This window comes from Sparus aurata, chromosome 18, assembly GCF_900880675.1.
Source record: "Sparus aurata chromosome 18, fSpaAur1.1, whole genome shotgun sequence".
Lineage (NCBI taxonomy): Eukaryota > Metazoa > Chordata > Actinopteri > Spariformes > Sparidae > Sparus > Sparus aurata.
In genome coordinates, this window is record NC_044204.1 from 31432011 (window position 1) to 31504099 (window position 72089).

Here is a 72089-nt window from a genome sequence, read left to right on the forward strand (position 1 = left end):
TTGTTGTTAGTGATAAACAATACTGAACTTGAAGTTGAAAAAGGATCCTCATATTAGAAACAATGCTAAAATCAAAAGCTGGAAAAGTCACGTGAGATATCGCGTTGCATTGTTGCCGGAAGACAGTAGCGTTCCACCTTAACTGTCCTCCAGGTTACGTCACACTCTGAGATCGATACTTCTCCGCTGGCAGGACGGCGGCGAGCAGAACAAGCTACTGCTAACGTGAGTTGTTCAGAAACGTTCTTTTTAGTAAACTCTGTGTACACAAACAATGTTCTCAATGCTCGTGTTCATGTGTAGAGACCCTGGTGATACTACCAGCAAAGTTTCATGTTGTGTCGAGCCTTCTTAGTGTTTTAAAAATAGAGATTTTGATGCTATCGCTAAAGTGCCCGTAGCACTCCCATTGAAAATGAGTTTGACTCGAAATTGAAAATACGATAAATCTTAAAAGTGCCTCTTTCGCTGGAATTATGCTTTTACATGAAGTTTTGACTCATATACATTGACAAAAAAAAGCCTAGGTTGCATTTTGGCGAGAGTTTTGCTTTAAAAAAAACATGTGTAGACTGTTAATTGTGGTGTTAATTGCTGTTTATTGAATTGAATTATTTCATTCTTTAAAGATCTGTTAAAAAAAAAAAGCATTGACTCATGTAGATGAATAAAAGATGTCTTGTTAACCATTTGTGTACTGGAACACATCAGATTATGATGAGTTACAACAGCGTATTATGAACGTGCAGCGGGCGACAGATGATTTTCCACGAAAAGAAGTTATAAATACGTCTGTCCCTGTTTCATGCCGTTAAGAATCATACTTCAGAGACGAGCTGGACTTCAGAGCATCCATGATTGAGTATAAAATCCATGATTTATTTAAAAAGACGCACAAAAAGCAGGTTCAACACAACTGTACAGAATAACCAACATCCAGCGATGGTACTGCAGCTCCCTGAAGACCGACAGATTCCTCGCTGCGAAGGAAAACTACAACCGAGAGGCAGATTTTTTAACTCTTCCATGCTTCTGATAGCTAATTAATATTTAATGCATAACCGCAATGCTCTGCATCCTTTTCCTTTACATCACAACAGCGACATGAAAGAAGCCACGGGGCACAGTATTGTTTTTTTTTTTCCCGCCCTGCGAGTGTCACCGGCACAACGTGGAAAATAGGCCAGCCATCGAGTGCTCCTTCAACATCCACTCCAACAGATATGAGTCACACAACAAGTTCAAAACTGCCATCTTCAAAAAAAAAAAAAAAAAAACGTCTTTTTATGAGCTGTCTCAAATTAAATAAAAAAAGATCTAAAAGTTTTCCCTGAGAAGAAGAAAATGCTTCCACAGCCAATTAAGTCCATGTTTCCTCTGTAAAGTTAAAGGCAGAACAAAGACAGTATGGAGCAGCTTTATTTATGGCTGCTGCATGTTCGCTGCCTCATAAAGCCGCACATAGCTGCACACAGCTGCGCATTCAAGTCAACCCATCCTGGAGCTGTATTTCATGGTTACAACTCTTTGATAAGTGTGTGTGTGTGTGTGTGTGTGTGTGTGTGTGCGTGTCGTAAAAGGTGCAGCAATTAAAACCCACTGCATCATATCTGTAACATGAAGTCAAAGTGTACAAATTTCAATCTGCTCGGTGTGCAAATCATTACAATTGATCTGTGGAGACCGCTGTGTGTGTGCGTGTGTGTGTGTGTGTGTGTGTGTGTGTGTGTGTGTGTGTGTGTGTGGAGTAAACAAAACAACACACTCGTTCCTTCATACGCAAGAACAGAAGCAGTGTTCCTGATTTCTGAGCGTTATCAACATGTACATCGATTCGTGTTGGGTTTAACGGCAGAATCAGTGCTTTAATTTAATTATAGTTGGTATATTATTAGTTCTCGTATTTAAGGATTGGCCACAAAATTGAAATCTATAGGGCCAAGTCTATATTCAGATTTTTAATACAAGATTTGCTTTCATATGTAGGTAAAATTTCTTTAAAGTCCCCATGAAACAGAAGCCAGAGAGTTTGTTTCCATATATTCATATTTTTCCTAGGGGGACTTGTTGTAGGAAAAGCCCACTCAGTCGACTCGGTCCGACTGGATCAATGGGAGCTCCGTGTGAACATGGCCATGATAATAAGAAGTTGAGGAGTACAGTACCGAGGTGGTTTTCTTATCGGGTTTGCCTTATCAGCTAGAAGGACCGCTAACATTAGCTGCATGACTAAACGAGCAGTAACTGTCTAACAGCAGCTAAACTCCGTGACCAACCTCAGAACTGGATTCCCTGTCGTCGGACTGGCTGCAGATGTTGTTGAAGTTTGTTTGGACCCGATACCGGCCGAGTTCTCTTGGAGCCTGCTGCTGTTAGACTAAAGCCATTCATCAGGCAGGACATTAGAGGGAAAATCGGAAAATATATGATTCATTTTCAACAAAATCTGTGATTATATTTGTGTTTGAAATCTGAGCTCTATGCCGACACTCACTGCTTAAAGTTAGAAATTGTTTGAAATTTGGTTCCTTCAAGCGTACTTAGGCGTGCAAGATATTTAGACATGACTGGGTTTTGACATAAGAATGCAAAGAAACAGATTTTTTTGTCATATTTTGGGGCACATATTGTTAAACAGGTGCGCAATGTGACTCCAGATGTGATATAAAATGGTTAAAGAGACATTTTTTTAATTTCAGATCGACTCCAACAACAGTAGTTGGCCGACAGGGGAGCTTCAGGCTGTCTCTGTAGCTGCGCAGAAGAAGGAGTTGGTTTAGTGCTGCGAGTTGAGCCGAAAGCTACTGTGAGGGCATGAGGGGTCGCGTGTTGTCCGGCCCCACGTGCGGCAGCGGACGGAAAATAAAATGTCGTTATCAGCAGCAGAAAAAAGTGTCCTCCTGCAGCTGGGAATAAGGCTGTGAGAGTGTAAAGAAAAGGTTATTTTCTTGTTTGAGAGACGGGAACAGAGTTGCTGTCTGGGTTTGAAGCTCTTATCTGGAATTGTTCACTTCACGATTGTACGCAACACCAAAGGAAGCAGCAGCATTTGTCCCCTCGGAGGGATGTAGCTTACTGTGCTGTCGAGGGGGGGGGAAACTGCAGGCCAACACAACAAACGTAAAACAAATCATCACTCGTTGGACGGTTTCTCTCGCATGCGACTGGACAACACGGGAAGGCGAAACGCTGAAAGGTGATACCAACTATCTTTGATCGCCGCCGTGACATTCACTGCTGACCTCTCCACCATATGTCACCGCGTTCAGCTCTGTCATTTAAGTGTGACCTTTTTCTCCATTTTGGTCTGTTGGGCTATTTATGCCACTGTTAAACATCACAGGCCGTCAAGCCTCCACCAGCCTCTGTGCAGCTCTGTACAGCTGGTTGACAGTATCAGGAGATGGCGTGCTCGTCGGACAGAGGTCACACACTGGCATATAGCAGGTCAGATAAAAGGAAAGAGATGCATGGCGTGGTATATTTTGTTTTCATCCCATCTGGGTGAATGCATCTTTGGTAGAAGTCTAGAAAAATGCAGCGCTTTGTGAGTTTTCTTCATAATTACATGTCAGTCAGATGATAAAGGCTGTCTGGCTTAATGGAAGCTTGTGTCAGAGGCAGTGAGGTGAATTATACTGTAATAATTAGTTGTTTTTTTAGGGTGTAAAGTTGTCATTCTCATATATTCTGCAACATCATGGTAGTTATGCGTGGACACCGTCGTACTGCTAAACATAGCTTTCCAGGCCAAAGTTGAACCAGGAGGCAGCCTCTGCGAAAGCAATGACTCTGTTACGGTTTTGCCAAATGTGAGGACTCAAATGCAGACGGGCAGGTTGGAAATAAAACTCAATAAAACTGGTATCAAAAAACAAAACAAAACAAAAAAAAAACAGAAAAAATCCAAAATACAGGCAATAAATGGCTGGCAACAAAAAGGCAATAAAAAGAGAATCCAAGAAAAACTAAGAATGCAAAGCAAAGGAACGAAGCAGAAAGTGACGGGGAACAAAAACCTGGAACACTGAGGACACACAGGGACGAACACAGACGAGCGACACCAAGAGGGAAAAAAAAAAGGCCCAGGGAACCGATGAGAGAGGCAGGACTGACGTGAGGACAAAAACAGACAGACTGACCTAGAGAGAAGGTAAGACACGGACTTAAATACACAAGGGAGGGACAGCTAATGAGAGACGGGTATAAGGCAATCAAAAACACACATAGGAAGTGGCAGGTTAAACACGACATGAGAAAAAAACTATCAAATATAGCATAATAATGGGGTTATTTGAAAGCCCTCTGGTCGTTAATGCAGTGATATCACATGCATGCTTTTTTTTAAAACTGGTAGAGCTACTTTGTATTGTATCTATGTATCATAATAAAGAAGAACTGATGAGCTGACCTACAGTACAAGAATAAAACGCAGGCCAAACCAAACCAAACCTTGCAAGGGGTGCAACATATGGACACCTCTTTAAATGTTCACCTTACTCTTCGCTGTAGCTAAAGGCCGAGGTTAGCTAGTGGTCCTATTAGCGCTTGAACGCAATATGTTTTGCAATGAGATAAAAAGAGAAACTTGATCTCAGAAGGTGTGTGCTTGCTTTTTTCTGATTAATAAGGACATTTGGTGAGTTTACTACATCTCTTAGCTGAATCTTTATCATCAGTCTATTTCCTAATGAGGTACAAAGTGGATGTTATGAGACAGAATGGGCTGGGCGCTAGCTGGTTAGCACGCCTGTGAGGCAGTAGGCCTGCATGGATGTCAAAACAGTTCTTTTTTTTTTTTCATTCTGTTGATGTCGGTCGATTTCTTATTTATGTTTTACCTTTTAAAATGTAAAATTCCAGCCTTATCTTACAAATTGCTCCTCTAAAGACAAACAGAAGCCCCTTTTTTGTACAGTTCCACCCCTCAGATGAACTCCGTGGGAGAAGAAAATGGAGAGCTGCAGTGAACTACGTGCTCGGGAGTCATAAAAGAGCCTTTCAGCACCACTAATATGAATAACATGTGGAGCCTATATTGTGTTAAAGCGTACATTGACATTGTAATCTTCCAATGATTTGGCTGACTGACTCAGACCGACTCTGTATTGCCTTGTCATTTCTTTGGTGGCAGGCCATGTCCGTCTGTCAAAGCCTATCAGCTTCTCTTTTGGATTGGCTGTCTACTTTGCCTGGCTGTACAAATTGAATGGATGCTTTATGCATGCAGACCGGCCGTCATGTCTGTCTGGATTATTCCTTGACTTTGTACAGCTGTGGAAAACCTGGAGAGAGTCTCTGCCTGGAGGAGAATTCACCCCCTCCGTGTGCTTTAATACATGTTATCAAATGATTTAAAAATAGAATTCAGCATAAACCTTTCTCTTAAACAAGTTTGTCGGAAGTTTTTGGAGCTGGAAAAGAAAAAAAAACATGACTGAGCAAACAGCAAAGGCCACGAGGATTAGGCTGAAATGGGTTGAGTCCCATATTTATGTATGAGGAGGTTAGATATGGCCGAGCACGTTCTTCATTGAAAGGTGGGTAGCACTTGAATGGGTTTATCCTCCTTTTTAGAAACAGCTTATCAAAAGACTTTTTTCCAATACAAGTCGTTAGCTGATAACTTACAAAAAAGTTATCTGACGCCGCCTTGTTCAACGTATTCAGAAAGGAGAATTCCACACAGAACTACAGCGCCCGGTTTTTTTTGAGGTCCAAGCATCAGGGGGGAAAAAAATAAGACCGCGAGACGCCCGAGCTTGTACCGAACAAAGAAGACGCCTCAATAAAAAAAATAAGTCGAATGAAAATGCGAAGGACGAAGAAGAAAAATCAAAAGCGAGCAAGAACAAACTGAATGAAATATATCGGAGAGAAACTGAAAAAACTTTGACTTGCCATCTGAGAAATAAGTACTCTTCCTACACTCGTTGTGTTACTGTACAACATTAAATATGCATCATAAAAGCACTTTGTAACTGTGATATTTTCTGTGTTGAACACCACTAGTTGATTCGACTAATGCTGGTGGCTTAGGAAAACAATAATTTGAAAAAATAAATGGAAATAATGGGGATAAACTATGAAGTATTTTGACCTTACTGCTAAAAATATGTATATATTAATGTTGATAAAGTAGGTAATTTGACTGAGTGGATTGAAGTCCCGCCTCAAAAGCAGTTATGTGGTTTGTACGGTTTGTGGCTTTTATTGTGAAAGGTGCAAAAACGCTTCAAACTTGTCCAGTCAGTCCTCCTGGTTTTAGTTTTTTAAGTTTGTTGCACTCGACGAGCGGTCAGTGTTCAGGTGGACTCCGTGTTTACGACGTTGATGCTTCATGATGGATTTTAACGTCACTATCTTGTGGTTATGTATATATGTGTACGAATAACTGCAGATGTTCTATGTTTATGTTGCACGAAGGAACTACAAGCTTTCATTTCATTACCCCCGAATAAATTACCTTGTTACCTTTTTATATGAGAAGCACACCAGACAAATGATCTATATGATGCAAATGTGATTCTCTCTCAGCTTCATCATAACCACCGTCCTACATGCTGCACATTATCTACTCTAAGTCTAATGGCAGGCGGAAACATGTGTAAAGTGTACATTGATGGAAGCGGACAGCTGTTACCAAGTCCCGTCAAATCCAGACAGACGGGATGCAGCCGGAGAGGACGGCACCTTAACCTCGTCTCCGTGTACGTTTTTCTGTAAACATTTTGAGGATAATCACGTCTTTAGGCCATAAACAGCACGGACCGCTGCACAAAGCTTCTTGTATTCACCCAGACCTACAGCCATGCAGAACGTTATTTACTCTGCAGCCGAGGATAAGGAAGAGGTTAGGCCACAAACAGGCTGCTCCAGCCACAGGTCAGTCCCTCCGGGGAGGTTTGGAGATTGGGATTTTGTGCCAGGCTGAGCAGCCCATTTCTCGGGGACGATGGGGGTTAAAAACCCTCTGAGGAACAACTGTGGCAGCTAAAATAAAAACACTTTCACTGCAGATGTGAGAATGCTGGACACCATGACAGCATAATGGACGGCCAGTGGACGCAGTACTACGCATCTATTGGTGTGTTTCAAGTCTAAATCGCAGGCTCATTCTTTCATTCCTTGCAGACGACAAGTCAAGAAGCGAGACATCGTGTCATCTCCGACACCGTCTCCTTAGGTTACTGTGTTAAAGGTCAAGTTTGGTATGTGTCCACGCATTAAACACAGCCAGGGCCCGTGGTTATATTAAGGTGGGGTTGGTCGAATAACGCTTTCTGTTCGGATGTCGGGGTGAGAGTGGAAAAAGGCCAGAGTGATCACCGCGGACGGACTCTGACCTTTTCTAGGGGACGCCACCCATTAATCTACGAAGCTGAGATCAGGGCAGGGCGAGAGGTTACGGAGTGACACGCAAGATAAAAGGGTTGACATTTCGGCATTTACTCCACATATCACATAGGTGGCTCATCAGTGGCTTATTTTCTCCTTGCCGAGTTGTTCATCTTCATGTTGCAGAGTGAAAAAAAACACATTTCAGTCCAAAATGTATGACTTGGACTAAATTACAGAGTGAAAAGGTTTTTAGAAAAGGCATTAAATATTTTTCTGTATCCACAAAAGACGCCGTGAAAAGATCAAAACCCGCGATGAGTCGATCCCACTAACGAGATATAGCTTTGATACAGCGCAGATCTCCAGCGTTAAAAGACAAAAACACAGTAATGAGCCACGTGGTTTGCACCGGCTGACATGTTCCGTCATTACCGGGAATACGGGAGCTGTTGTTTACCGCGTGTCGGCCTCACAAACACCGTCCTGCTGCTGTGACACACCGAATGTGAGTTATTGTGCTGCAAGAAAAAACATTCACCAACAAATGCACCTTTTTTACTCCTGTGGTATATAACTTTGGCTGAAAAAACGACAGTTTCCAGCTGTTTCAGGAAGTTCTTTTATATATAAATTACATTTGGTACTGCACATCTGGTTGGTTTTGGTCTGTTCTCTAAAAAAATTCTAAATGTGTAAAACGACGAGGAGATTATGAGCCGAAACGTCACGTGAATGCCCTCTCCAGTCGGATCAACAAACTTGAAAAATAAGTACCTTTTGGTGCGCGTGTTGCCGAGTTGACATCACATGATGCTGAAACGTGGTGGACGAAAGTAAATACTGGGTTGCTGGCAAGAAACTTTCATGAAACTCATACTTAATGGTAATTTTAAAGCTTCCTTGTCACTCAAATGTCTTTTTCTTCGGTATCCGCGTTGCTCCAACATTCCAGCATGATGCACTTGAACGCACCGAAGTCGGAGGTTCGACTTCCAAACTTGGGACGTGGGCCCATCGGAGGAGCACATGAATGCAGCACCACTGAACAGATGTTGAATGAGAGTCTTCTACTCTAATCTAACTCTCGGCAAGATCACAGACAAGCTTACTTCCCTTGAAAATGTTGAGCCATGATTTCAAAGATCTGCATCTTCTGCACATTAATGAACAGACGGGGGAGTCTGTAAATATCAGGGGAGTCTCGATTTCGATGTGAGCCTTTAATTTGATTCACAATTAAAAGCAGGATTGGCAATTTCTCCCAGTATGTTATTTCTTTAACGCCCTGCATGTACAGTAACGGAGATGTTTCTTTTCAGAGATCCTTTATTGATTTCTTTGGGAAGAGGGTTAACTCAGGACGGATTTTAGGGAACCAAACTTTGCAAGAAACTGAATTAATGTTTTGCTGTTGTGATTCTTTTGGTTGAACACAAGAATCTTCATTCTTTGGTGAATATTATTTGAACTTACAACGAACCTTTGCTAACCCGCAAAAATGGCACCGAGATAAAGTCAAGTTCTAGTCGTGAAACAACCTCTTTTATAAAGGAGAGTTTGAAAATGGGACTAAAACCAACAATCTGTTGATTCGAATCATGAATTTGGAAAATGGTGACAGTCCTATCATTGAAAGACAAGACGAATGTATTCTCAGTTCTGGTCTTTTCAAGGACAACAACAACAGTACAAACTCAACCAGCTGATGGGTCTCGTGACATTAATATTCACTCAGCACTGCCTCACTCCCTCCGTTACAGTCTGTTGGCTGGCGGAGGTCTGTTAGTAGGTGACACCCTCTCTGGCCCCAGATGTCAGCGCTCATGTTGGAGCTCCACTGCTCGCCAACCGTCTTCAGTAAAGCAGCGACGAACGTTCAGCTGCCAAAAGCAGAAGCCCTCATCTTTTCATTTCCTCTGTTCCTCCACCACATCTGCTCACTCTGCCCGCCACGCTCCCTGTTTGAGTCGGCCTCTCAGGTTTCCACTGCCGGCAAAAAATAAAAATAAATGCACAAAGGCGGCCCGGCGGGGGGAAGCAGAAGGTGACACCGGTGTCAGAGTGCGCACTTCTAATAAACTCTCTCAATAAATATAACATTTCAAATGTCTCGACTGCCGCCACAGCAAAGTCTGCCTGCCAGCTCGTACGGCGGCGCCGAACACAAAAGCAGCATTTCATTCATATTAATAAAAAACGAATTATCAGACTGAAAAGCCAAAGAGGCTTATGATGTTCCAGTCCTTCGTGAGAACAGAGAAACCCCAATGCATCTTTAATACCCGCGCTTCGGTGAAGGGGGAACAAGGAGATTGAGTAATTGCGCGAGGTGGAGGTTAATCTGCCGTGTTTTCCCGCACAAAGAGAGCCGAGGAGAGTGACACCTCTGCGCGCCTCGGGAAAAAAACACCGGATCTGCTGGGAGGGGAAGCCACTCGGGGAGACGGACGACTGCAACAGAAGCAATTTGTCGGTCAGACCCAGTGTGAGTGATGTGATCACATCGCGCGGCTGCCCTGTGATCTCCAACACGCCGACGCTTTAATGGCTCCTGAAGGTGCGGATACGCTGATGTACAACCTGAGACGCCGCGTGTCTGAGCGACGTCAAGCAGGTGTTTTGATCGACAGGGAGATTTATTCTCTTGGTCGGTAAGGAGGGGGGGGCGAGATGGAGCCCAACTCTCATGAGAAGAGAAATGATGGGCATGACTCTAGTAGGCTGGGAACACTCAAGAACCCCCAAAACTCCAGAGTTAAGATTCATTTAGAGATCCTGAGCTCGATCCACAAAAAGGATCTCAAACTTTCCGGCACCATTTTCATCCTTTTCTCCATCCTCGACACGTGAACTCACTCCAGACCTCCTCCTCCTCCAACATCACGTCTCCTCCTCCCACTATCCCTGAATGTTTTACCCCAGATTGCTCTAAATCCTTCATCCTTCCACCCTGATTAACCCCCAATTAGACACGAGGCAGCCTTCAAAACAAAAGCTGCTGTTCCTTTAAATCTTCAACATCCACTTTTTATTTTTTTTCCCAATTTTTGGGAGTGAGGGGGGAAATACATGAGAACCACACACACACACACACACACACACACACTGAGACGCAAACACGCGACACTCCCCTTTCCAAACAACCTCCAACACACACACACACACACACACACACTCTCTCACACACACACACACTGCCTGCCTCCTTCCACTGACCAGTGCCGTCCAGTCGCGCCTGAAGCTTGCTTGCTTGCTTGCTCGCTGCTGTGTGGATGTGTGTGTGCAGCCCCCTGGACTTGGTGGGAGGGGGAGAAGTTTCCCCAAAGACGAGCTCGGATCACTGAGAGAGAGAGAGAGAGAGAGAGAGAGACGATGCCTTCCTCCCCCAGCCCAGTCTCGCACGCTGCTCAGTGGATTTGCTGATTATTTCCCGAAATTTGCCTCTTTTTTTTTCTTTCTTTCCTTCTTTTTTTCACTGCAAGTTTTATTCAGCGGGACTGAGGAGATATTTCTGAGCCAGAGGATGCTCCCACAGGTCATTCGGATTCTGTATGTCTTGTCTTTCTGCTTTTTCCAAGGAGGCTTTATCAGGTGAGGCGCGCACTGGCATTTATTGTGACTCTCCTCTGTGCGTGCGTGTGTGTGTGTGTGTGTGTGTGTGCGTGCGACTTGTTTTCTCTCATCAGCTGCTTTGACTTGAACTTTTAGTCCAGCGGAGTCGACTCGCACTCCACGTCATGTCATTTCTTTGGACTTTCCTGCGCTTGGTTTTTCACGCAGCTTTCATGATAATTACGCGCGGTTTGTTTTTTGAGGCGAGGGGACGGGTGGGGGGGGGTTAAGCTGCATTCAAGTAGCCATTGATTTGTCAGGGGGGCTTTGCCAGCGTTTAATAAGATTGAACTGAACGACTAAATAAAGCCATTTCAGTGTTGTGCATGCGAGAGAGAGAGAGAGGAGGGGGACGTGCGCATTTTTCCACGAATAAAAGAAAAATCCAGCATTTTTACGCACGGGGCAAACGCTCATCCGTCGTCGCCAACTTTGAAAAAAAAAATAGAATTTGTCAGTCAGCCTTCATGCAAACAAAGCTGCCATGAAAAACACAATCAGATATCAAACCTTGTTGTCTTCCTGCCGAGAGAAAACCTTCCCCTGGTGGCAAAACTACCTGTGGATCTCCCGCTTGGATCGCAGATTTATAAGGTGGCTTTTGGGGGGGGAGGAGGGGGAGGAGGAGGGAGGTTTAAAGTGAAATGTCAAAGACTCCAGGGTGTGATATCATATTCATGAGGCCACTAACAATTCACCAACAACATGTGAGCAAAGAGGTCATTTGGAAACATCTCAGATGTCATACATGCCACTAAGTGTTTGGGGATTAATTATTGGATGAAAAAAAGGGAGGCAAGCTCCAATCAGGAAAACAGAAACCCACCTCCCTCTGTCTGTCTGTCTGTCCGTCTGTCTTCCCCTCTTTATTCTCTCTGCTTGTCCTCCCACTAAACCTCATGTCTCTTTTTCCTCCCTCCCTCCCTGAGAACATCAACCAGCCACCACGCTCCCTTTCCCCCTTTCCTTCCTTCCTTCCTTCCTTCCGTCCTCTCTTCCCCCTCCTCCCCTCTCTATCCCCCTCGGTGGCGAAAACTTTTATTTGCAGCGAACACTTTCCCTATTTCATGCCCTGCCAACCTCAGGTATGAGCGGGAAGGGGAATTAAGATCTGCATAATCCCGGAGCAGAACAGAGCCGCGACTCCGTGAACCCAGGGGCGAGGAGAGCAGCTCTTAGCCTGGAGAGCAGTCGACTGACAGCACCTCCTCTGAGAGAATGTTCTGCTCTCCCCTGAACCAGACTCTCTCCTCGCCATGTAGGCAGGGATTGAGGAGACAGGCAGAATCTGATGGTGGAGAGGGAGGAAAATGGGAATTGAGCAAACCGGGATGAGGAGAAACGCGCACAAGGAATTTGAGAGGGGTGATTCATTTAGCTCGAGGCGGCGAGGAGATTAGTAAAGTGGAGGACGGCGCTGTGAGATGGAGAGAAATGGTGCTGATAGTAAAGAGGAGATGAGATGAGGAGAGTGAAAGAGAGAGAGAGAGGATGGTGTCTGTGAGAGAGAGAGAAAGAGACAGGAAGTGCTGGAAGAGATTCATGTAAAGTAGAGCACAAGCTGGGTCGGGATGATAGGTTTCGGACTGGATGGTCGTCGACACGAGGAAATGAGAAACAGGAACGAGAGGCGGATTGAATGAAGTTCATATCAGAGTCTGAGAGGGTGATGGCTGAGGGGTTAGGAGACCTGTGTGTGTGTGTGTGTGTGTGTGTGTGTGTGTGTGTGTGTGTGTGTGTGTGTTGTTGCAACACTTCAGGTCTGTTTGAGCTTGAAAGGAAACCGACAATCCGCTCTCCTGAATCTTTCTCCTGCCACCCAGTTGAGTTGCATGTGGGGGTTTTTCTCAGCCGGTTTGTTTGGGTAGAAATCTAAGACAAGATGTGTTCAAATGACAACATTTACAACATTACATCATCGGTAAAGCGGTCATTTTTATGGCCAGAGGGATTTGTTGCACTGGCTTTCATCGTTCGCTTGTTGGTCAAACTAATCTTTTGTTCACTTCACAAACTGATTTTGAAGTTTTGGGAATTCCCCAACATCAAGTTTCACTCATTACACAGCAAGATGATGAGCACCGGTGCAACTATGTTGCCTTCTAGACCAAGTTTCCGATTTCCTGTCCGTATAAAACAATGGAACGCCACTGGAAGTCGAAAATTCTACTTTAAACTCTGAGCAAATCCATCAATCCTGACTTCACGAAGGAGCAGTAGGAAACATTGGACGTTTCCTTATATAGAGTATCCTAAAATAAAATATTTAAGGGCATCTGTTACCTCACGTCTCGTTTTCCCTCCTCTGTTTCATCCATTCATTCATGCGAGGAGACTTTGCTGCTGAGGATTCAGTTGCCAACGTGACATGGTTTTGTTCTGGTCAGCCGAGGTTTTTCTCTTAATTTTTTGGCATTTGTGCAACTGGAACGATTAGAGGTTGGAAGTTTGAAATTTCAATGAGGAAATCCCGACCAAATTCCAAGGTTGACTGGACCGCAGCATACTTTGGTGTGTTTTTGCGTGGGAGGGAATATCCACCGAGAGAATGAGAGTATTTGTCTCTAGTCATCCATCACCAGTTTGCTTGTGAGGCCTCCAAACTTGTGGACAGTGTTTTTTACTAAATAGCCATCTGGAAATATCTGATCTAAAAATAAGTCACGTCTTCAAATTGCTTATTTTGTCCAACAAACAGTCCAAAACCCAAAGAAAAGCAGCGAACCCTTTAATTTAAGGAGCTGAAATCGGCCAATGTTTGATATTTGTGTTTGCCAATAACTGATAGATGGCAACACATTTTATTTAACTCAGTTATTAATTAAACGACTAATCTCTGCTTCTGTGAAGTTAAGGAATCGGACCAATCATTCAGTGCCAGCTTCTCCTCTCTACATGGTGGTTTGTCAGTATCTGCTACCAACACATTTCCGCGTGTTGACGCCCCAGTCGAAGTTCTCAACTCTCAGTCGGGGACTCTAAAGACACTTGACTTATCGTATGCTTAACTCTGATTTGCAAACTCTCCCATCTGGTGTGTGGTGTCATTAGCAAACGGGGTTCACGGCGGGGTGTCGAACAGCAGTTTCTTTCGATTTTGTTTCTGGTTCTCTGTCTCCTTCAGACGGGACTTTTGTTCGCTCTGCTGTAAGATGTTGTATCCGGGCTCGAAACCAAACCATCACACACGCTGACTCCCCCAGTATGCGTGAGACCACAACAGCGGACGCACACAAATTGTGCAGCTGTACCCGCGTCCTCCGGCCATCTGATGCGTATCTGTTCATTGGCAAATTGAGAGTGAAGCGTGGTGAAAGCATTGAAGTGAAGGGCAGAGAATCACATCGAGGGAAACCCTGCTGTCCTTGCCGCCGGTCAGTGAGAGATGATGAGTCAGATCTGGAAGAATCAGGAGATAAAGTCCCATCGTCCGATGGAACAGGGCCCTCATCCGCCTGGTTAGTGGGCGTCCACTTCATAGTGTGTGAGAGAGACACACCATCTTCCCTCTTAACAGTAATTACTTAATTCAAGAATATAATTGCTTCACTTAAAGATGTCTTCAGAAAGTTTCTGTAGACATTCTTGCTCCCATGAGTGGAAAACTTCTTCCCACTTTACTGAGAAAATCCTCAGTTTCAGTTTTTTTTTTTAATGTACCATCGCTGTGCTGACTGGAAAATCTAACCTTAAAGTACAAACACTGCTAAAAAAACAGAAAAAAGACTTTAGCACATTTGCATTTGAGCCCATTTTGTTGTTTGGTGGCAGGTTTCTTGTTTCCCCCAGAGACGCCCAATTAAGTAGACACGTATGCCACTGAGATACCTCCCAGTGTTGCTGCAGCTTTGTTTAATAAATGTTCAGCTCTCTAAGCGATCAACTTAGAAATGTCAGATTTCAGAATCGGAGAACAAAGCCTCTCTACTCTCCCCAGTTCGCACCCATCTCCAGAAGTCTGTGCTTAAGAGCTGAGAGCTCATTATTTCCAGTATCACGTCCCTGTTTGCTGATAACTCTGGTGAGCAGCGTCTTCTAACAAACAGTGCTTTTCTTTCCAGTAACAGTTGGTGGAAATGATGAGCCGTCTGAGGATCCAAATCACGTGTTACATCAGTGGAAATTAGACGGCTCATTTTGCTCCCTGTTGGAGTTTCTTTCTTCCGGCTTTCTGTACAGCTTTTTAAAAATGCATGTTGGAGGGGTGTGAAGTTCAGGGAGGTGAAGAAGGTTTGGGATCGGGTCTGGTCAGTGTGAAGAGGAATGGGTGATAACATTTTGTACCAAATGATGTCTCATAGGACGACTGTCCTTGAAGAAAGTTAACTCGGTGCCTGAACACCAGCTTCTCATTTTAAGCACAGGTGAGCAAATGGTACAGGTCGGCAGAACTTCATTCCCCGAATGAATATCAGGAACAGGCAAACTGAAACTTAACCGATGACGGGACTTAAATACAAACGAATCCGACGGGTGGGGTGTGGGTGAGGGGAGTGATGTGAAGGAGAGGGAGCAGGAGAGGAGCTGATGGGCTGGGAAAGATATTTGGGAACAGGGCTAATGAAGATGATGCCGAGCAGGTGTGGAGGGAAAAGCAGGAGCACAAGGAACACCGGAGCAGAAGGCACCACAGAAAACACACTAGACATAAATAAAAGGGGACAGAAATGACGGGACAGAGTAAACCCATGCACATTTTTCGTGTCAAGTTCAACCTTTGTGATACATGGCGGCACTGACCTTTAACGGGTCAGAGAACAGAAGTGTCTAAAAACTTTTCAAGCTTATTAGCTGTTTTTTTTAACCGCTCCGCTGTCTGACCACAAACCAGTAAATGGTTTGCAGGCAGTTATGAGATTGGAGACGATGGTCCAAATATGTTTTCCGACACTATGTCTCTGTGATCTGACCCGTTAGCGACAGAGCTAACTGACAGCTGGCAAGCTTGACAGCCAACTGACAGTTAGCGAGCTCAGTAGCTCAGAGAGCCCTGCTCCCACTTTAAATGAATCTTTAGTGAATGAAGTTCATTCAGAGTTAAATAAAACAGAACAAACTGCCAGGTAATTTGGAGACTGCATTGGCATTGTCTTTGCAGGATAGCATTTTAGCGGTTAGCTCGCCAGTCACGGTAGTTTACCATGAATAAAGGCTGTAAGGTTACGACTAGGGATGTCAATTCTGGTTAATTTTGCTTTTGATAGCGTAACACTCATAACTAGTATACCTGTTATATATTAAGAAAGAGGAAAAAAGCAAATTGATCTGGAATATAAGAGTCACTTTCTCATTTCATCCAGCGCTCAGTTTACTCAATGAGCTTCGGTGCAGTTTGTTAGCTTCTCTGATCTTAGCCACCTTCACTTTAACTTCAGACTGCTTCTAGAAAAGCTCATATCAAAGTGCACGTCTGCTGCAAATGAACCTGTAGACCAACATACGTAACCGTCACAAATATTCTCCCCGTTCGTCCGTTTACATCCCTGGGTAAAACACAATATGTTAGACAAATTTCTCTTATTAAATGCAGCGTTTTCTTTGAGGTCTTTTCTTGGACACAGAAGAAACAGTGGCGTTCATCACAGGAAACACAAGTAAACACAAGTTTAGCCAGTCCAAATGTCCAAAAGCTCGGTTCTTCGGCACTAGGGCACAATCTTTGTTGTGATGGATTTTAATTAAATTCTGACGGTATTCCCAGCCGGGATGGAAGTATGTGCAACAGCAAAGTCATATCTGTAGGCTAGTCAACAGTCGAGGGAAGAGTAAGGCAAACATCGCGTGCCTCCTTTTTTAAATGTTTCACTGTCCACAAGGAATTGAGGACGTTGCTCGTCCCTCAGAAAAAGATTTGCATGTAAAAACACGGGTAATAGAATCTCCTCCATGAGTTGTTTCTGAATGAGAAAAAGAAGAAACATTTTTCATAGGTTAGAACTTTAAGCGGCGTCACATTTAGTTGCAGATAACAAAGAGGGGGAAAATGGACGGATAAGACTAAACACGCAGGGTTTAATTTGTGTTTTCTCCAGATGACGTTACTGAGATTTCACCTTGAGTTATCGAGTGTCACAGACACTTTTGATGCCCTCGTGTCCTTTTTTTCGAAAGCACAGGAAATCCCCACACACTTGGCCGATACGCAGGCGGGAGCAGCGAGAAGCGCTGACGAAAAGGAAGCGTGAAAGGAGGACAGATGGGATGTTTACGCGAGTTAATGACTAAAAAATGAGAGCCGAGCTGGAGGCGAGAGTCGAACAGACGGTTCGCTCTCCACAGCCACCGTGAGGAACACCAGTAGAGGTGTACTTATCAATGAAACACAAAGACTGGAGGAAACACAAAGACAGATTCATCCAAAGACAAACAAAGAGTTTATTTTTTTTATTCTTTTTTTTTAAGGCTGGTAAGCTTTAAATTCCACCGAGGATATTCTGAAGGTTTAATTGTGGCTCCTCAAAACTTCAGAGCGAGTCGTTATTTATTCTGCTCGTTCTCAGAGGAATTTCTGGATTTTTTTTTTTTTTTTGGTCAAACAACTGCTTTAATTTCGCCTTGTAAGTGGCTCTGAGAGCAAAAAAAAAAAAAGTTACTGAAACACTCTCTTCAAGCAAAACTAATTAACGTTCCTTCTCATTATAAATATTTGTCAAACTTATAATAAACTTTTAATTAAAAAAAAGAAGAGTTGTTGAGCACACCGTCTAAAAACAAAAAATCCCACCCGACGAGAAAGCGGCGCCTGACACAGATCTGGCCGTTTCCTTCGGTGGGCATTAAATGCGTGTTTGGATATACGGTGGAGGTGACAGCTCACTGATGGTCTCTAGCAGCGAAAGCCAGCGCCCTCAGTGTCGGGCTGACACCCCCCCGGCTGAGAGATGTGACTGATGGGGGTTTTTTTTCTACCCGTTTCAATCAAACCACATATGACCTTTCTCTGTTTCTCGTATATGAAGTGTGCATAACCACCTCCCTGAGCGCACCGTAAGAGAGTCATTTTCACCGAGACACTGATGCCGGGGGATAAAAACAGCACTTGTGTGTCCTCAAGGTGAAATGTGTCAATCAGTGTGGAGTCACACCCTCACTGTAAAGGCTGTACTCTTTCACATCTTTGTGTAAAGGTTGTTTTTCAGCCTGGCTGTCTTTCTCTCCCTGCCTGTTTCCTTGCCCACATTTAAAAACCATGTGTTTTGTGACATCTCCCTGCTGCCAGCTGAAATCAAAACCCCTCAGCCACAGAATGATAAATGCATCATGAAGTGTAACTGATGGCCGTCAGCTCAGGGCAAACTTTTTTTAATCTCTAATGCCAGAGCTTGGGGAGCATTAAAAACGCAGCATTGTCCACTGGTCATGCAGGGAACCACTAAAACCTTTTCAGGCATGCATTCACAGAGGTTCAGCTCCAATGTGTGTTGTGCTTCCTGCACACACAACTCAGGATAAATAGTTGTGCCGCAGGTCAAATGAAGTGTTGGCCTGCCAGATGCAATGCAAGCAGGTTTACACGACGACAAACACGAGCGTTATAGGATAAGGAACAAGAGGGATGTTGGTCTTTGCTTTGGCAAAAAAAATACACCAAATTAAAGCTACTTAATGGATTAATTCTGATGTAATAATGTGAAAAGGGGTCACTCAGAGTCAGAGACCCACGGAGAATTATCACCCGACTCTGCAGCTCACAAACTTTTTTAGCATCAGTGTTTGTTTTATAGCTCAAAACTCTTTTGGTTCATTCTAACAAGCATCATTTTCTAGCACAGCTGTTTTTAAAAGGAGCTCTATGTGACTATTTGTCTCTCTCAGTCGCCTCTATGAGCCTGTGGATAATTTGTTTAAGGATGGGACTTTATGGACGTCACTTGAACGCCTCGTCTCAGATGCCTCTGTCCGTTCCACGACCAGAACAGCAGCTTAGAAAAGGAGTCGACCGACTTCCAGGACGACACAGAAGCTCCACAGAGCCCCTAAAAGTAGAAACGCTCTAATAAACTCACTGTTTGCTAAACTTTACTTGCATTAAACTGCTGATAGACAGTAATAGTGACCAGCTTATGACCACAGAGGAAGATTTAGCAGCTTAAAGGTCGTATTGAGAATATTTTTATGTAGACAAATATGAGACATTCAGCTTTGGTTTGAATTCCCGCTCTTCCTGATGTGGTTTTGCTCTATAACCAAACACAACAGACACAAAGACATACATGTGTGTATGAGGAAAGTCCCATGCAATAGCGTTTATGTTTGTAGTCCAAGTCCGCCTGTTATCAATACTGACAACGGACAAAATCTACAGTCAGGCTGCCAGTTTAGAAAAAGACCTCCCAGAACTTGCTGTAGTCAAAAGTGAATTTATTTGCTCCGAGTACAGACAGGCAGGTGGAGGTAAATGTAGTCGTGCAGGGTGTGACTGTTCCAACTCTCTTTCACTCTCTGCACACATCAGCGTACTCTAGATTCTCGCCAATATCCCGGCAACAAAGTGTGTGACACGGCGGTGAGGTAATGCAATCTGCCGGCCCTCTCCACTCTTCGGTGGCCCCGGCAGATTAAAATGGCCACTTACTGAATCGAGCAGCACTTTGGCTGAGGGTCCCCGCTGTAGGTCATTATGTTCTCTGCCATTAGGGAACATGAAGTGGGGGAACATTACGAACCCCTCCATCAAGTCATTATGTCTGACCGTACAGTCCATGACGATTAAACTTTCCCTCTCCGGGTGAAAGGGGGGGAAGCCCGGTCTGCAAAAAAAAAAAAAAAAAATACCCAGACCTGGCTAATTTATGGTCAGACAAAAAGAAACAGTGAGCAGTGAAGTCGCACTGAAGCTCTGCTTTGTAATTGAATCAAAATCGCATTAACTGAACCATTAAGAATGACCGCCCCGCAATCAATCAGTAATTACAGGGGCCTGTAATTTATCAGCCAAATACTGCAGGCTAAGACGTTCAGTCGTAAAGCATACTGCATTTATTAATCATTAACTCGGACTTAAATTTACACCTTAACCAAACCAACCGGCTCTAATTTTAGTCATTTTGGGAAAAAAATGCGCGTGTGCTTCAGTGTCATGAATGAATCATCGGATGTTTTAAAATCAGTCGGTACGGTAAAGTAAAAGAAACGGAGAAGGAAGATATCTAATAATAAAGAAATCATTTGTATGGATCGTTGAACAAAGTCAGATATCAAGACTAATAACGCCGTGACACGCTCCCTCATTTAATTAATTGAAACTAATGTGTTTCTATTTGTTATTGTTCAACCCGTGTGATGAATTTTGACATAAAACGTAGAAAGAATCATTTAATTCTTGGACTGATTGAAAGGTTACACGCAGGGATGGGAGACTTCATAATCTCAGTGTTTTAATTGCACACAGTGCTGCAGGAATGAAAGCCCTAAAACCGGGAAATAACTTGGAATCTTTCACTGTCAATTAATTTTCTTAATAGGTTTTCGATTTGATGCCTGAAATACGAGATTGTGTTTTTTTCCCACTGCATTAAGTACGTCAGTAAATATCCCACCCATGTGTCAATTCTGAAGCTTTTACACGTCTTTAAAAAAGGCGGTTGTTAACTAGTGGCTCAATTGGACCACCACTGTTGACATTAAACAACATTAAAACGACCAAGAAAAGAAATGTACTTACTTGAAGCTGCCGTAAGTGTTGTCGTCGTTTTAGCTAGCTTCCTGTCTGTTTTTACCGTTAGCAGTCCCCTCCCTCCCCGCTACATCGCCACGCGAATGCTCAGCGGGAGGATCCTGCTCTCTGCAAAGAAGCAGAGAGGACGGCCGGTTTATGGAGTTCTCTGTCCTGATTGGATAACGTGAGCAGGGATACTGTTTGTGGTGGCGACGTTGAAGCCATGTGATCTGTGTAGTGTCATTTGTTTACTTCTGGCTGCTACTTCTATAGAATCCCGTTGGCTTTCTGTCAAGGAAAGCAGCGTGATGCTAACGTCCGCGTTAGCCTACTGAAAAACTGTCATCCCTGCAGCACTCAACGCTCAGCTGTTAATTACGCGTGGATTATTTTACAGTAGGACTGTTTTTTTTAACCTAACCAATAAGTTAATATTCTACATTGCAAGTTCATATTTATCTGAGCTTTTATAGTGCCGGCAACCAAACTTTACTGAACTATCTTGTCCAAAACAATGTTCAGTATCTCAGGACAGGTGGAATGTTTTCATTCACCGTACTGTAACAGCCCATTGATTCAGAAACAGCCTCTGTGTCGAGATGGCACAGCAGCACCCGGGTCGCTCGTGTAAGTCAACCGAGGCCCAGATAAAAAGCCCAAAACCACCAACGAATCGTTCCTCTTCCTCACAAGGTCGCACATGACCAGCGAGGTGTGATGTTGTCGTGCGGTAAAATGGGTGGAGGGTCCTGTTGATGGGGATTACAGCTGTATTCGTTAAAAAAAAAAAACAACAACACAATAGCAGTAAAAAAGGGTCTCTTCTCTCCGGGAGCATGAAATGAGAGCGGTCCATGTTGGGAGACAATGCAGGAGTCTGTGTAATTCCTCCCACACGATGGATGACCGCTCACACACTATAGGAAGAATCGAACGACGCGCCGAAGCCGTAATCGTAGATTCACCGCGGATGCGTTGACAACAATGGGTTCCAATCAGATCTTCACCGTATTGACACAAACAGCGGGAGATCCAATCATCAGTCTCCGTAGAAATAGCTCTGTGTTGACGGTCGGACATACAGAACGGTGCGGGTCCATTATCTGACACTTTGTGATGTGAGGTGGCTGTTTGCCATAAGTGGCTTGCAGGTGACTGCGCTTTATAAACCGAGCTTCAAGGGTAAAAACACCACGGATCAGATGTGCTTCCACAAATCCCTCGTGCTCTGACCTATGGATCACTGGCAGACTTTTCTCCTCACATTAGCGAGATGGCTAGCTGTCCTTGACAGGTGAAATGCAGTGTTAATAATATCACGGCGTGCTTGAGTAGAAAAGAAAAGAAAAAACCTTAACAGTAGCTGGACCAAGTTTTCTGTTAAGAGGAGCTCAACAAGGTGTATTTTGCTAAGTCCAAGGATATTTTTGGTCGCGCTGGTGCACAGCTTCGTAGAGAGAGAGTGCTTTTTGAAAACGGGATGCAGCCTTGACTTTAACTCCACCAAGGATGTTTTCTCATAATTGCTGTTTGCAGTTTATAACCAGCAGCACTGCTGGAACAGATTACTTGCTGTGTAGAGACGTTCCAGCTCCTCAAAGTCCCACTATCTGTCTTATCGTCTCAATATCTGTCACTGGAGCGAAAGATCACTGTCTCTGTGGATGCCTAGAACTGAGAGAAGCTTAAGTTATCCTTTTCAGAGGAAGAACACCATTTAAAGGGTAAAGTCACCCAAAAGGGAAAATGCAGTCGCTGTCGAAGCGTTCTCCCAAACAGCTAAATTACGTGGGCATCTAAAATAGATCCGTACAGCTCGTCCAGCATGATCCAGGTCTCCAGAAGGCCAGAGATCCCAATCTGATTTGAAAATAAGTTATTTACACCCTTTCAAAATCAAAATCTTAACTGTAGCTGCTGAGCTAACGGCTTTAGCATGCAATCCATCTGAAGTGGGCGCAAGAGTGTAAATAAAGTCTTTGCAAATCAGTTTGGGATCTCAAGGCTTCTAGAGACTTGGACTGTGCCAGACGAGCTGTATGGACCCACTTTGGATCCCATTTTATAAAAATGTTTATGAAATGTAATCATTAGCATTCACGCACATAGACAAGACTCTTCCATTTTAAGATCATGCAGATTGTCGCGGCAAAATCCATTCCAATGTGCACGATTCCCATTGATCACTTATCCTCCTCATTTGACAAACTACCTAGTCCGAGGCGTTCCAATTTGCAAATGTACTTATATTTAGTAGCTTCTTATAAAATGGTTCAACACACGAGCGAATGTCTGCGGGGGGGGGGGGGGGGGGGGAAGCATACATCCTCATTTTAATTAGGAGGCTGGAACGAGGACCCTAAACATATTACCCAGTGTGGCAGGCTTGGCACAAAATGTCAAGTTTCAGACTCTGAACGTAGCCTGAGACATATTTATCACAGTATGGGAGTCTGTTAGATCGTATCCCGAGCCTTTAATTAACTCTTCCCCCCTTCTCTTGATTCGATCAATGGGCTGCCGGGCATTTGTCCTCCTCCTGAAAGGACAGATTCACGTTAGTCATTAGCTGCTGGAATCATGTTAGTGCTTAAGCTGGTGTTTTATTAATTAACAGTAACAGTTAATGTGTGTAATAATGCATTGTCGTGAAGTTTAACCGGTTTTGGACATATTGTTACTGCCACATGTAGGATAGATGAAAGAAGACGCTTCAGTGGTCACTTGTGTGTTTGGAGCGAAATTCAAAGGCTTTGTTTCGGGTAAACAGACGAAGCGGTCGCTCCAAGGTAATCCAGCTAATATTTCAGCGCCCCGGTCTTTATGACACCAGATTTTTAAGTCGCAGTGACACTGAGTACAGACTGTGGACTCTTGCCTTGTCTCAATTCAGGGTCTAGCCTTTGGAGCACTTCCTGGTTGCGTCACCAGATGTTTTACCCTTACGTCATGATTTCTGCCGCCCAGGCCGGCGAAAGTGACGATCTACGCCACGCGATGTCGTCATTTTCTCTCTTTCTTTCTTCTTTGGATATGTGAGGCCACGAAGGATAGTAAGGGTGCATCCTCCAAAAAGAGGGAAAAGACGGCTGCATTTGGAGGAGCCTTCGAGCAGCATAGTGACGTAATCGGCCTTCAAATGCTCCGCTGAATTGAGACACAGCAACTGTTTCAAGTCGAGTGTGCTGTGACATTTTATCACGCCTCTTCGTAGGGACATATCTGGGATGTCAGACTTTTAAGATTTCAGCGTGTTTCTGAATATCTGTCACGTCTCGGCCATACTTTGTTCACGGTTATCTCGGGCCATACACTCCAGTCTCAGAGCATCTTATCCATCCACAACAGCAGCGCTGGAGACGCGTCTCTTTATCACGTCGAACAGACGCAGCGTGAGTCCTCAATGTATTCTTTCTCTCACTTCAGCTGTTTGACCGTTGAGACTCTCTCCGTTTTGTCTGTACGTCCCCACAAGACGCCATCATTGTTTCCTGAAATAATGTGTGAAATCCTGCGTTTCTCTTCGGGATGAGGGATGTTTTCAATAAACGGGTGATTGTGTACAAGACTCTGCCGGTGGAAAGTCTGAAAATATGTACTATACTGGTCTTTTACTGATGAATGAAAAGTCTAAATATAGAAAACACCCCCTTTAAATGTCTCTCAGTTTACACCTGACTCTCACTACCCTCCCGTCCGCCGCCTGCCTGAGATTTGCTAACAAGCGTACAATTTTCTTTCTATTACTTGAGATTTTCTTCTTACATTTTTTCACAAAGAATCTCAACCGCTGCCAAGGTCAAGAATCTTAAAGAGTTTCGACATCACCCAGTGGATTCGGCTGAGTTTTCAGCTGAATAAAAAGGATTGAATCAGGCCTCCCTCTTCTCTCCTGATTCACTCTGACTGTCATCATCTGTTTGGGTCTTGATATCAGAACCTTCTCGCCAAAAAAAACCAAACAGAATTGCCATCATGACTGTTATGTTTCCCACTCGTGTTGGGAGTTCCTGCCACTCATTAATACTTTGGCTCGATTCCATTTGACCATTTTAACCCCTTCCCCTCGTTTTCAAGTGCTCCATGTCACTCAGGACGTAGTTACAAATGGGTGGTGGTGATTTAAATCTCCCTCTGTAGGAAAGAATTGGAAGGGTAGGGCGCAGTGGTGGAGGCAAGGTGGTTTATTGGGGCTTTTTTTCAGATAGCTAATAACTTGTGTTGGTTAAAATGAGCTCATAGACACTCATACCTGCCAATGCTTTTAACCCTTTCACCCAGTGTGCTCCCAATCGGTAAATTTTCCCACTTATGTGCCGATTTCATGGGGATACAAATCAAATGGGAGTACAGGAGATACCTGGAAACCTGAGGCAGAGGTGAGCCTGCGTGTGTCGCTGCGCCTTTAAAATGGAAGAGACATGCTCCAAACTTCACTCCTGTTGGTGCAAAACTTTCCCCTTTATTTGGCGTTTGCCTCCTGTCTCACCTTTTCCTCTTTGCCTCACTTCTTTTTGTAGGTCTGCCTGGAAATAATGTCCAGGGAGCGTTGAGGTCGGCCATTTTCTGTTTTAGAGGCAGATATGGACATTTTTTAAGCAACTCCATGAACTGAAAGCTGAAACCATGTAGTGATAAAATGATCCACCTGGGAAGAACCTTTGGGCAAATTAATTTAATTCCCCCCCCAAAAAATGTATTCTGTGTATTTTAGAGAAAAGTGTGAACTGGTGTTTACTGTTCAATATTTAATTTAAAGAACCTCACTCGGAGTTTCTGGATGCTCAGTGGACGGGTCGCTGCGCTCACTTAAAAATCTCCAGCTGTTAAAAATCAAAGCGCTGTTGGCATGTGGTAGCTCGTTAGAAAAGATTTTGCATTTGCATAAAAGATTTCATGATTTGACCAAAGTTTTTTTTTTTTTTTTTAGTTACAAATTAATGCTTTACTTTCTCTGAGGTTGGAATAATTACAAAAAACCAGCACGGGGTTCTCACGGCAGGAAGCAGAAAAAAGTGCATACTGAAAACCACCTCGATGGGGATTTTTTTTTTTTTCTCTCAGTAATGATCTTGACAGGGACTCTGCTTTGCTTTGCAGTGATTTGTAACATTTGCAAAAGTGACAATAGCTGCTGGAAATAAAAATATATTTAGGGATTTGGATAAAGATGAAGTGATCTTCACATCTTTGCATCTGAACAGTCACGTCCTTGTCGAAGAGTCCGAACCAGCCTCTGCATTAACACATAGAGAAACTCTACACGAGCAGCATGAGTGAAATAGCATTTCACAAAGCATTGTCAGGTTGTTTCCCTTTGTGGGTATGATTCAGAAAATCCCTGGTAGACCCAGCTCCATGGTGGCTTTGTCATGACGCTGTTGGTTCCAGCCAGCAGCTTGATCAAGCGAAACAGGCCGGCGGCTATGCCTACAACTTCCTCCGTCCTCGCTGTCGTTTCCAAAAATATGGGTCATGCAGAGTGCAGTGGCTGTCTTCTTATGCATGTGTGCGTGTGTGTGTGTGTGTGTGTTTTTGTGGAAACCATTTTCTGTAAGACTATCTGCTTTTACTTCTGCCGGGCTGAAACCTCACTTCACTGTATTGTGAATCGGATTGACAGCTAAACCCCAGCTGCTTTTATTCCTCGGTTTTAAAGCACAGGTGGAGCATAACTGGGGCCGAGCGCACACCGACTGCTGGGCCCCTTGGCTTTTTCCACGTCTCTCTTTTAATGCACGAGCTTTGTGTTGCGCTCTGGTCCCCCGGGGGGGCAAAATGAAAAAACCACCTAACCCTTACTTCCTCCATAAGCAGCAAGCGTTAGCAGTTAGTAACCATGAGGGAGTAGCCCCGGTGAAAGTCAGAGCGATGGAAGGGAAAACACCATCGCATAAGTCGCTTACAGCAGTTAGCACACAGCTTATGGTAGCTGGAAATTACCTGCGGATAACAGGGACAAAACAAGCATATGCCATCAGAGGATGTGATTTATATTGCTCCTGATGGCAGCTGACACCTCTATCCATATTCATATTGGTGCACGTAGCAAATGGAAGACATTAATCATCACAGTCGAGCAGTGTTCTAATTACATGTGGATTCGCATGGAGGTGGACTACACAGACTGTTGTCCACCTCCATGTGAAATCCAGCTGGAGAGAGATTTTCCCAGAGGTGGTTAAAGGTAGAGAAGGATGTGAGGGATGAGGAGGGGGGTGCAGCGCCCGACATGTGAAGGCACTGGTGAAACACACATACACCGCAGTGCTTCATTATGTCGTGCAATTACCTTCCCAGTTAGTTTGCAATGAAAAAAAATCCATTCCAACTTCTGTAATCACTGCGTTTTATTACCTTGACTACAGCGAAAACACCCAGCTTCAATCGTGTTGTATAAGAACAGCATAAATTGGCGTGCGTCAGTTTTGACACCTGTAAAAGAAACCGGGAAGAGTGTGTGTGTCTGTTTACATGTGGGCTTTGTTTCATTTGCATGAATCTAGATGCGCCGTATGTCCCGTTTGATCCGATAGAGAACGAAGCGGTTAATTATTTCAACGCTTTACTGTGTCGAGACACGTGACGAAACAAACCTAAAGCTGGTGCGGCGGAGGAGCCGACTACTGTAAGAGGACAACGGCGAGGTGCATCTCGAGCCCCCGAGCAGACACATCAAAGCAATCTTCTTCAGTCGGTATCGTCCCTTCTCTCTCTCAGAAATCCTGCTAGATCTGCTTCACGGAGACTGACAGGAGGCAATCCGCACTGATATCAGATCTCAGATGTGGAAAAAGGCGGCCTGAATACAGAGGGGCTCGGAGAGACATCTGGAGGACGGGTTGGACTCAGGATGCTCTACACTAGGTTCATCTCCCTTGGGGGGTCAGGTCTTCAGGCTTATCACAGAGATTGCCATTAAAGCTGCCTCTGTTGGAAACCTGGTGTTTGTTTGATTTATGTTTGGGGGAGAGCTAACAGGAAGTAACCGCTGAACACTTGTATGTATTTTTCCTTCATGATTTGATGCTAATGGTCAGTTGGAAAAATGGGGGCTGCGTCGGTGGAGTCGCCACTGATTCAAATGTCACAGATGACTTTTGGGTTTAGCTAAGAATATACATTTGATGGTCACAAATCGAAAGTGAATCACAGCTTTCGTCTAATGCACATCCTTCCTTCTGTAGCTGATTATGTGAAACGGCCAGATGTTATCGTGTAATATCATTTGCAGGCCTCTGAATTTAGCTGAATTGGAATCGTGGTATCGTGATGAAACTTCAGACCCCTGCTGGGCATGAAGACAGTGAAGAAGAAGAAGAAGAAGAAGAAAGAGCTCTGAGAAGATTTTGTTTTTTTTCAGAGATCCTTTATTGATTTTTCTAGGAAGAGGGTTCACTCTGGACATATTTGAGAAACCTGACTTTGTAACAAACTGACATTTCTGTCTTTTGTTGTTTGCTGTTGAATCCCTGAAGGGTCATATTTTTTCGTTGTTTGGTGAGTATTATTTGAGTTTGCCAAACTCTAACCCGCAAAATGCTTACTGTTACTGTAAAATACCCATTCGTTTATTGCTGTTGTCCAACAACGGCATGATTGCTGATCATGTGTTGCATAGTATTAATACGGATTTTAACCAGTGCACAGGGAATCGTATCGTGGCAGCCTTTGTGATCGAGGCTAAAATCTAAATCTCAGTGATATCGTGATGAAACTTTACACCCCCGGTGTGCATGAAGACAGTGAAGAAGGAGAAGAAGAAGGAGCTCCGAGAAGATTTTCTTTTTTTCAGAGATCCTTTATTGATTTTTCTAGGAAGAGGGTTCACTCTGGACATATTTGAGAAACCTGACTTTGTAACAAACTGACATTTCTATCTTTTGTTGTTTGCTGTTGAATCCCCGAAGGGTCGTATTTTTTTGTTGAACTCTGGTATCTTTTAGTTTTGGTGAGTATTATTTAAGTTTGCCAAACTCTAACCAGCAAAAAGCTTACTGTTACTGTAAAAGTAGAAGCAGTATTAATACAGATTTTAACCAGTGCACAGTGAAGTTGCTCATTCCCTGAGCGATGGGTTTCTATGCCTTGTTTCTTCAAATCTTTGTGGTTTGTGAAATTTGTATCATAGAGAAGTAGGAAGCTTTTGACCATCGTTATCAGCTTTTATTCGAGTGGAGTAAAAAAACAACTGAGTGATTCTGTTTCATGACAGTGTTTTCATCATGTTGCTTTGCTGGGAGTGTTTTAAACGTTGGAGTCATGGTGGCGGCAGCGGCCTGTTTTCACAAAGTTAAATGTACAAAAAAAATGGCATCCCAGTCCATCATCAGTGTCTGTTTATATGGTGTGTGTGGCATAAGAGTGAGCCCTGATATACTTACGTCTACCAAGGTCTGCATTTACATTCCCAGGATTGAAGTGCATCATCTAAAGTATTAGATGTAAAAGCGCACAACCACCCGAGAGTGGCAGTGTCATTATCAGATTAAAATATAGGATGACGGCTGCGATAACATAACAATCCTGTATCTGTAACTGAATATTCCCAAGTTCCAACTGTAAGAATATCTTTTTAGATGAGCTCCAACAAAAAGTGTTTGCTTGATAATGTGTGTGGGCTGAACAAGACGTTATGTCAAGACATTTTGACAGCAGATGTAGCAATTAGTAGCTGGAGAAAGTGTAGAACTGGTTTAAATCATGCAGTATTCATAAACAGATAGCAGAGTTCAATCAGAAAGAGAAGGATGTTATGCAGTATTACACACAAATGTGAGTTTTGAGTGAGTGGATGGGAGTGCAACGAGTGCAGCGGATTAGTTCTGGCTGCTTGGGGAAAAGCCCGGGGTGGTTGTAGTCGGAGTCCATATAGAAAACGGGCCATCATGAACGTAAATCTGTCGTCAAGCAGCAGCTCATTGTGCCCTCGTCATTAGTGTGGCGCCCATGAGCCCACAAACATAATTTCTGCCTGGTGCTCCAGAGACGTCAAGCCTCACTCCCGCAAGATTAAAGACTGCATTACAAATTAGTGCACGTGAGCGGTGCAGGGTTGCGATTCACTCGAGGTTAGCGTGGATTAATCAGAATCATTAAAACCCCGGGGTTTGCATTGAGACTTATACTTAAATACACTTGAATAAGGAGCAGATTCTACCACTATAGCTGGCTCATGGCTGAACCAATTATGCTTTACGACTAAACAAAAGATCAAAGATAACGCTGAGAATAGAAATAGTTCAAAGATAAGGATGGAATTTAAAGCGAGCGCAGTAAAAACGGTGATATCTAATGGGAACAAGTCCTCTGCCAATATTTAAAGTTGTATTTGTTTAATCCTCCAACTGTCTGTATAACTCTTTAGATCCCAACATATACTTTGGTGTGTAACGGTGCTGACGCGGTTGTACGGTTATATTTTCATTTTTCCTCTGCATATAAACCAGCAGTGATATTCTAAATGTCTCTACGTGACAAAACCAAAACCACCAGTGAGCTGATCCTATTGATAAGTGTTGCACGTGTTGCCAAACCCTGATATTGTATTCCACTGTGCGACCGTGGACCTCCATTGTTTTTTACAGAAGCTAATGAAAACACATTAATGAGCCGCACCGCTTCAGTAGCTGACATGTTCCTTTCATTACAGTGAACGTGGGTGCTGTAATTTATCTTGAATCGATTCCGCAAACACTGCATCGCTGCTATAAATACTTTTAAGTGCACCGAATCTGCAGCCGGAAACAGACCCTAACAATGGACTCTTTATTATTTGACCAACAGTGGCTAAAATCTGCAGTGTCCAGCGGTTTTTTGTAAATACTAGTATATATTCCTAATATAACTCCATATATGTAGATCTAATATGTTAAAATTCTAGGTTTTCGTCATTATTTGTGTGAATTAAACAGTTTATGACAACGATCTCACCTTGTAATTAGATGTTAACATGATATAAGGACTTGACGAAGGCTTTTGTTTGAGATTAGGGTCATCTTAATGTGCATTGAAATATATATTTAAAGGTGTGCAATATAGTATATTATTATATTATACACGCTTTACCTTTTTATATTGACAAACACCAGTTGTTGCCATTTTTCATATAGTTTTAAATGTATTTTTCTGTATGTCTGGTAATGTATAAGCAAAATATGATAACAAATAAGTAAAAATAAGTTATTACCATATATTACCAATGTCTTGATAAACTAGAATGGCACTGTGTCAGTTCAATCAAGCCCTATCCAGTATAAAATTAAACATATCTTTAAGCACTTTGTAACTGTGTTTTGAAAGGTGCTTTATGAAAAAAGTTTATTATTATTATTTTATTATATCTATAACATATTATAGACCAGCCAGCCATGTCTCTCATTAAGATCCACGCATTGTTCCCTCTGAATTCATCCCTTTCTCTTGTCCGGATCAGCACCAAAGGTTAATGTGGTCTCTTCTGGGCCGAGAGCCATCCTCCATCCAAGATCCGTTGAAATTGGTTCAGTAGTTTTTTGTGTCATCCTGCTAACAATCCAACAAATGAACCAACGCAACGTTTTTCAATATGTGTCAATAGATTCTTTTAAGGGATTTAGCAAAGCCTGACAGCATTGAGAGACAGAACAATGTGCATTGTTGGGTTTTGGTCTTTTCGTTCAATGTATTGTTAAAAGCAGAAATATGGAAGGTCAGCAGCCACATCTGGAACAAAAGCAGAATGCAGCCCCATTGTCTTTCTTGTAAACTGTAGACGGTAAATCAGCAGCCTCTTCCTGCATAATGACAGATCGTTCTTCAGATCGAAATCATATGCAAAAATGAACTGTGTGAAAAATTCAGGAGTCATTTAGAATCATCCATCTTATGATCCACTATGGATTGAATATGCATGTTTGCCCTGTAGGTGTTTTGCCCTGTGACATCATAAACCCCGATGGAATCATTTCTAGTAATCTGCCTTGCAAAGGGAACCTCTGTGTTGAATACCTAATCTACGCAGAATTTATTTAATTCTCCTCTGTCTTATTGTTGGCGCACAGGAAGTGTATCCCAGTATGTCAGCGTGTATTTCATCCATCCTCACAAAGTCTCCGCTTTTACGCCGAACATCCAGATGTGTTCCCTTCTTCAGTTGGTTCGTGAGAAGGTTTCTCCTGCAGGAAACCTTTCTGCATCCGTGTGTCCATACCTCAAGGTGTCACTGTGCGGGAATGGCAGTGGTCATGTCATTGAAGATAAATGTGCGAGGGTAAATTGCAGTGTGCTTCAAATCCCATTCCCCAATGAGCCTATTGATCAAAAAACGGAGAGACAGCGGTAGCCCATGGGCCATCATAGGCTGTAGAGTGAAGGTGAGGGCTGCACAGGTCATTAAAGGCAAAGAAAAAAAACGACATGCCATGTTAGAATCATGAAGCATTCTGTGGTTCGAAGTATTTTAATCCAAGCCCTGTCACTGGGATGAGTCAATTCGTGTGAAAGAAAGTTGCTCTGATTGTCTGAGAGCCCTGCGCTCAACCTCAGAGCGAGAGCCCTTCAGCGAGCGCAATACCCAAGGCTCAAGTGGACGTCGAGGGCTATTTGGCGAGTAGGAAATGAGAGCAATGTGTCTGAACAGGCGGAGAGAGCAGTTTTGTTCTGTTTCCCATTTCGCTAATGGCACTAAAAAAAAAGTTCCTACGTTCATGCATGGATGTCTAATGGCCCTGATATCCCCCAGTGCTCCCCTCCGTAGGAAACCAGGGAACAGCCACACTGCGATATGATGTGCTTTGTCTCCCGATCACCAGCTTCGTAATGAAAACGCAGTTAACAGAATAGGTTTTTTTTTGCGCTCCATGGGCAGAATCCCATCCCGTCTAATTAGTGATCATTTTGATCCGTTACCTCCAAACGTGAAGCTCAACGAGGATTCAGACGTGCGTGATGAGAAGATAACGCGGAGAGAAAGGGCTCCTCGTTGTTCTTGAGGGAAAATCACTCAACCAGTTATGCTTATTAGCTACAGTTTATATAACATTCATCTGAAGGCAAGTATTTAACATTTATGTCAGACTCTATTTGTAGTATAGGCTTTATGTCGGAAGAAAAACCAGAGGAAGCGGAGGAATTTTACAGATGTAAATGCATGTTGGTCTCCTGCTGACCTTGCCCTCCCTATGTCCCTTCTCCCCAGTCCATTTATGTCCTCATACCTTTGAGCTTTACGTTCTGTATACAGAGTGACAGCTCCGGCTTCTTTTTCTTCTACTGTGTATGGTTAATATATTCCCTGCAACTAAATGATGCGGCACACTGGAAACGGGAACTATTTCTCGAGATGCGCCGCCCTTTCATTCCTCGTCTGAGCCGCCTTGTCACAGAAATGTTTAGCTTTAGATAATATTTACAGGATTTTTCTGCTTTTCAGGGAAACTTTTGAATGGTCAGCAGTTAAAGTTGGTTTTCACAGGATCCCTCTGCAGCCTAATAACATAAGAGGAACTCAACATGCATCTCAAACATTAGCTCCAACATCCTTATATCCCAAGGAATTATAACCATTTTGGATATTTCAGTGCAGGATTTGTCCTTTTATGTTGTGAGCCTGGAAGGAAGTAAGGCAACAAAATAAGTTGTTCGCAATCTAGAAAGACACAGAGAGGCATCTTCTGTTTTGACTTTGCAGTCATATCTTATAAAATAGTTACAAATCTCCCAAGTTAAACGTCCAATTTTCGAGTTGGTTATTGTTGAGTTGCATTCCCAACTTGTCAAATATACTTAAGGTTGGTTTGCTGGCCTACATACCAACCCAAAATGTCGATACTTGATGAGTTGCAAACTCAGCCATCAACTATGTTGTGTTGTACATTTAAAGTCAGACATTTTCTTGTCTCGTCCATCATGAAACACACTATGAAAACACTATAAACTTACCTTGCAAGGCAGCTCATCTGACGAGATAACACATAATCTATCCCACCAGGCTTCCAGTTATGTGCAAAACCACGGTTGTTTGGACCAGTCAGCATCCTAAAGAGAACTGCTTGCAGCTACAAGCATGGTTTAGGAGCGGCGACAGAGACTAAAGTGATTGTTCGTTTGGAAACAACAACAGCCGCTCCTCAAGAGGTTAAAAGCTGCTATATAATAGATTACATCAGAACAGGATTATTGTGCTGCCAAGTTTGTTGAGAGCACCTTCCATTTTCCGAACACTTTCCAAGGACGACTTCTCAGATGCTTCTGTGTCACAAACCATCTGGTGCATCAGTTTAACGACTGATGCCGTTGTGTCCTTTAACAACAGCCTCACCTTAGTCTATTTGCTATAACCCAGATCTTTCCCCACCACACTGATATTTCAAACACATTTTGTCATTGAAAGGGTTGAGCTGAACACACGTACGGTGCTGATCGGGAACCATGTTTTCGGATTAACGCCTATTTTAAACAGTGTGGCTGTGAAAGAAAGCAAAAAAAATGTGAGAAAATGTGGAAACCAAGGCGACCATGTCCAACACTGGCCCATGCATCCATGTTGTACGACATGCCATTCGTCATGTGTACACACACTTTGATTAGAATTAATGGCTGACTGGAAGTTTTGCTTAAGGCTTGTTGGGGCGGAACCGTAATCAGATGCGGCGTCTCTTCTTCAGATGAGTTGCACATGCAGTGGATTCACATGGTCGATCTGCTGTTTGTCATAACAGCGTTTCCCTCTCATAGCCGCGCTCCGCTTGAGTTATGTGAGCACAGGGTGAAGAACAACTGCGGCTGAAGAACAAACTACATCCGGAATAGAAGCCTTTGAATTCTGAAGTCTGTGTGATCACTTCGCCGGTCTATATCTAGGAAAGGTTGCCGAGATTAAAACCATGTTTACGACGGAGTTAATTAAAGCAAAAAAAGGTGCACTGGAGCTCTGGCTGGCGTACTGACATTTCAAAGGAAGACTAAATCATTTCTCAGAAGCTGCTTGAATTCCACATTTGTATAACCACCTGTGTGTTTGTAGTATTTCAAAGTGTGTATACAGCTGCATTTCAGCTTTGCTTTCACCGCCAAAATAAAGTCACTTGCTAAGAAGAAGACTGACGGCCTAAACTTGCTCTGTAATGGAAGGAGGGAAAAAAGGAGGGTTGTTACGTGTTCTCGACAGCAGTCTGGCACGGACGCTCAGATGAAAAGGGACATAGAGGGAAGCAGAAGGTCAGGCTCATTAAATGTCAGCAAAGAGCATCTTAATAATTGAATCATTCAGACAAAGAACCAATTTAGCTTTGAAGGGTTCTGAGGCGGCACTCGCAGTTACACTTGTAGTTTTATAGTCACCAGAAAGGGTAGATATCATTTTAAAGTGACTTGTTGAACAGTACATTAACCACCTAAAGACATCTGAATACAATTGCCTAATATTGCATTAAAACCAGACAGTGTTTTCTGAGAAGTAGAGACTTGCAGACGTATTTGTGCCAGAAACCAAAAGATCAAAATCTTCTGACGTGCTTGTAAAAAACAGACATTAGCTGATTCTGCTTTCACCCTGTCCATCATGTATTATAGCCAATACTGAAGCACTGCTAAGGCATCGGCTTTGAAATGCATAAGATATGATGGAGGGGTGATGTTGGCCCAGAGGGGAGGCAGAGATCCTGCAGCTCCTTCTTCAGCACGGGGTGAGAAGTTCAGCAGGAGAGCTCACTACGAAGAGTTTGTTTCAACTGCGATCACAGGAAATATAATCCTTATTCCCAAAACAACAATCTGTTTGTTCTTTAATTGTTTATGATAAGAAATGATGGATTTTTCGGATGAATAAAAACCTCTGATATGCATACTCCAACATAGACTAACATCAAATAATTAATGCCGATTGTTTCTGAATTTGATTAAATGTGTTCCAAAAAAGAAAAAGGGGGGCAGGTAACAAAAAGGCTAACGAAAATCCAAGAAACAACTAAAGTGAAGTACCAAAAAAACAAACCAGAAAGCCACAGAGAACAAAAGCAAGAACACGGAGTAAATCTGAGGAGCAAAGGCAGGAACAAGGAACAGACAGGTGGGGAAAAAGACAAAGTCAGGAAGTAAAACATGACATAAAACGCGAAATAGCAGTAAACCCAAACCATGACATAGCCAGAAGTGACCATATTTGGACAAGACAGATGTTTTGCTGATTTGATCTGACTGAGACCCGAAGACTCACCATGGTAACGACTTGTCAGCGCCCTAAAAACAAACATCATGCTGTATTAACAAAGACATGAAACTAGCAATTAAGACAATAAAATCATAGGAAGCTGTTTGCTGAGGTTATAAATCGAGTCATTTTCTCATAGGATTACATACAATCAGACTTCTTTTTGAAAACCAGTGGAGTCGCCCCCTGCTGGCCATTAGAAAGAGTGCAGGTTTAAGGCACTTTAACCCCATCGGCTTCACTTTTCAGAGCCGAAAACTTCACCCACCGTTTGTTACATAAACAAGATAGAATCGGTTTTATGAAGCGTCACAGAAACACAGCGGAGGGATCTCATACTGTTGTGTCTTCACTGTTTATGAACATCAATAAGTAGAAATGACTCATCCAGGCTGCGTTTCACTAGAATCTGTAGAGGAGGTGTTTGACTTCAAGTCCTCTCCTGTACACAGCGTAGAGGTAAGAAATGAACCTTGTCTTACGGACTAGACTTGCCGTGTCCCGGTAAGACTGAGGACTCTGACTGTTTGAACCCCGTTTAGATCAGCCGGCTATGTCAAAACAACATTAACAAATCTCTGTGTTCGAGACTCTTTCCGCCTGCATCAGTATTTCCTGAAAACTGCAGTTTATTGTCACCATCATTCGTCTGTGAAGGCTTGTGACCACCTGTCAGAGAAAATCACACTTGAGACCCAACAGGATGTTTTATTGTTTTGTTTATATCCGTAAAAAAAAAAAAGAACAACTGAGACTTACTTTTTTTTTTTCTTTTTTATCAATGGCTTACTCTTAGGCTGACTATAAATCTCCCAGTGTACCTGTGAAGGTCTGTAACGGAGGTTGTGTGAGAGAAAGCAAGAGAGAGAGAGAGAGAGAGAGAAGGATGAAAGGGTACCAATATACTGTAAAATCAGCAACAGTACAGAGTGGACCTTAGCCAGAAGCATCGGAGTGGAGTCAGGGGACCAGTGAGAGTTGAGCTTTATAATGTAAGAAAAGGCTGAGATGTGTGCACAGCTCCACTGGGACAATCAACAATGGTGCTGGGTCCTTGTATTAGATTGAGCCATACAGTACCGGCAGCGTGACTCCAGGGATGGAAGCTATTGGATGGTCAGGAATGAAATGTGTAACGTTGTGATGATGAATTACTTGGACCTCCCTACGTGTCCACGGCTCTGCAGCAGGTTGAAATTACAAATCAGAAACGGGTGCTGGAATGACTGTTTCCGCAAGTTCATGAAACTTAACATCGTGAACACGTCCTTCCATCCTGTTGCTGTAGTCCTTGCCCTCGGCTTCCTTAAGCTGTCTGATCGGAGTCTCAAAAACTAGCTGCGGCACCCGGCTAAATGGGCAGCTAACCGGGTGTTGCCATGTTTCTTGGTGTCTGGCCTAGCAACGGGGGGCCGAACTTTGGATTGGTCAGTTGTGATCCTCTTTTCGACACATGGCGGCATCCTGCTTTATTCAAACAATCAAAATTGTGTTCTTTCAACCATGACCGCCATTTGTTTCGGGAGCGTATCTATGTTCCCCGGGTCCTATGTTCCCCGCTTTTCCTTAACGGGTCCAATTATATTAAGGGATTATTTTTTCCACCATAATTTCCATAACTGCTGCATTGTGCGACATAGGTCTATGCCTTCGATGATTTAATTTAATTTAATTTAATTTCGTTGGGCCTATAATATCGTCAGTTTATTTTGAAAAGTGTTTGGGACAATATCCATATGCTGGAATGTGTACAGTACAATTATGTGGGCGCAACAGTCTAGTCATAGCTGCGTAGAGGGTCAGCCTCCTGTTCTGGCATTTTTCATGTTTTAAGACTAATAAACCCTAACCCTAACCCTAACCCTTTGGGGAACATAGGACCCTTTTTAGAAAAAAGGGTCCTATGTTCCCCGGTTCCATACAAAGCGGGGAACATAGGACCCGGGGAACGTAGGGATGACCGCCATTTGTTTCCCTCCAACCTTAAATTAAACCTTACCTAACCTTAACAATAGTGGTGGTAGAACAGAAATGAGCAAACAACAGGTGGTCTTGACGCAAATTACAGTCTTGCCAACAGCACATTCTACATCGATCAAGGAATAAGTCCTTGATCAATATCCCGATGGCTGCATTCATTCAAATCTGGACATCGAAGGACGGTGCTGTCTATTGAGAACACTGAGATATTGACAACGTGCTGGTTTCCTTGTGAAGTCTGGGAATCATTGACGAATCAAGAAGTGAGCAAGGACACCTAAGCTGCGGGTCTGACGGCTGTGAGAGAGCAAACAAGGACGGGCTGAAACTACCTCTCTGAGAAGTATTGTTGCTGAAATAGTAATGGGGGCAAACTCAAGCTGAGTAGCAGCACAGGGACGTGGAGGTCTTTGCTCAGTTTAATGGGAGCAGGGCCGCTGATTACATCCAAATGGCAGTGCCTGTTCACCCGGAGGATAATATCGTGTGATTAGCTGGTGGGCCCTGAGACCTATTTATGCATATTTTACTGCAACATGCAATAGCACATGTAACCATAGCTTTCTAATTATAATACAGCGAAGGAGTCAAAATTATAGCCATCACTGTGGCTTCATTACAAGCTATTACAAGCTCCTGAAGTCCTGAAAACATCCTGGATCCTGTGGCTCTTTGGCGATGCAGCGTACGTGACTCTAAACACAGCGAAGAGTCCGTAAGATTGGTGGATCAGTGACTGGCTCCACACACACTCATGCATCAGTAAAGCTGTGCCTCGGAGGGGATTGAACCCGCTGTCTTGTACTCCAGAGTTTCAGATCATGACAGATCGTGAACTGTTAACAATTGTATCACAAGCATGGGGTGCAATCAGCTGTGTTACAGCAGGAGCCCGGCTGGAAATCAAATCCATTACGAACCCTGTTTCCTGCCGCCGAGCGCCTGTTCCTTGTTTACTCCGGTCTTTCTCTGCCTTTTCTTTAAGATTTTCTCCGTGTCCCTTCCTCTGGTTCCTTTCACCCGGGCCTGTTGGTTGTTCCTGTCAGCGGCTGCCTGAGCCTCACTGGAGCTTGTATCAACTCTTTCCTCTCCCCGGTGTGACATTCATAGCATTACAATTGAGCCATCAATCTGTCAAGCCTTACCCCTGCTAAGCCAGGAGCGGCGGGAGGCACAGGAGAGGGACAAGTTTACCTCCGAGTCTGTTTTGCTTCTCTGTAGTTACGGCCTAACAACCACAATAAGTCTCAGACATGATGTGAGATAGATAAGCTTTTAGTTGCCAGCTGAGGCAAGCCGTTCACTCATCATTTTTCACCCTCATTTCCTCATCCACCGCTGGGTATTTTCTGCTGATGACTGACTTGGCGATAGCTGTTGGCTTCTTATTCTGATTCTCATTATTTTTTTCCCCGCCACCCCCGCTGCTACCTCTTATACATACACACTCCTCCACTGCTGTTTCTCAAATCTTTCTCTCTTTTTCTTTCTCTTTCTCTTTGCATTTGTTCCCTCCCTTCCCTCCCTTCCCCCCGGGTAATGTCAGACTGAGCTCCTGTAAGGAGGAGATAAAGCCCCCCGGCAGGGCAGGACCTCAGCTGTCGCCTTCAGACTTCCTGGACAAGCTCATGGGGAAGACGTCAGGATATGATGCCCGCATCAGACCCAACTTCAAAGGTACAGTGCACACCGAGGACGACCATCGCAGTAGCCCTCAAGAAAACCCAGTAGAGAGCACAAACTTCGGTATGACTTCAAACATGATGATCTGTGATTTATAAAGGGATTAATGGACATTTGTATGTGATCAGTGTTGGTGGTGGTTACTCAGAAAGTTATTACACATTACTCTGAAAAGTAATCTGTCACTCTTCTTGTTGCATCACTCAAACTGAGATCCGCTGTCACGTAAATTCCAGTTGAGACTATAACGGTATATTTACACATGGCATGTCCAGAAAGGAGAAGGGAGGAGAAGTATCGGTATTCAGTCAAAGCCTGAACACAACCAGCAGTGATAGCTGTAGCTGCTAATGAGCAGATGTTTTTTTTTTTTTATCGTGAGAGCTTCTTCCAGTAGATTGTAGGAAAAACAAACTGTGGTCGATGGAAAATAATGTTGATCAAAACTTAATTCTACAGCAGAAGCACACAAACACGATTTAAGCATAACTTTTAAAAAAAGGGGTTGCAGACGGATTAAATGTGGGCAGACACATCTGTGTGACCCTCCCTGCTCCCAGATTTAACAATGTCAGCGTTATCTGTCATTCCTTCGACTTTTGTCTTCAGTCTTTTTGAAGTTGGTCTCAGTAAACACGATTTTTCTTTTTGGCTGTAAAGAAACTTGAAGTGGCAGGCTTGAAAAAACAAATTCTTCCCCCTCATGCCGTCTTAAAGACGAGCAGTACTGATGCTGTCACAGTCGTTTCTTTAATTCTTAAGCTCATACACAGGAGATATATGTATATGGATATCTTTATGTATATATTTTCTTTTTATGTTGATGTTGAAGACATGTCATGTCAGTCTGTTTTTTTGTTTTTTTTCTTCCCTCAGGTCCACCTGTGAATGTCACTTGTAATATTTTCATCAACAGCTTTGGCTCCATCACAGAAACAACAATGGTAAGAAGACATTGGAGATTTCAAATGTCTCAGGTGTTTTAGAGAGACGATTCTACTCAACACTCACAGAACCGTAGTTTGTTCCTAGACATGATTAAAGAGTATGTTTTTTTAAGTTGCATCCCCTCGTGCTTTATGTGTAAATCTTGAAAAAACTCTACATCCTCTTTCTTTTCCTACCAACTTCTTCTTCTAATCCGCTCAGTGCTGGAGCCGTTCCCTCGTTTTCTGTGTTTCCTGGAGCGTAACAGTGCAACCTTCAGAGACCAATGGGTCACTGACACGCTGATAATGAACTGTCCACTCTGCAATTAAAATGAAAAATTGAGAAAGTGAATGAAAAGGGGTATGAGAGAGAGAGGACGAGTGTTTCGGCCCTGAAGTCTGCATTTACAGTGCGAGAGCTGCTGGGTCAGCACAGCGCAGCAGTGAAGTGTTTAAAGAGTGTCTGAGGGAGACCCAGAGGGTCGGACCTCCAGTCGGGTCAGGCCTGGAAATGACAACACTAATGAAGTCATTGTATACGCCGGTGAAGCGTGCTCTTCATTGTGATAAATGAAGTGAACAGGCAAAGGAAAGGAACAATCCACAGTGCCTAAAGATGAATTCTGAATTAATTGCGCAGATTAGAATTCTAAATTAATTACTCATGTGTCTGGCTGCAGGCCGGGAGTGACTGTGTTCGGTACTCGTCCTTGGCCGGGCTTGTTTCGCCAACGCCTCTGCTCGTCAGCGGCACGGTGATGGTTGCAACAATTGAACAAACAGTAAAACCATCTCATTCAATCAGGTACTTTTCCAAGAATCTGATGAACACGGGGAAGCCGGATCATGAACACAAGAGCGAGGCCTCATTATCCTGAACCAGTGAGGCTACATTACAAAGACCGAGCACGTGCAATAACTCGTATCTATCATTGTGAAGGGACGTGTGAACATTCATTTTAATCACAGATGCATTTCTGAAATCTTACTTTTTCTACAATCAACCATTGACCTGGTTTCAAATCCTCCAAGACCACATGCAGGAAACTGTGTGGACTAACAAATGAAATGTGTCGACACCTGATTCTGTTTAAGTGTCAGTCATTGACACTCGTGCAATCATGATTATGAATCATCTCCACTCCCACGGCTTTCCATAAACGTCTATGGAAAAACGCTCTTAAACACCCATTTACATGTTGATACTTGAGCTCATCAGACCCGTCGATGAGGACAATAACAAGAAAAAAGTGCAACTGATTGTTTTTCATCAGCGCAGCTTCTTCAACGGCATCCAAACCGCTCTCAACTCATTAAGCACATTCATTACACAGGGCTGTGTTTATTTATAGCCCCGACAGCTATGCGAAGAAATTGCGAGGAATTAACTTAAATCAGTATAATGACAAGTTGTCAGTGTGGGCATCTGCATGGTTTCTGTGCACACACATGTATGCATCTGTCCTGGTTTGTACCAGGCACAATGGATTGTACATACTTGAAATAAATAAAGGTATAAGGACTTTAAAGTGATATTCCATCTAAGAAAGAGGGCTGTTAAACGTTTGATGTTTCACAGAGTACAACAGCTCAGTGAGAAAGTCCGCAGCCGTGAGCAGAACATTCCCAGAAACCTGAATGAGCTCTCCATCTTCACTATAACCTCCACTGGGGATATATTTTTCCATTAACTACCCCTGGGTTCTTCCACAGGACTACAGGCTCAATGTATTCCTACGGCAAAAATGGAATGACCCTCGCCTGGCGTACAGCGAATACCCAGATGACTCCCTAGATCTGGATCCGTCCATGTTGGACTCTATCTGGAAGCCCGATTTATTCTTCGCGAACGAGAAAGGAGCCAATTTCCACGAGGTCACCACCGATAACAAGCTGCTTCGGATCTTCCAAGATGGCAGCGTCCTGTACAGCATCAGGTAAATAAAGATAAGAGTCACTGGGGGGAAGGCTACTGCGACGGCCGGCTGGAGGATTACATCAGTCTTTTAATCGAGAAGTGGCTGCAGTATGATGTGTAACTGGCCGCATCTCATTCTGCTTAAATATAATCAGATCGTGTGGTTCTGATCTGAGAGGAAAGATAATTTCACCTATTCACAATTGAGCAACAGCATTTTTAATTTAGCAGCTTGTTTGTTTGTTAAGAAATCTACCTGGATATGCCCACATTATTTTTTTAAATTTTTGATGTCTCTGAATAATATTTAATCGCTACATAGCCCTAAAATCTGTATAACCCCAGCTAAAACGTTATCTAATTCAATAAAACAAGTATTGAAATTATGTCATAGATTTAAAATAAATTTAAAAAATCTGAATTTCTTTCATCAGATTTGACTGCATTAAACATGAACCTTATTGAACCAAAAGGTTTTTAAATGTAGAAACGTGATAAATATTTCTTAACACTCCACAACTTTGAGTTTTTTGTGAACGACTCATGACGTCATCACGTACGTACGTCATGATTAGGCAGAAGACTAAAGAATGAGCTTCCTGTTGCAAAAAGAATAACTGTTGGAGTTATAATGGTTTTCATTTCAGACCAGTTTAACCAGGATCATATTAACAACATTTCCCACGGCCATATTGGGTCAATCCTCCGGCGCCACAGTGCATTACTCCACCGTACGTCACGTGACGCCTTTTAATCTCTTCTTTGCGAGAAGTTCCCATGTTCCACCTTTTAAGCTGATTAATTTTGGAAATGTAAACACACAGTTCTGGAACCTAACTGGTTATTCACACACTTATTTCACGCCTCTACTGAAGCCCTCTCTTGGGTGCGTTCACGTAAAATGTAATATTGTTTCATAATTCAGTTAAAATCGCAATTATCGCTCACGCAAATACGTAGACGTTTTAATGGGATTTCATTATTCCCCCCCCCCCCAGTTTGATTTACTGAAAGATGCAACAGCTTTCCTGCGACGTAGCGAGCGACACAAATCATCTGTTGCACTGAGACTCGTGCAAACACAGATAATCACCACCTCATTCCACTGATTTACAGCGTCCTCTAGATCTGCTTCCTATCTATGTTTGGTAATTACGGATCAAACATCTTTGTGTGCTCTAAATACGTGGCACAATTTAGGCAATGTTTGGAGAGTCAATCACATCGGTAATTGTAGTTTGTTCTCCAGCTGGTGGAAAAAAAAGATATTGTGTCATCATAACACTGTAGCAAACGGGCGCCTGTGTGTATACTGCTGGCGGCTCTTTTTCTCGCCTCTTGGCGATGCATTACAGCAGGTAATTACACAGCTTTCCTCCAGACGGACTCCCAAATAGCTCTCTCTCCCCCTCTCTCTCTCTTTTATATTCGAGGATTCTTCCAGGCTTAATGCATGAACACCAAAACAAATAAAAGCAGGGATGCCTACACCAATTACTTTGCCATTACCGTGGTGCGACGAGTAATCAAATGGCTCAGCAATAACTCAATATGTTCTCCAGTCTAATGTTTTTAGAGGAAAATCTCTTTCTTGTACAGTTTTTATTGTTTTGTACACCTACCAGTCCTCCTGTTTCATAGAAATAAAACCAAAGCTTGTCACTGATTTATTTCACTGTTCTTTTAATCTGTTAACCCGTCAGTTCTCCTTGTGTTTGGTGTCTTTTTTTCCTCGAGCCCCTTTGTTGCTTTTTGACGCCCCCTGTCGCTCCTCTTCTCTCTTCCGATCTGTTTCTCTATCTCAGGCTGACTCTTACCCTGTCCTGCCCTATGGACTTGAAGAATTTCCCAATGGACATTCAGACCTGTACCATGCAGCTTGAAAGCTGTGAGTCTTCTTCTCTTCTTCCTCTTCCTCTTGTCTCACTTTTTCCCCCTATTTTTCCTACCCTCTGCCTGGCTTGTAAAGTGTCTAACCTTGTTATAAACACAGAGATGGGAACTGCTGTCATTATCGGCTTTATATCCACAAGTTCACGTGGAAAGTGGTTCGCTTATCTCTTCTAATTGCATCTCATATGTTGATGGTATTTAGAAATGAGATGCTACCATTAAGCCTGTCAGCAATCCATGTTTACTGTAATCTTGCAGCGAGGGGGGAAAAAGCCACAACTGGCCATTTCCTCTAAACCCTTCCCCCAATAGATGTGTCCAATCAAAGCTTAAAGCCACAGCAGTTGGGTTAAGCTTTGAATTTCTCTGCATGTTGAAGCGATGTGCATGCTGGGTGTCGTGAATGCAATACCTCGTATATATCTATGTATCGTAAAATATGTGGATGTTGTTTTCGTACCCTCTCCAAAATCAGACAGACAAGAACGAAAGTGAAAGGAATGGATTATAAAGAGTCGGTCTGCTCTGATGGAAAATGTACAAATTAGCATATCAGGCTAACTAGCTCGTTACCTGAAGTTAAACCAGCGTGAACTCCAATGCCAAAGCAATTTAATACATGCTACATTAAAGAAGTTGCATTCAGGACAAACACATGAATGATAGCCTAGATGGTCGATGAGAGGTTAGCTTAAGAGTTAGCTTAGCTTAACATTAGCAGCTATCATCAAACACAATAGTCCTCACCCTTACAAACCATTTCAGGGAAGCATATCTTATATTTAGGATCCCTTCATCCACTTTATGCCCAGCCTGCATGATACCTTGCGCCAATTATGACTTCCAGCGCGTCTTGTCACTTAACCAGAACTGTGGTTTTCCATGCTAACAAGTTGCTAATCCTCGATCGTTGCGCAATTGTACAGCGTATCAATATCATGAAGATCTAGGTTAGTGACTACTATTGAGTGAATACTACTAACACCATTATTTTCGCTTGGCCCACTTAGCTACCGCTTCTAAAGCCTTAAAAGTGCTGCTGGTGATAATTATAAGAACGCTTTGATACTACGGCCAGTTCTGCCGAGCAAGTATCACCCGTAATCTTCACCCCAGTAACATAAAAGTCAGTGTTTTCAACCTGCTCATTAGCTTAATAAGCAAGTTAACCACAGCTGACTGTGTTTTGACCAGAGGTTCCTAAATTTAAGCTAACATGTAACGCTTAACAATGGGTGTTATTGATGTTATTATGAAAAAGAATGATTCGTTTGAGATCCTGCATTTAAATTTTTTTCCTCACAAAAAAATCAGATGGCACAAACTTATATTGTACATTTTTGGTAAATATGGGGCATCAAATTGACCCTCACGGCGGCCTAATTGGGTCAGCTGGCCCCACTATGGGCAATAACCATTGACTTCTTGCTACAAATGAGACTGTTTGAAATCAAACAACAAATGTTTTCAAGTGATGAGTTTTGACTGTAAGTGACACAGAATGGATGGTGGTGCTATGTAAACAGTCAGCTGCTCAGCTACCATTCTTTACGTGTTCACATTTACTGTGGGTGCACATTTATTAAACCTTAGAAGCTCCAAAAAAGTACAAAACGTATTTCAAACCTTTTAAAATAATATTATATTGATACAAATGTAGGGGAATAAGAGTAATTTTCTCCCCTTGCCTTCAGCAGAGATAGTTTCTGCCCTCATGAAACCAATTTCCAGGATATAAATAATAAAACTTTAATTTTGTGTCCCTTTTATTATATGTGACCCACCCTCTGTCCCTAGAAGTGCACACGTACCATGAAGCCATCTCACCTTTTCAAAGGCATTTCTAACAAATAAATATGTCGAGCTGACTGCTGGTATCTCGACTTACATCCTTTATCTGATTCAACAAGAAGAAGAGGTATCAGTTTGTATAGAACTAGTTATCGCCTCTTTGTACAGGAGGCAGCGTGATTTATCTCTACAAATCAATAAAGGCACAAACAAATTTTTAAAAATCCAATAACATCAGGGCTTCAGCTAGCTTAAAAACAATAATATAAAAACATTCGAACAGATTCTAAAAGCAGCATTTGTGTTCGGTATAACATCACGCAGCCATAAGTGGAGATGTAATCATTTCTGATTAAAGGCCTGGTGAGGATACTTGGCCGCATGTTGACAAGTGCTAGTACAACACCCAAGGGTGTGATCACCTTGGCTATTTGAGGAGGACATCATTGGTTTTACTGCCCCGGCTGGAGCTGTGGAAACGCTGTCTGTTCGACGCGAGAAAAGCGAGAATATATAAGAGTTATCTTTGGGGTTTGAGAGAGCCAAGGCCAATCTTCTTTTCTGGCCTTTCATGCCACGGGCTTATATAGATATATAAATAGAACCAGAAGATTCTTCTGCCTCACCCTGACACATCAAAGCCCCATATATGCAGCTTATACCACTTCGCTTTGCCCTGAGCCATTAGTGTCCAATAAACTCAAATCTACTTTGTAACTTACACTGTAAGTGCAAAGAAAAGACGGCGAATCTCAAGCACAACCGCAGCTGTATTAAGATCGTTGCTTTCTTTAGGTAAACGCCGTTTTAAAGTGAGAGATGACGTGCTTACCTTGCTCAGATATTCCAGACAATCGGCCTCATGAGTTAGATTTTTAGCACTTGTGTCAATTGTGGTTTCATCGCCTCCTCGCTGCAGCATGGGCGAGGAAAAGAAGACGATCTCGTTATCTCAGGAGAGCGTTGGTATTCCCCCGTGCTTGTTAGAGCGGGATGTGTGAATGACAGTGAATTTTCATGAACATGATACGTGTGTTTTAGTGGTGGTGTTTTTTTTTTCAGACACGCATCACAGGATAGGTTATAACACTGTGAATAATTGATGTTGTCTTAACTCAGGCCCCTAAAGGGTCCCAGAGGACGTCAGTGTTACTCGGATGTGCGGGGAATCCTGCGTGGTTGTAGCGTGTCGCATGCATTTTTAATACATCCATGATCAGACAGCTGTGAGGAGGAGTGCAAACCCTGCAACCCTTTCGCGGAAGCAAAATAATTATGGAGTTATCTTGCAAAGATGGATATTGAATAGATATTCCATATTGTTAGCCTACAGCTTAGTAGGTATTCACTAATCAGCACAGTGTAGATATAGAGTACAGTGTCTCCCACTGCCACAGCCAGATATGCACCTCATGTCCTCCCTTATTCCGTAACCTTCAAGCAGCCGCGACAACAGGACTGTAGCTGTGGTGTGTGACCTTTACCGTGACAAACATGATGGCAGGGGGTAGCTGGTGGCTGGACAGATGGGCAAAAGTGCCATTACATCACCACAGTCTTCCACGTCTTCTCTCTCTCTCTCTCTCTCTCTCTCTCTCTCTCGCTCTCCGTGTCTCATTAGCCGAGGTTTCTCATGGACAGATTTTATACTGTGGTAACGAGATCCCAGTTAGAGGTTGTGTTGTTGGAAAGAAATGAGGTTAAGGAGGAAGGAAGGGGATGAGAATCACAGCAAATGGTGGTAACGAGGAGAGAATATTTAGCAGCTAGTGCAACGGTGGCGCTTGGTTTCAGGCAATATTTGGAAATATGAAGTAAAACAGCAATGACTTTGTGATAGTTTCAGTGACAGGACATGTCAGCGTTATAATAAATATCATCAATATCATGTTTAAAGTGGTGAAGAGCCTTTGCAAGCATCTCTTCCTAAATTTAAACATTGCATTGGTGATCCAGTTTTATGTAGATTTGACCTGTCTGAAATAGAAAGTATGTCTGATAACGAGCGATAAAGCATCTGATCCTCGTCTTTTTCCGCAAAGTCAATTTTGAATGTTGCAAACGTGAGAAGTAACATGCATTCACTGATGAAACAAATAGATGTATCATCTTGCCAAGATGTGCAAGAATTTGTGTGAAACTATGTGCAAGATTTAGGGGGAGAAAATAGGAGAATTCAAAGTCTATCCTATTCAAAATAATCTAAGCTAAAGTGACACATTTCTTACTATTTCCCCCTGATTTAAATGTCTTTTTTCCTCTCCTCTTCGTCTCCTCTGGTCTCTTTTCACAGTTGGTTACACCATGAACGACTTGATCTTCGAGTGGCTGTCTGAGAACCCCGTTCAGGTGGCTGACGATCTCACCCTCCCCCAGTTTGTGCTGAAGGAGGAGAAGGATTTGGGCTACTGCACTAAGTATTACAACACAGGTACAAAATGAATTCCACTTAAAGTTGTTGGGAGACCAGGGACCCCACGCTGAAAATCCAAATTGTAATTGAGTGCCCCGGCTGATGTCTTCTCGGGAGGCATGTCGAATGAGTTCAGCACAACAACTAAAACAGCTTGCAGACTGTACACTGCTGGCTCTTGCTGGGATGCTGAATGTATTTTGTCGTACGCCTGCAGGTAAATTCACCTGCATTGAGGTGAAGTTCCACCTGGAGCGTCAAATGGGCTACTACCTGATCCAGATGTACATCCCTTCCCTCCTCATCGTCATCCTCTCCTGGGTGTCATTCTGGATAAACATGGACGCCGCGCCTGCCAGAGTGGGTCTGGGCATCACCACCGTGCTGACGATGACCACGCAGAGCTCCGGTTCAAGAGCCTCACTGCCCAAGGTGGGTCTACAGACGAGTGAACGAGATGTATGATGGTTTACACGCAGTGGAAGGTGGACAATCTACTGAGCAAATGGATCCACAAGCACTGAGAGATGCCGTTGACGAATTACCATCAGGGATACAGAATTTTGCATTTCCTCAAGTTAATGGGGTTTTTAGTGAGTTGTAATTTGAGAACCAGAGCAACAGTAGCCGCTACAGTCACTCTTTTGACCCTCAGGGCCACCATCAAATATATTGGTCACAATAAAAACAATAGACATATTTTGTTACTGTAGTTGTAGGCTCTTCTTCCTCCAATAAACTAGTGTGTATGAGAGCTGTTCTGACATGTTGCTCTTACATATTCCCACAAAATACCTTTACCTTTCAAACCTGATATTTACGAACAAAGCCGACCCAAATACAAACTATTTTTGCTACCCGGGACTATAAAATGTATACTGCTTCTCCACCAAAGTGGCCAACGGAGGCATTTGGAGGCAGTGTTTGGAATTGGACGACCTGTTATGGCCTGTGAGGTCACAAAATGCTGAATTTGCGTGATGCAAATACTTTTTTAGAGACTCACTGGGGAGCAAACAAACAAGGGGCCAGGTGGGGTGAGGACACTGTACCTGGGGAGAAGGTTAGCAAGACCAGAGGAGAGACAGACTGCAATCTATCACCATGACATGACATCCAATAAAAAAATGTGTTCAAGCAAAACAGTTCAACCAGTGTTTTATGAAAGCAGTGGACGATGTACGTTAGATTGCTGCTAACAAACAGCATTTCTGCCTGATGACGGTGAGGAAGACTGTTTGTTTTTTAAGAGAATAATCACCGAGAGCCAGAATCCTGTTTGTCACAAGCGCCCGGTTCACATTTATATACACATTCACACCTGGAAGCTGCCCAGTACAACCAGTCTTATCTGCCACACAGCAGCTCCACCAGAGCAGCTGGGGGTTAAGCACCTTGCGTAATTTCACTCTAGTGGTGGTAATAAGGGAGAGAGGGAGTGTTGTTATTTCACTTGTCCCAGACAGATTAAACCAATGGTTCCCAGAACTTTATTGCTTGTGACCCCTTAAAATGAAGGAATGATTGCTTTTTGGTGTTGATGTGAGTTTACGCTTCTTAGATTGTTTCATTTAAAGTCTTACAAGAGGCCTGGAGATCTGTTAAGTCATTTTTGCTCTTTCAGATGAAATCATTGTCCTGATTGGATGTAAATCTTGTTTCACTGCCCTAATAGGATGTAAATTGTGTTTCGTCGCTCTGATTGGATGTAGATCGTGTTTCATTGTCCTGATTGGATATAGATCGTTTTTCATTGCCCTGATTGGATGTAAATCGTGTTTAGTCGCTCTGATTGGATGTAGATCTTGTTTCATTGCTCTGAATCTATGTAGATCTTGTTTCACTGCCCTTATTGGATGTAGATCTTGTTTCATTGCTCTGATTGGATGTAGATGTTGTTTCATTGCTCTGATTGGATGTAGATGTTGTTTCACTGCCTTAATTAGATGCAGATCTTGTTTCATTGCTCTGATTGGATGTAGATCTTGTTTCATTGCTCTGATTGGATGTAGATCTTGTTTCATTGCTCTGATTGGATGTAGATGTTGTTTCATTGCTCTGAATCTATGTAGATCTTCTTTCACTGCCTTAATTAGATGCAGATCTTGTTTCATTGCTCTGATTGGATGTAGATCTTGTTTCATTGCTCTGATTGGATGTAGATCTTGTTTCATTGCTCTGATTGGATGTATATCTTGATTCACTGCCATAATTGGATGTAGATCTCGTTTCACTACCCTGATTGGATGTAAATCTTGTATATTTGCTCTGGTTGGATGTAGATCGTGTTTCACTGCCCTAATTGGATGTAGATCTCGTTTCACTACCCTAATTGGATGTAAATCGTGTTCAGTTGCTCTGATTGGATGTAGATCTTGTTTCATTGCTCTGATTGGATGTATATCTTGATTCACTGCCATAATTGGATGTAGATCTCGTTTCACTACCCTGATTGGATGTAAATCTTGTATATTTGCTCTGGTTGGATGTAGATCGTGTTTCACTGCCCTAATTGGATGTAGATCTCGTTTCACTACCCTAATTGGATGTAAATCGTGTTCAGTTGCTCTGATTGGATGTAGATCTTGTTTCATTGCTCTGACTGCATGTATATCTTGATTCACTGCCATAATTGGATGTTGATCTTGTTTCACCATTCTGACTGGATGTACATCTTGTTTCACCACTCTGATTGGATGTCGATCTTGTTTCACCACTCTGATTGGATGTACATCTTGTTTCACCACTCTGATTGGATGTACATCTTGTTTCATCACTCTGATTGGATGTAGATCTTGTTTCATTGCTCTGATTGGATGTAGATCTTGTTTCATTGCTCTGATTGGATGTATATCTTGATTCACTGCCATAATTGGATGTAGATCTCATTTCACTACCCTGATTGGATGTAAAATCGTGTTTAGTTGCTCTGATTTGATGTAGATCGTCTTTCACTGCCCTGATTGGATGTAGATCTTGTTTCACCACCTTAATTGGATGTAGATCTTGTTTCATTGTTCTGATTGGATGTAGTTCGTGATATTGCTCTGATTGGATGTAGATCTTGTTAAGGCTCATAATTTGTTGAGAGGGACCAGACTAATGTGCAATCTGTGAATAAGTCTTGCAATGCTAGGCTAGTATTGGACTGTATATGAGGACTTGTATGGAACAATATTCCTAAAACTTTATCCACCATATTTGTATATAAATAGAGGAATAAAAATATTACAAATAGGTCATATATTAGATATATACATTACAGGTTGTTCTTTAATTAAACAATCTGACTGAATTCAGATTCAGATGGTATAATCTGAACGTTTGTCGTCCGGCCATCCTCTCGTTTACATGTTGTTGTCCTCTGTGCTTGTACATAAAACAAACAAGTTTGTACACCACTGATGTGTCATTTCCTGTTTCCCCCCCCACTTTAATTTGTGCATATCTGTAACAGTCAGCAAACTGCTGCTCAATTGAGTGAGGTTTCAACACAATGCTTGCTCAGTGGCCGTAACTGATTTGCTGTGACATATCTGCTCTCATGAACGACCCAGCCGGGGCTCTCCTCGAGTCTTAGCCATGACCTGTCTCACGGCTATGTGTCAACTGCCCACATCCCACTGACTCATTATAAATCTTGGCAGTCCCGGAGATGTGTGTCATTACATGCCAGAAGCTGAGGAATGGGTAGATCGTGAGCAACCCACGTTTTATCTATTAGCCTCATTGATCTGCTGTTGACAATTCTGTGACCTTGTCTGCTCCCAGGTGTCCTATGTGAAGGCCATTGACATCTGGATGGCGGTATGCCTCCTGTTTGTGTTTGCTGCCCTGCTGGAGTACGCAGCGGTAAACTTTGTCTCAAGGCAACACAAGGAGTTCATCAGGCTGAGGAAAAAGCAGCGGCAGCAAAGAATAGTAAGTGTAAATCACACTCGCACGCACGCAAACACGGGCTAAAGCATTGCTTTGTAGCAGATTCTAAAAACACAGGCACTCCAGTCCCTGTCAGCCTCGATAAATTTGACTTATGCCTCTTGTTATTGTGGGATGCTGTATATCCAGGAACTGACAACATCAACACGCTACAGCTGGCTGTCACATTACATAAGGACGATTTCAGTTCAGCTCGTTTCCACTGTGAGCGCTGACCTGTGAAGAGCCTTTGTGATCCTTTCCCTCTGTCACTGCATTTGACACAGAGCAACAGCAACCCTGTAGCACTGGGAAAGCCTAACCCCTCACACTGCAACACTGACACACATCTGCAGGCTGACACACTTTAACTGCATCTCTCACTGCTGTACTGTAACATTACATCGGCCTTCGAATGCGTTAGAAGGTCCAGTGCCTTGGATTTAAGGTGATCAATCAGCTTTCATTACCTTCGCATGAGCCTTTTATATCTACTGAGGGAGTGGGTCGTCTTCCACGCGGTCCACTATGTTGCACAGCAGTGTTTCTACAGACAAACCCAGCGCTGATTCTGCAAACAGCCGCCATCGGCAACGTGTTCCGACTCCCAGCTCATCAAATTCAGCAGCTTGGTCAGTTGCCTTGAGCTTCTAACTATGACTCTTTACTCACCCCTCAAGCAACAACACTGCATGTGAAGGGCTCCGCAGTCAAGTCAGGCACAGAATCTATATGCTATGTCCAGTTAGACTTTAAAAATAAAGCTTGATGATGAACAGTTCACATATTATGGCTTATTATGACTTTGGACCGCTATTAACGTTGTCAAATGGTTGCAGTTTGGTTCAGTTGAGGGGACACAACTACTTAGTTAGGTTAAGGCAACAAAATGACTTATGTTTAGTCAACAAAACTGCTTGGTTAGGTTTAGAAAAACATCTTGCTTTGTGTTATAACAGCATTTCTCAGCTGAAAAAAGAAACTTGGCCACACACAGGATGCAAACCCCAGTCTCCTCGAAGAAAAAACCTGCTCCTGATATGGCTATGCTTGAGGAGCGCTTCCAAAAATGACACTACGTGGGTTACTATAGCTTCAAACTTAGAAGTACAGGGCAGCTGATCAGGCTGACATGTTGGTAGTGAGAACAGGCTGCCACAGGGGAGGTTGAGGCGAGGGATATTCAGTAGTTTACAATCTGTAACTTGATGCTAGATGTCTCTAAATCCTGCACGCTGAACCTTTTTATACGGCTGTTTTATCTTTAGAGACATTATTTCTCTTAATATACTGATAAACTGTTAGCCGGTAAAGTGTTCTTCTAAACCACATTCTGATAAGGTGTGCATTAAAGCCTTCTCTAAATAAAGCAAAAATCATAATGAACATTTCCCAAAACATTACTCAGATTTGATTGACAGTCGCCTGGTGAAACAAGCCAACAATCACAGAACTCATCTAAATCGTAGTTTGTGCACAGAGACGCATGGCTTCCCCTTTTTTTTCCATTTCAAGCCAGAGAGAAGAGCAAACACAGCACCGACAGAAATCTGTCATGTAAAATAACCCAAACCATTCTTAATTTGGCAGAAAATTGTGCACTGATGTAGGATCCAATCACTCAGCAAGAACCCTAAAATCCATCAGCGACGCAGCCCGTGAAAGAACACTCGTCCTCCCCTTCACAACATTTGTATCTCTCTCTCTCTCTCTCCAGCCTCTGCTCTGCTCCCTCTTGTGCACCAGGTGGCAAATCTCTCCACTAATGTGCCGTCATGTCTCAGTGAAGCCGCGAGAAAACATGAACGCAAACGTCACCTGGGCTTGAATGATAAAAAGCCATCGGTTCAACAGCCGGCAATAGTTTAAAATTCTGAAAAAGGGTCAAGATGTTTTGCAATGTTCTTATAATATTATGTTTTAATGACCTCCATGAACATTTCTGACATTCCAACCATCCTCCTGGATCTGTTTTTATGTGTGTGTGCACAATCTATAATTCTGTCATCCTAAATGTCCACACTGTCATCTATTATGTTGGTATAAAGGAGTTTTTCTTTATCCAAATCAAGGGTTTAAAGATAGTGGATAGTGTTCTTTTTACAGATTGTGTTTCCTTCTCTGATCTGTGATATCGGTCTTTAAACGAAGCCATTTTTTCTATCTCGGCTCCATTTGCCATCCAAACACACTTCCCGACGATTTCCAAGGCAAACAGCTTGTAGGGTGACAAATAAAGTTGTTTACAAGAGGTGAGAGACCCTTTTGTGACACCGAGAGGTTTGTCTCGAGAGGAACAGACGGGACATCTTGAGAAACCCCATTAAACAGCTCACAGGCTGGGCAGCTTCCCAAGACTCAATGGCAAAGTTCCCTGAAGAGGCAGAAGAGTCCGGCAGATTTACTGGGCAGTCTGCCCTCCTGCATCGATACAGGACAGAGAAAATGATGGTCTGTAGAGGAGAGGACTTCCCCTGGCCACATCACTTGCACAATTACTCCCACTGAGGAGTTTGAGGTCGCAGACTATCCATCTGAGAGGTATCGACGCATGAACCGGCGTGTTGTACCAGAGCGAGGTTGCGAGTCTGACGGAGTGTACAAATCCCACGCTGCCCGGCTTTAATCAATGCGCTCTGTGTCCGACTACCCCTGGCGTTTTTTCAAGGAGCTATAGCGAGCGTATCCACGCAAGACAAAATCAAAAAAGAATGAATAAATAAAGCTTCCGTTTATAGTCTTTACAGGAACAGCTCGAACCGTCTCCTTGAGGATTTCTTTATGTGCAGTCCTCAAAAGCCAGCTCCCTCAACGTACAGGCACAGATAATGTCCTGTATTATCACACTCGCAGTGCCGCTTTAATTAAAAGCTGAGAACGTCTCCTCGAGTTTGTTGTTCGGATTTTGAAGTCTGCATCTTTATTCGCTTTATTATTCTGGCATGGCACAGGTAGGATTTTCATTTAAATGACGCGGGAGGGGAGGGGGGGGATTCTCATCCCCAGCAAAATGTTAACTTTGTCCAAAACTAATTATATTTTCCACTCTAATGAGACAACCCAAGTTTTGTTTGACGACAAAAGGTGAAATAAAGAGCAGTAACTTTTTGCTTCGATTTGTCTGCCTTTCTTTCCACTGGAGGCGATTGCCAGTCAGCCGGGGAGCGTTGAGTCATTGCGGAAAGTGAATGACATCCCCGGGTAACAACTCAACCTACAGGAATATGAATCAGCACTGCGGCGCCTGTGCCAGGGTAAATAGCTGAACCCCGTGTGCACCCCACCTGACCTTCAAACCCAATTTTTGCCCGTGCACCCAGTCCTCCAGATTGATTGTGTCGTGCAACTTTGACTCCAAACCTGAATATGTTCCGGCTTCCCTCCCACAACCATTCCTACTTTGTGCTGATCTCACCCCGTCACTGCAGCCCTCTCTTTCTAACCTCTCTGCCTCTGTGTACCAAAGTAACTACTAACTTGAAATTCTTTCCCAATGTGTAAGCTGTTTTTATGACTAGTTTTAAGAAACGTACCTGTCCTCCTCTTGTTCTCTTCTTTCCCAGGACGCTCTCCTTCACTGTTGACTTTTTGTTCGTATATTTCGTATCATCTAATTGTCAAATTTAGAGACCTCAGAATTCAGCTTATTCGCTTACTTGACAGGAGTTGAGCACATTGATTGAAGAGCAGTGTTTTGTCTGTTCCGTAAAAACTGAAGCTACAGCCAGAAGCAAGTCGCTAGTTAGCTTAGCTTAGCATTAGGACCGAAAATAGGGGAAAACAGCTAGAAATTCACAGGTTACATCTTCTTTGTTTAGTCTGGAGGAAAAGAAAAGTGTAAACATGCACGCATTTGTCACCGTTGGACAGAGACAGTTTATGGTATTTATGCTAAGCTAAGCTAACCATCTCTTGGGTGTAGCTTCATACAGATACAAAACAGAAAACAGAAACCTTACTTAAAGGGTAATTCCCCCAATTTGGTCTCGGGGAGTGAAGGAATTGAATAAAGAATGTGAGGATGTATCTTGATGATTTGCCTCCAGTGATGTCACTCAGTGGCTGCGTTGCATTGTGGGTAACGTAGGCACCGGGTTTTGAAAAAACAGTCCACTGGTCTAACATTGCATTCTTCTAGCACTGTTGGGCTCGTTATGGACAGTTTAAAAACAAATTACCTAAATAAACAGCAAAGATTTCAACGCAGTCCTTTTTCTTTACCCACAATGCAACTTAGTTACTCTGTGACATCACTGGAGGAAATGTATCATGTTACATGCGGCTTCCTCTGTAGCCACAAAAGGCTTTACGGTGTTTTTTTCACTCCCAAAGATCTGTGAACATACTTTAATGTATAAAATTTCTGAAGTTACCCTTTAAGAAAGGGCTGTAAGCAGAGTATTTTCGCTAAGGCTCTGAATACTTCTTTGAACACTTGTTCCACCGCTGCCTAATAGGAAACTCAGACCGTCGCTGATCGCTCCCTAAAACAACCGTCTCCACAGTAGCTTTATTCTCCACAGAGCCCGATGTGATAATCAGAGCCGCCGCCTCAACTGATCTTCTGCCAACAAATCACAAAGTGTGTAGCTGCCGCTGAGAGCCCCGGCGATGAGCACCTATTATCTTTGGAGAAACGCACCATTAGACTCCAGCACATGATGTACTGTATCGTTTAGGAAGGTGTAGGAGGGATAATTAAGCTGTGCTATACCCACCGCTGTACGGTGCAATTTGTCACTGGGACAACACAGTTAGTAACCATAAAGTTAGTCACACAACCAGGGAGACGTTACGAAGTTATAGCGGTGACGGTGAAAGCGAAGGGCAGTCGTCAGAGATCAGAGGTAGGGAGAGTTTTCAGAGGACTAAATGAATATACTCTGCCAGAGAACTTTAACAGTGAGAGACAGGTGGAGACAGGTGCGAAATACATTAGTGGGATTGGACCTTTGACAGCAGCTGGTGGGGTCTCGCTGCCAGGTCCGTCCTGCACTGAGATGTGAGGTTGGGCAGAGAACCAGAGAGCTGCCAGGGTCGGTGAGAGAGGATCAGACAGAGGTAGGAGGAGGAGGGTGGGGGACACAGGGATCAGAGCTTTCAGGGCACTTCACGCTGACTACTAATCATCCAATTTAGATCCCACATCTTCACTTTCCTCCTGCTAAAGTGAATCTCTCAAAGTGTCAGAGGGCTGTCAGAGTTAAGCTGCATGTCTATTAATATTCTCTTCAGAGGGCGGGAACACTGTCTCATTCACTGTATTAAAAAAAAAAAAAAGAAAAGAAAGTCCCCCGCCATTCATCAAAGCATAATGCCAAGTGCAGGTTTTTTTTTTTTTGTTCTTTTTTTTTGGGTGAGGTTGAGATCATGACTTTTTATTAATAGGCAACTTTGAAAAGAGCTGAAAAGGAGAGACGGAGGTTAATTTTTTGATTAACTTTCAGGATTATAATTTCCTCTCTTCCTGCTAATGACGGTGCCCTCCGTTTCCCCTCGTCGTGTCATCGGAAACTTCGGGAAAAACTTAATTGATTAAAGGAAAGTTTATCTGAGGCGAGAGTTCTTTTTCTGCCCCCGTTTGTGCGCTGCATATAATCACCGTGACATTCAGATCGCGGAGGTAAGCCTGAAAAACTAATACACAGCGATCGTTAAAGATGAAATATATGATGTACTTTTTAACATTATTATAGCAGCAGACAACTTTGCCAAGTGGCCTTTAGCTTCTTTCTCCTCTCTGAACTAAGATGTTTTACTTCCTCGTGTGTCAAGTTGCGTTACTTCCTGCCCTAGTTAGTTTCCCCTGCGTGTTTGGTCCATGTTCTCCGCCTCTCTTTGTCGGTTTTCCCTCCGTATTCCTGCTCTCCTGTGTTCAATTAGTCGTCACTCCCTGTGTATTTAAGTCCTCGTCTTCCCCTCTCTCTTTGTCGGTTCATCAGTTTCGTCTCCGGTTTACGTGCCTCCTCGTTCTCCGTTGTGGTTTTTCCGTTTCTCTTTGACTCTGTTTGGTTTTGCCCCCACTTGTTTTTGTCAGTTCTGTTGCTTGCTTTTTGGACTTTGGATTTTGTTTTTGGATAACATCTGATTTAAGCCTGCCTGCCTCACTGTGTCTAACGTTTGGGTCCCTTTTTTTGCTAACCCTAACAGTTATGGCGTGTTTCATTACAAGTCTGAAGTCAGAATCTTAAAAAACGTATAAGCGTGTTATCAGTAATGATTTTACTTTCTTATTTTTATATATTTTTAGACAGTAAATGTGTTGATATTTTCTTGTGTTGTACCAAAAGCACAGACACACATACTGTATGTAATTTCTAGCTACCTGGATGAGAAAATAGAGAAAAAAAGTTGCAATTTTAGAGACGGTTTCAAAATCTTGCAGTGCGATCAGATGGTTTGAAGAGTCATTGAGGATTTTGAAAAAAAAAACCTTTATAACAGAAAACAAGTGCGGCTGAAAGAATCTGGGTTTCTCAAACAACTCTTTATGGTTACTTCTGTCACTTTAATGTACTATAGTGGCAACACGGAGGAGGATTAAACTGGCGCTGGTGCCTGTTTTACACACAATCAGGAACAAATCATCTGCTGTATTTTTAGACCCCTCATCCTCGAATTCTTCAGATGTTTGCCCGTGCTTGTGTTTGTTCTCACTCTGTTGCACTCTGCTGCCCTTTTGTGCCACCCCTCCTCTTCCCCCGACGCATTTGGGAACAGGCCGCTGAGAGGAGATATGAAAACGCTCTGAGCTAATCTTTGTTGACAGCAAGAGGCCAATCTGTTTTCCCTATGCTTGACTCCACAGGAGGAGGAACTGGTGAGGGAGAGCCGCGGCTTTTACTTCCGGGGTTACGGACTGGGTCACTGCCTGCAGACCAAGGATGGAACCGCCGTGGAAGCCGCCACCGTGTTCGCCCCCCCTCCTCCACCTCCGGTCACCATGTACGACGGAGAGGTGCTCCACAAGCGTTTCGTGGACCGGGCCAAGCGCATTGACACCATATCCAGAGCCGTCTTCCCTTTGAGCTTCCTGATATTCAACATCTTCTACTGGATCACCTATAAAGTGCTGCGACACGAGGACATCCATGCAAATTTGTAAAAGGCTTCTCCGCCTGCCCTAGTTCTTTTTTCTTCTTCTCTCTCGGAAACCAAAACTGCCTGTCAGATCTACATTACAATGAGGAAATGTGTCAAGAGGCGTTATCTGCTTCTTAAAAAAAAAAAAAAAAAAAAAACGCCGCTAAGAAACTTTGTGCTCAGGTGCGTCTTCAGGATCTCAGACGAAGAAGCGATTAAGCCGAGAGACAAGGTTGAGCTGCGTCGGGGTTCAGGCTGGTGTTGTTTGTGATTTGACCTCTCTCGTTTCTGTCTTGGTTTGACCCGTGCGGATTACAACGGAGACAAAAACACTGCTGGTACTTGTGGGTTTGTGACGTTTGTTTGAGATAATGAAAGTTCAGAGAAGTCAATGTTGATCCTGGCTGGAAGAGACATACTGACTTGAATTTTGACACTGCGTATCTTCGAATGAATGTTTTTGAAAAAAACAAGATAATGGGGTTTTTTTTACACCTTTAAATTATCCGATAGGTGCCAATGGGTGCAGGGGGGAGGGGGGAGGGGCGGTTCTTTGATATTTATTCATATTCAATTGGTGGTGATCATTCAATTTAGATTATACATCTATAAATAAGTGTATATAAAATATGCTGTTCATGAAACTGCACAAAGCACAAATATGTATTTCCTTTTGTCTAAATTTAAATAAATTGTTATTCTGCCAGGAAACAGAAATGATGTGTTCCTCTTTAAGCTTCAAGTTTCGGTTGGTTACTTTGGCAAAAAAGAAAATCCAGTCACAGAACAACTGCATGAAAAAACAATTACTTTTCTATTTCAGTCCTTTAATAGAGCCCATCAGCTCCAGATCCCGAGAGGAAAGAGAGGAGGGGAGAAAGAAAAAAAAAAAAGACTTAAACCGAAATGTGGAAAGGTGGAAATCAATTCCGCAGTAATGCAAATGCTACAGATGCAAAATAAGTAATCAGTCCACATCAGTGGCTCTTTGTGAAGCTTTCTTCTTTTCTTTTTTCTTTTTTCTTCCATCATCATGACTGTAATTGTTAGCCGTGAAACCGAACACATGCGTAATCAATCCGGGAGGAATCTGAACTCGAATCCTTGAGGAAAAAAAATGCATAAAAAAAAAAAAAAAGAAACAGCCATTTCTCTCCCAGTCTGAGGAGAGGCGGCTGTGAAGGTGTGGAAATGCAGGACAGTGGTGGTGGTGAGGAGGGAGGAGGTGGGAGGAGGAGGAGGAGGGGGCATCGCCAGCGAGGGAGGACGAATGGGTTTTTTAATGGGAAATCAGAGGGTTGTTTTATCAACTAATGAGTTTGAAAAGGGCTTGGTGTTCCACTGCTAATGACAATGAATTCAGAGCGGCAGCTGGAGCCTACTGTCCTTTTGTCGGCAATCCTAATCAACTCCGCCGTATTGTGTGGTTCCCCAAGTAATGAGAAAAGGAGTGTGTGTGCACGTGTGCGTCTGTGTGCCTTTTGTTTCTATTTTATCCTTCCACTGTTGTTATATTGATTGAGATTTTTTTATGTATCCAGAGTTCCGTATTATCTTAAAATCACAGCCTAATGTACTGAAGGAACGACTGAAATACCGGATTTATGGTGTTTTTCAGATCTTCGGAGCAAAAGTAAAGACGCGCGAGAGGAGACGACTTATTGCCACAGATAGCTGAGAAAGCGGCGTGACATATTCACTGAAGTCCCTCATACTGATGGCTTAACCAGATTTTAAAAAACAGAGTGTGAGGGCACGCAAACGTCAAAGAGACTGGGTGCTGCTTTGTCACTGCCGCTGCTTTCCACATTGGTTGAGTCCCAAACAACTGCAAAGTAGAAAAACTTGGATCAGACTCATTATTTACCCCGGTCGTACTGAAACACAAAAGACTCCATTTCTTATCTAACGTTAGCTACTGTTGCTGTCTGTCGGCAGAGCATAAAGTCACATCCTTTGGACTGTCGCAGAAAATCCAACACAAGTCCTTCACAATAGAAATCCACCATCCGGCTGCGTTAGACAACTTGAACAAAAATCACCCACCGGCTTGTAAAGGCAACTGAGAGGGACAGAGAAGGTCCCATTTTTCACGTCACATTTATAATCCACTCATATATGGCCAATAAACCCCTTTCATATGAGCATGTGCATTCTTTCTTGGTTTGTTATGTCTTTGGAGTATCACAAAGACACCTCTGATGAATCTTTAAGACATTTATCTTCTAGAAAATATCAAAAAATTGTCATTTTCTGCATCAGGTAGCTCGTTGGAAAGTCCGAAACACATCTATCAATTGATTACCAGCCATTATTATTACATTATAACAATAAAGAATAGACACCACCCAAAGGAATTTTTTAAAAATGATTCCTTCCTTATATGAGCAAGTTAAATGTGCAAAAAGCTTCAAAATAAGAGCTTTTTTATCAATTAATCTCTTTATTGTTTCGTTTCTCTACATTGTTTCGTTTAGAGCTTTACATTTTTAATTTAAACCTCCACACACCAAAAATGTACTCTTTAAAGATAAATGTCCCGAACCCCAAACAACAGAGGCATCATTAGTGACGACATCTCCTCTCACTGTAACTCACAGATGGTATTGTTTCAATAGCGCTGACAAAAAAACGGCACGTTTGTGGCAAAATAAGGAGCTTTTCTAAATCCACAAACCCTGACTGACACACGCAAAACGGGCACAACGGTTTCCCGACACATTACGCTTCACTGCCTCTCCCAGAAAGCAGCGTGTCACCTCAGAATGTGCATCATTTCGAAGACACGGGAATGCTGACGGATTCCAATAACGTAGACCTTCAAATTCCACGCGCTTTCATTACGCACAAAACCCCGAAAGTGTGACGATTTTTGACAAATGCTTCCCCCCCGAAAACACTCCGCTGTCTCCGGTCACAAGGGACAAAAAAAAAGACAACCAGCTATCAAATTGTCTAATCTATAAAGTAACCCTCTGGACCTAAATGAGGACATTAAATACTCATTGTTGTGATGTTGCGCGCCCACTTCTATGTTGTGTATTAATGAACAAACAACGAGCAGGAGGAGGCAGAAGCGTCTGATGAAGCTGTTGGTCGTCATGTCCAAGGCGTGCCCTTGCCGTCTCCCTCGGGGGTAATCAACATGCTTTCCCCCCTCCTCATTTCAGCTGAATGTCAATGGTGCCAGAGCTTAAACTGATGTGTGAGCTTTGAGGGAGCCGCCTAAGACCTGCGATCAATACTGCTGACCCCTCAGAACACCGGCGTCTTTTCACCTTTCAGGCACATAAAAAAGAAACGCAGACGCCAAAATAATACTCCGGTGTGTAGGATTCTCACGTCACTCAGCATCTGCATTGAAGCTGTTGTTGTCCGTCAGTGGTTGTTTCTTTCCTTGTTTGCTTTTTTTATTGATTTCTGGTCCATTTCTATCAGAGCTGCTACGATTAATCACCAGCTACTTCCAAATCAATTCGGTTCAATTCGGTTTGAGTCATTTTTCAAGATAGACATCTTAAATGTGGATATTTTCTTGTTTCGTTACTCCACTTTGAGAGTAAACTGAACATCTTTGGGACATTTGAAGACGTCACCATCGACTTTAGGAAGAATTGATCGACATTTATCACAATTTTCTAACATTATCATGGATGAAACCAATCGATTAATCAAGGATGGGGTTTTTTTTTGTCATTGAAACGTCTCTTTTTTTAAACAAATTTAGACACAAAAATAAAACTCCTTGTTTGAAGGATTCTTAATGAAGTTTTACAACATCAAGCACGTTATTATCCATCAATGGTTGACTCTCCTCCGTTGCTTTAAAAGATTGTTTGTGATTCAGTTTTATAAAAGCTGCAAACAAACTACTTTGATAATCAATTTGGATTAATTTAATATGACTAAAACTGTCAAAATATCCTGTTTCCAGCCTTTTTCTTTCTTGTTTCTTGACCCCTCTGTGACCTTAAACTGAATTTCTTTGGGTCATGGACAAAACAAGTCATTTAAAGATTAACTAATTGATTAATTGGAGAAATAATCAATGGGTTGACTGACATCTTAAGGGGAGACATGCTCATTTTTAGGTTTACATGCTTTAACACTAAAAAACACATCTGTTTCCTTGTACCGTCCATTGCTGCAGCTCTGTATCCCCCCCAGGCAAATGTGTGACATGGTGACGTAGTGTGATGTCACAAAATTACAGAATTAAAGGCGGAGCTACTGACGAGGCGTTTCAGGAGCTGTGTTTTCCGTGGGAGAGATGAGCTTCCGTTGGCGCAGACTTTGGCCTCTTTAACTTTCTAGATATTTTACATGTACAAGAACCTATAAAACATTAATAAAAAATGTAGGGCTTTTATGTGGCTGTCCAGAAGTATTAACATTAAAAATAACAGAATTTTAGTGTACCTAGAATAGTTAGAAAGATAACATTAGAAATATCCCTGCATCTCCAGGAAACTGTGTAGCCTAGACAACTGCGGGATGAAGAAATAGCAGCCGTGGGGGATATATTGGTTTCTTTTGACAGTGATGTATTAATGAGACGATGCTACACATGTCACCTTTAAATATATGAGTGTAAACAGAGGGGGAACTGCTTGCTGCACGCAGCATTATGGATGCAAACCTTGTGAATGTCACCCAGCGAGTAAAAAACGGATATCCTCGCACTCTAAATACCCTCTACTGCAGGTTTAATGCAAATGTCCTGTCTATCTGGTGCTAAATGATCTATTCCTGTAATGCTACACACACGCATGCATTAGTCCTGTGTCGGCTGAGTTTCCAGTGGCATTTATGGTACATTAGGGGAATTAGTTTATTAGTTTGCACATTAAAAATACAATTATAAATAAGATAAATTATACGTGAAAGACACCTATGGTACATAAACTGACTTTAGCCTACATATACGCACATGAATATGGATCTAAAGTAAACACAAGCCTGTGCAGAAGTGTTATGAAGGCAAATATCACACATATTGTTCCCATGTTTTATAATCCATGGCTGTTTTTTCAAATGGCAGCGGGGACATTTACATTTGAACATGTTTGCAGCTCAAGTTGCGCATCAGCCTCATGGTCAGTGAAACTGAGCACTCAGACCCAAAGGAGAGGTAATGTCACGTTTCTGAGGAGAGTCATGAATGCTGAGCAGAGTGATGAAAAACTGTACGTATGAAAGCGATGCTGAAATGTGTAGTCTTGCGTCCAAAATAAGGTTAACTGGCAAAGGCAGGATGTGAACAGTATCAGTCTAAGAAGTGAATGTGGGACGTGACAGCATCGACGGAAACATGATACTCAACCGAGCCCTCTATCTGATTTTCACATAGCAAAAGTCAAGTAGTTGTTGAGACCCAGACACGTGGAACCGACATCAAAGAACTAGCGGCGTCCAGGGCTTGTTATCGCCTCACATTACTTGTGTCTGGGCTAAAAAGCTGCACTTGAACACATCGCGACGACTACAGCGGACGGTCTACTAGCTACCACGAACTGCGCCTGCAAGAGTGGAAGTACTTCTCCACTCCACGAGGTGGCGGTAGTGTGTTTTTATCATTAAAAAAAAAGAAAAATCAGAAGACTGAGGCGCCAGAAACAAACGGCGCCCTCATTTATATAGCCACCTCTTATTTTTCATGAACAGCCACTTCACATGTCCTTTGCTTTTTCTGTTTAGACGACTCATCCCAATAGATGGTGGCTCAAAATCCCCAGATACTTAAGAAACACTGGTCTAACCACATACTGAAGTAAGTGTTTAAAGCTTTACTCACAAACGTATATGCGCGGCTCAAACCAAATAAAATACACAACAGTTTATAACACGGCACAATGAGAGACAGACCAGACAGAAACAAACTTAAACAGAGACATGAGAGATTGGTAGTGATGATTCCAGAGGTTTGGTGCCAGAACAGCAAAGACACAACAGCCTTTTATTTTTGCAGTTTGGGGCGTGGACAGATGAAAAGCCAATATTTGAGGATCAGAGTGGTGGAAGTGGAATGAGGAATAAGGGGGTTGGAAAAAATGTCACCGGGGTAAATATTCTTGAGTTTTCCAGGAAGGCCGACAGATGGTCCGCTCCTCAAGAAGCTCAGAAAGGCACTCCGGGATTTCACTTTTGTTCTAACTTGCGTCTTTTCCAGAAGTTGGCACATCTTTGTTTGTTTCCCTTTTTGTCCCATTTGAATAACCCAATCAGGAAACACACATCTTCAAATGATGCTTTCAAGAGCGCAGCAGGGAAAACCTACATTTCGAGCAGCGCTGAGAGACTCATCCTGTGTACGCTTATACGGAAAATCCTATGTGGATTCATTTCCACTAATCCCTCGCTGCGCCTCTACATTTCTGTAATTCCAACATCTGAGAGAAGCCCTACAGCCGGGAGGACGGCGGCTCGGGGGGGGGTTTACGTGGATAATGGTTATAGACGTATATGCACACTGCATTTCCTTTGTGAGCAAACAGGAGAAACAAGGACTTAGTCCCTTCCCAATCCCTCTGTGCAGATAATAGGCACCAATCAGAATTATGTCAAACCTCTTTTCAGAAGTCGCTCACTTTATAACATATTCAGAATTTTCTTGGAGAGAACTGAGGCTTGAAAATTGAATTAGATACGACAGCAGTTCTTCATACAAGACGCCGTAAAATGTGTGTATGGTGGATGTAAGTCATCTGTACCAGCCGGAAACTATGAATCTATCGGACCGGGTTCAAGTACGATTGCTTCTCCTATCGATCGAGATGTTAGGATGTTATTTTGGGATACAGCTGGAATAGCTTTACATGCTTTGATGCTCAAAAAACCACATCATTTTTCTCAGACCGTCCTGCAGCACTGCGTTCCTCCGTCTGTTTCAGCTCCTGTCACTTTGAGCGCTCCCCTGTTTTCTCTGATTGGTCAGCTCACACACGCCTAACGCAGCATCGCCAACAACGGCAGAGCAACAACAGAACATATGGTGCGATGTCACAAATTCACGAAAATCAGAGGTGCGACTCCCGACGAGGCGTTTCAGGAGCAGTGCTTTCTGTGGGAGACAGGAGCTTCTGTCGGTGATGACTTTGACCTTTTTAACTCTCCAGACCTTTAACAAACACAAGAACAGACAAAAAAAAAAAAACACTGAATACTGTCTGAAGTTATTCCCGACTTCATCGCATTGTCTGGAACTATGTACAGGGAGGGAACATCATTTTAACTTGATTTGAGATTTATTGATTATAGATTTATGGCTACAAATGTCATCCTTGTGCAATATGTATTTAAATTGGGCACCTGTTGAATTCAAACTCAAAGCAAATAGTGGGCTAACTTAGCTTCTTAGCGCAGTTAGCAGTGCAGTGCACTATCACTGTAGCTTTAGACCTCTTAAGGCCCCCCACACATCGGCCCAACCGTTGGACGTCTGAAGCGTTTGGAGAGACTCGGACGAGGTCGGGAACAAATATGTTTGGTGTGTTCAGGTGCGTCGGAAGCTTTCGGAGCTGCGCGGACGTTGTCGGATCCGACTGAGCATGCGAAGTCTGAGGAGGAGGGCCGTCGGACGTCTGAGCCATTGGATTCTTTGATTGGCGGTGTGCTAGCGAATCAGCGCGGTGTGTGGGAGGGGTGGAATACTGTGTGCGCATTGGTTTTCTACGCACTCCGTTCCGTCATTTCTTGTTTTCATGCTTTGGAGTACTGGCATGAGACTAGCAGTTATTATGTCCGTTCAGGACGAATTAATCTGTGTTCGTTTAGTAATGCCTCGCTGCATGTTTAGTACGCAGCTGTTTTTTCTGAAATAGTTAAGTTTCGTTTTGATCGAAAGTAAAGAGAGTTGCGTGCATAAACCTCAAGTCCAGCGTCTTTAACACTAGAGCCATCGGCTTATTGCATCTCGCACAAGCGCAGAATGTACACGCTACTGTGGAGCTGGCAGAACATCGAAGCGGTGTGTTCAATGCAACTTTTGTGCCGAACGGGTCAGACGAGAGGCAACAGAGTGGTTGGGAGTGGTCGGATAAGGCAGTTGGACGTCTGGGCGGTGTGTGGGGGCCTTTAGTCCAGACTAGCTGTAGTTAAGATGCTGTGGGATAAATACAGAGTAGTGTCGGTCGGTATGGTCGGGCCCCTGATTCTTGCCTTCCTGACTTCCTTGACACCGCTTCCATCCTCGATCAACGCCGCTCGCAGGCCTCTGCTCCTGCTGCTATTTAAAGTAAACAGAGGATTTTCTCCACCTTTCTTTCTGGCCTGTCCATCAGACATGACTCACACTAACGGTGAATGCCCAAGAGAGCAAAAGGAGGCAGACAGCTCGCAGCCTTTTTTTTTTTTCCCTCTGCTGCTCCGACACTGATTCAGTGCTGCGAGTTGGCTGGGAAGAGGTGAGCCAAGAGGGAGAAATAATCATTTTCCTGGGAGACGATGCATGTGTGTGCACGGTCGGGTGTTTGTGCAGTCGAGGCAGCTAAATGTCCCGGTTTCTCGCCACAGAGAGGAAATAGAGACAAACATGTTCTTCACTGCTCTCGAAACAGGCGTCACTTTCAATCGATCGTGCCCAGCAGTCAGTCCAAACACCCGACACTTTGGAGCTTTGATTGTGTTTTTTTTTTTTTTTTTCATTCATCGTCTTTGCTCGGCATAAGCAAGCGTGCATATAAATGCCGGTTTGATGTCTCTTTTCAATTAGTTTTGGGGGATTATGTTTTACGGCCACGCTGCCCATTTTTGGTTTACTGGGAGAAAATATTCATCACAAGAAAAAAAACGAGAGAGGAAAAAAAAAAAGCCTCTTTCTCCTCCTGTGTGAGCGCAGAGCCAGGAGGATCTTACGAGCTCGGTTGACGCAACACTTCTTCAACTCAAACAACACTCTTATCTCCGTTGCTGGGTTCGCTCTCTCGGCGGTGCGTCAGAATTTTAAGAAGCCGTTGCCAAAAGGGCTGCAGTCACACTCCAGCTCCGCTTCAACATGGTTTCTTGTTCTTAAGGTCACTTTATTAATGGCTCCCGTATCGTTCAAAAGGCTTCATTTATTTGTGTCGCCGTGACTTTTCACTGTTTTGTTGTGTGTGTGTACGTTTTGGCCAGATTGCATCCAGACTACAGTGTGAAGAATTCTTATCGACAACTCCAGTGTGACTCAGCTGCCTCCATATCTGGCAACCCAATAGAGAGTTTTTTGGGGGGTTTTTTCCGATGCATTTGGTGCAGTGCAAACTTATATTATACAGAATAATTAAGCACCACAGCCTAAAGGGGCTCATTTTTAAGTCCTTTTGTATTTCTCCCCACGTTGGCTTGTACTAACCATGAATCGCCTCGTGGCCAGCGCTTCTTTTTCAAGGGTTTTATGATATCAGATGGTCGGTCTTGGTGGGCAGCAGTGAGTTCAGCTCCTCCGACTGATGATAAACTTCCTCTATCCCTTTTTCTCTTCTGTTATTTGAAGTCTGTTGAGTCCGGGGAAAGCCACTGCGTCCTCCGTCTATATCCTCCATCGATTGCCATATTGAAGTGTTTTGTTGCAGATACAGCGGTGTTTCCCCTGCAGGTTGACTTCAGGCTAGCAGCCCCTGCAGGCTCTGTGTTGTTGGACCTTCTGGTTCACTGCCATCACAGACCAGACAGGACCGGTGTATTCTCCATGAGATAACAACACAGTACAGCGTCTTTGGGGAAAGCACCCTCTGGTCTCCGCAAACAACTAAGAAAATAGGAAGTTCTCCAAAAGACCCTTGTGCATAAAGGCCTCCAGTTATTTATGATAACTTTTTGGCTTTTTGGCCCTCTGTTACCTGTTTTCACACCAACTGAGCGAGCTGCCAGAATAAGTTGCAGGACCACAGATATGTTCTGTGTTTTATAGTCAAACTTTATGCTTGTTTAGGCTCAATGTTCTACTTCTCTGCTGTGCTTATGCTCCGGTTAGGCAAATACCGCTTGGTTAGATTGAGGAAAACATCCTGGTTTGGCTTAAAAATGCCTGTTTTGGTCGCCCTAAACACGGCTGGAATTGTCCCGAGGTCTCCTTAAAAATAGTCGAGTGGTGTCAAGCTTACAAAAATGCCACAAAGCAGACTGTGGTCAAGAGCAATTAACCCCTGGTGTGGACGGATGGTCAGATCCTTTATAATCCAGAACAGAAGGAGCCAAACTCGCTGGTTTGTAGAGAAAACATCCTTAACCACATCCAGCTTAATTCTCTTCATTCATGTTGCAAATTTACGTTTCTTCAGGTGCAATTTTCTGCTTTATGTTGTGGCCACACTGTGTTCATGCACTGGTGAGGTAAAGGCACTAAAAGCACTCGGTTAGGGTGGGGGAAACATTGTGTATTGTCTTAAAATAACTGTTTTGAGCACCACAAACATGACTGGACACGTCCCAAAGTTTGGTCAAAAACATCCAGCCTCTGTCACCACAAACACTGTAATTTTTCTGGTTAGGTTTAGACACAAAAACCACTTAATAAGTGTTACAAAAAAAAAAGTTCTCCTCGAAAATATCCAGCGATATCACACTGAGATGCAGCACCATCCCCTTCACCTGTAATGTGAACGTGGTACGACACATATTGTAGAAATGTCTGGGTTTTTTTGGTGAACCCTTAACTGCAGACACTTTTTTCTTCCTCTGGCAATGTGGCTTAAATATTACATCCCCGTTTCTTTTCCTTCACGTAGCAGAGCTCAAACTCCAACACTGGGCGAACAGCGTGTACCTGCACGGCAGCTAAGAGACACCGTGCAGACCATGCAGGGATTATCAACAGGCTGGATGGAGCCACAGTTTGACTATTAAACTTGCCGAATCTTTCAGTATTACCTGCCAATACGTGTGAAATTTCATGAGGCTACATATGCTACCTACCATAGTAAGGTATGTACTGCAGTACACGAAGGAGACACAGTGCGACCCATCTTCTGTGGAGCACTGGAGTAAATCTCTGGCGCTAATATCCACAGATCCAGATGTAGACATTGGTTTTAAATCCAGTAATCTGAGCACATTAAAGCCGATAAAGCCAATAAAGACATTAAAATTCGTCTGTGAAGGGGACACGGGGCTGCCGTACAATTCAAAAAGGTCATCTTCCTCCGTGCTAATTAAAAGCAGGGCGAAGAAAAGTCCCTTTGTTAAATATCACGTGTCTCAAAGAATGCCAAAGACAGCATGATAATGAGTGCTTGTGATGTCTCTTAAGGTTAGCCTTTCCATCTTCATCTCGCTTGTTTTCGCTGGTAGGTCAGAAGCACGGCTGTGCCTGCAGGACCCTGTCAGCCCGCTAATTCCTCTACCTGATTTTTTTTTTTTTTTTGCTCTAAATTAGTATGCATGCAAAAAGTTTGACCTCTTATATCTGATATACATCATTTATACATCATATTATGGATCATTTCAGAGGGTCAGCTTTCAGTCGGACATGATGCAACCGCATGCTACGTACTATTTAAACTTATTTAAAATGTATGCGCTGAAAATTGTCATTGATTTGCACTCAGACCTCAAAGTAAGAGATTCACAAAATATATCCTTTTCTGATCTGATGTATCTTCTTGGATAAAAGTCAGATAACGAGACATGGATGCAAATGTAGCTCCTACTAAAATGTGTGCATATTCAAACCCCAGAGCAGAGACATTTTAATCGGATAAATTGACCTTGGTATTAACAATTTATCAGCGTCTTTCTGTCTGACAAGCCTCGCTTTCTGTAAGAGGCTTGATTTCTTTCTGAAATTTCTTATATGGGAGTTAATTCAACCATTCCGAGTGCTTCAGACTGGATCTTTTTCTGACTGCGAAAGTTTAATTTCTCCTGCAACTGCCAGATACAATGCTGTTTTTTCTTGTTGTTGTTACTGTGGTGAAGTTTTTATTCATGCGGTCTCTGACCTTCAGGACCTGAATTCTGAAAGCTGCATGAGGTCAGGACCTCACCAGTCCTCACCGGCTGTTCTCCTCGATCCACAATGGACATCAACCACAACAAGGATGCCATCTTGGCTCAAACCATACAGTCTGTACATCACATGCTTCTGGTTCCTTTCTTTACAGCAACACTGGGGCATTTTCAGTGCTTTCCTGATCTCCTGCAGTGATGTGATTACTGTGAGTGCAGTGGAGAGGTCTCCCCCCGTCCACCCCTGCTGTCCTAATATCTGTTCTCCCACTGCTGGTCACTCACCTCCCCACCGAGGCTGCTAAAGGCTGATGACCCCTCTTCTTCTCTGTAGTGTAGTGTCATGCACCTCCACCTGCAGCCTCGGCTCCGGCAGCATGTGTTGTAAGCATATTGAATGTTGTTACACAAGCAGTTCCTAAACTCTTGGTTGTCACTGGCTAGCTAGCTTGCTGTAAACGACAGGAAAAGACGGCTTCTCCAACAGGTCGACATTGATGTTAGCTTCTCCATCAGGCTGAAATCAATGCGAGCTTCTCCAACATGCTAAAAATAAGTGTTCGCTCCTCCATCAGGCTGACATTAATCTTAGCTTTTCTAAAAGGCTAACATCAGTGTTAGCTCCTCCAACAAAGTGATATCATTGTTAGCTTATCCTACTAGCTAATATCAGTGTTAGCTCCTCCAACAAAGTGATATCATTGTTAGCTTATCCTACTAGCTAATAAGAGGTTAGCTTCTCCAAAAGGAGAACG

At 43.1% G+C, this 72089-nt stretch overlaps 1 protein-coding gene across 1 annotated transcript; it reads left to right on the top strand.

Moving 5' to 3' along the window:
* Nucleotides 1-3392: 3392 nt before the first annotated feature.
* glra4a (glycine receptor, alpha 4a) lies at nucleotides 3393-59572 on the top strand. Its single transcript, XM_030395340.1, is given in 11 exon segments — nucleotides 3393-3447; nucleotides 39328-39527; nucleotides 40341-40408; nucleotides 42107-42330; nucleotides 44117-44199; nucleotides 48289-48426; nucleotides 48626-48840; nucleotides 52180-52329; nucleotides 55466-55527; nucleotides 55529-55580; nucleotides 59135-59572. Coding segments are annotated over 11 exon segments (1533 nt in total). The 5' UTR covers nucleotides 3393-3403; the 3' UTR covers nucleotides 59432-59572.
* The last annotated feature ends 12517 nt before the right edge of the window (nucleotides 59573-72089 follow it).